Source organism: Ixodes scapularis, unplaced genomic scaffold (assembly GCF_016920785.2).
Source record: "Ixodes scapularis isolate PalLabHiFi unplaced genomic scaffold, ASM1692078v2 PGA_scaffold4__175_contigs__length_147842914, whole genome shotgun sequence".
Classification (NCBI taxonomy): domain Eukaryota; kingdom Metazoa; phylum Arthropoda; class Arachnida; order Ixodida; family Ixodidae; genus Ixodes; species Ixodes scapularis.
Genome location: NW_024609879.1, coordinates 57,100,526 through 57,160,050, shown reverse-complemented (window position 1 = coordinate 57,160,050; position 59,525 = coordinate 57,100,526). Strand labels below are relative to the sequence as shown.

The window sequence follows — 59,525 nt, the reverse complement described above, 5'->3', positions numbered from 1 at the left end:
CTGTCAATGCCAAGAGCCCGTGCCTGAAAACACGATTTCACGCGATCTGGAACAAAAAAAGAAAGTATTCAGAATAAAATGGTGAGACGTCTATTTTGTTCCGTACGTTTTTGTTTACGCACCTCACGGTGCGTGAACGCAACGCCGATGCCCAACAATTTCGCCGTAACGTGTCACAGCTCTCACTGCGACTCTACTGTGGGCTAACACAGGACTGCTAAATGGTTTTTACTGCTGGAGTTAGCAGGTTGTCCTAGTCGCCTTTTGTATTTCAGTGACTGTTCAACTATGGAGAAACTAATGGTGTTAATTATGATCCCGAGTCTTCCTCAAGGACAAGTATTGTTGTCAAGGTTGACAGCATCGGCGTAAAAACATTTTACATGGATGCTGTATTCGATGCAATTTACATGCATAATCTTCATGCACTCTGTTTAGAACATGGTGATTTTTGTCTATATACCTGGAATATCTGTTTGTGCTTAAAACATTCCGAGAACATTTCCAAAGAAATGTATTGCAAAAAAGCAGAGTACCTATATTTTTAAAAGCATAAAAGGCTTTTTTAACAGAACCCCCAATTCCAAAATGTTGCCCGTCCTTGCACCTCCAGCTAAATTTAGCGGGAAAACTGAAGTGGCGTTTAGGTCACGAGACGTGAATTGATGTCACGTGATCTGACATCACGTGATCTATACACTAATTATGGTCCCCTACTAAATTTAGCGGGAAAATTAATATCACGTGACCTGCCGTCAGGGGACCTATAATAAACTCAGTTCCCCCGCTTATTTTCCCAGAAAAATTGATGTCACGTGACCTGACGACCCATGACCTAACACAAATTTAATTGCCCCGGTGAAGTTAGCAGGAAAATTGATGTAATGTGTTCATGACGTCACGTGACCTTTACAATTCAGTTTGCCCCCGTATATTTAACTGCAAAATTGATGTTGCATAACCTGACGTTACGTTTTCTATACACTGCTTAATTTAGCAGGAAACACAGTGCCACGTGACCGCATGTCACATGATCTATGCATCAATGCAGTTTCCCCGCTATATTTAGCAGGTCAATTGATATCGCGTGACCTATACGCAAATTTATATTCAACGCTTAATTTAGCGGGAAGTTTGTCACGTGACTTGACTCTCGATACCCATACATCATTTTATTTTCCCTGCTTAATGTATCGAAGAATTTTATAAAAAGAAAGGCTCTTTATTCTCCGAAAGAAAGGTTTAATATACTGTGACCAATTTTAAATGATCGCATTTTAAATACTGCATTTCATGCATTAGAGAACTTTGAAGACAAAGGGGCCCTGAAAATATTTGCTTAATATTGCTCTGCACTGTTCCGAGATGCTAACATTGCATGTAATTCCCTAGAAATATGTTGATTTATTTCCTAACCAATGGCATCCGTTTTCTTTGAACTATTCATATTTCTTTACATTGTCACGGGCGGTGACCAATAAACAAGAAATAAACAGGAATAAATAAACGTTTAATGTGGCGAGCTTGTGCCAAAAATAAACGGGTACAAATGATAATAACAGAGCGTCGCGGGCGTCGAGGTCGGCGTAGCAGCAGAGTCGAACGCTGGGGCGAAACTGACTCCGCTCGCCTTGCGGAATCCCTATGTACCCTTATGGGTTTCTGGATCGTTCGGCGCAGAAGGTTCGGCGCGAAGAACATTCTAACCTCGAATCAGCAAGACGGTTCTCGAATTCACCAGAACATCACATTACAGTGTCAACAAAAATGTCTAGTCGCGGCCAGGAATCGAACCCTGGCCTTCTGCGTGTAAGGCAAGCGCGATAACCGTTAGGCCACGCGCGCGCTGCGTACTTGGCCAGCTGCGCGCGCGGCAATATGAAAGCGGATTTCTCCGTCAAATTTGATAATGTCTGTTACATAATCACACAATTTTATATAATAAACCATAATATTCTAATGTGTGGAAATAACCAGTTAGGACAATTGTGATGGGTGTATTTATGCTGCACAAAACCTTCGTTAAATAGTTTACGCAATTAACATAACACTTCTTCCTCAAATTGTATTTTACAGATATTCTTTAAAATTCGCCGCACCACTAGCACTAGCAAAAAAAAAAAAAAAATCAGGCCATGTAGCCGATAGCGAAGCGATACAACTTTGCGTTCTTGTTGTTTTAAAGCGGATGTAACTCTTGTATTTATAATGATACTAGTAACAAAACAAGAAAACGAGACTCATATTCGTAAGTTGTGGTGTTGAATTTTCAAGATATTACGATATTTGGTCATTCATTAATGATGATTCATAATCTACAAGTTCGCTCGAAGGGTTAGCCATCTTTCGAGTATTCGGAAACAAGCCAACAGTTCGTGCGGGTCGTAGTGGAGGCCGACCTAGCACATAATGGTCATCGAATTTTCAGCAAAAAATGTACTGCATGCATGCGATGGGATTTAGAAATTACCCACCCAATGATATGGGCATGTGATATTGCGAAAAGCTAATCACTGTTCATGATGTATATCTGCGCCATAAAAATTCGGAAATAATATATATTTCTTTTGTCATAACTGAAATTAAATCCATTGAACGGAGTGATAGTACGATTTACGTAATTTAGTGGAGACGTAGATATGAACGAGGTAGACACGTGTAACATTTGTATTGACTAAAAAAAGAAAACCGGAAGTTAGAAACGACTGCTTTTCTTGCTCCTACACCTGCTTTCTGACTAACTACAACGTTTGTTAAGATCATGCACATCTTTTAAAGAAATGTTTATTTTTGTCAATTACACTGCCCGTAGATTGCTACTCTATGCACATATAAGTCATAAATCCGGTGGACTATAATTTATTACGGGTCATATTGCATGGTGAACTCTTACCAGCCTCCAGTAACTATAACTCCTGGAATTCACTTATGCAATAAGAAGCGTCAAGAATATATTTTTTAGTAAAAATATATAGAAAAACATTGGAGTAGGCGTGTAGGCTTTTGGTTTTCAACCAGGGTCCTTCTTTTCGATTATACGACGATGAATCTGCCTCGCCTACAGCGCGGGCAGGATAAATCGAGTAGGAATGTTATCACAAGGTAGCCAGTGCGTTCAGACCTAAGTTCGAAGAGTGCACATAAGGTGAGAATGGTCAAAATAGGCACATGCTTCGATGGAAACAGACGCGAAATAGCTGAGTCAAACCTGGAGAGTGCGACCTCAAGAGACGCGAACTTAACGTGTAACTCCTCCTCAGGCGCTTGCTTTGAGAAGACCCTCTTTCAGAGACGCTACAAACGATAATGCTCACGCCGTGCAGGCACCAGAATGAGTACTAATATTACCCGCTCAAGAGCCCCGCCGAGCAACACACTATTTAATCTGTCTTATCACTGTCTTTGCTATGATATAGTGGAGGAGATAATACGTTTTTTTATACAAGAAAAACAAATTAAGAACCAGTTATAAATAGGCTTTTTGCAAAAGTTTACGCACCAAGAATTCCGTTAAGGAGCAGATTTTCATGCTTCTTAAGGATACTAGTAATCACGACTAATACGGGATACACTGATATTTTAGATTAATTCAATTAATGTGACTGAAGGGACTGCAGGCGTGACTGCTATAGCTGAAGGTTAAATAGAAGGTAAAATTATCTCGTACTTGATACGCGATTCCTTGAGCGACGGTATATTGTCCCTAATGACATTTGATGAGGCGATGAAAACTGAAGAAAACTGAACGTTTAATGGGGTGAATTTGTGCCCAAAACATAATTGCAAAAGGCTGGCGTCGAAGGCGTCGATGGCGGCGAGCAGCAGGATCGAACGCTTGGGCGATACTGAATCCGCTCGCAATGGGGAGTCCCTTATGTAACCGCGTGGGTTTTTGGAACATTCGGCGTAGAACCTTTGGCGTAGAACATTCGGAACTCGATCAGCAGAGATTGTTCTCGAACTCACGAAAATGCTAAGTTGAAAGAATAAATAAAAGAACATTACACTGACTGAAATCGAACCTAGACTTTCCGCGCGACAGTTAAGCGCGGTAAGCATTCGGCCACTCACGCGTTCGCTCGGCGACGCGCGTGGCATTACTCCCCCCTTTAAAAAGGGCATCGTTTCGATTCAGCTTGCCGGGAAATGAATAAAATATATAATGGTAAACTACGGAGGCTCGTAAAACACAGTCCTATCGAGTGTAGTAGAAGAACGCAGTTCACAGTCCTATCGATCGTCGTACGGCTTGGAATTTTAGGGTTATGATTATAGTGATATTAATTGCCAAGGTGCAAGCGAGCTGGACAAGAATTACGAAAATAATCTTGGAGAAGGGGAACAAGAGGGAAGAAAGACAAACACAAATCTCCGAATACAGCTAGGTGACTGGTGCGGGACCGAAAAAATCCGCCTGACCCGGGTACCAAACCCGGGATCTCTCCATTTTCAAAAAAAATAGCGTTCTACCAAATGAGCTAACCAAGGGTTAGACGTCATTAGAGCAAACGGGTTTTATCAGCTGCCGCCAGTCTAACACCAAAAAGGGTGAAGCTTGGAATTTTAGGGTTATGATTATAATGCAATTAAATGCCGAGGTGCAAGCGAGCTGGAAAAGAATGACGATTATAATCCCTGGAAAAGGGGAACAAGTGGGACAAAGGACAAACACAAATCTCTGAATACAGCTGGGTGACCCATGCGCAGCCAAAAAAATCCGCCTGGTCCGAGTATCGAGCCCGGGAGCTCTTCATTTTCAATAGAGCGCTCTACCAACTGAGCTAACAAGGGGTTAGACGTAAGTAGAGCAAACGGTAGAGCGCTCCACTGGAAATGGAGAGGTCCCGGATTGGATACCCCGACCAGGCAGATTTTTTCGGCCGCGCATGTCACCTAGCTGTGTTCAGAGACTTGTGTTTGTCCTTTGTCCCTCTTGCACCCCTTCTCCAGGGATTATTTTTGTCATTCCTGTCCAGCTCGCTTATACCTTGGCATTTATTTGCATTATAAACTGAATATATAGCGGCTGTGCTCGATTTTAATTCTAACAGTTTTATCACAAAACATTCGTAAAACGTGCAGTAGTACAGTGGGTGTTCTGGTGAGTTATACGGCGAGGGTAACATTATGTTGGTGGTTAATCTTTGCGATAAGTTGGATAATTAAATAAGCTTCCTTAAGTAACCCTTTAATTAGTAAAAATAATCATATGAGTTCAATTAAAAACATGCTGAGTATAATCGAAAACCACTATATCAGTCTTTTAGAACGACTTGAAGGTCGTGGGGAACTCTAGGGCGCACCAAATTTACCCCTCATGCTGCAAGCCCAAAGCTAGCAGTGGCAAAACGCGGGTGATCAGATCATCATCGCGTTCCACAACTGATAGCTTTGCGCCTGCTACACGAGTGGTAACTTTGGTGCGCCCCCGATTTTCCCACGAGCTTCAAGTCGTTCTAAATTGACAGACAAAGGGGTTTTCGATTATTCCCAGCATGTTTCTCATTGAATCTGTGTGGAGGGCAAGCTCATCTGCTTCTTGCGCAGGGGATGCGGTGACGTCATAACGCCGAGCTCTGATTGGTTCGATTGCAAAGATAGTGGGTCGCCGCGACCCGTTATCTGAGCGTCGTCTGCTCCTTTGCAACGTCGTCTGCTAATCAACAGCTGTCTTACCTTTGCGAGCGAGCTCGACTCCGCCTTTCAAAGAGGGCAGACGAAATAACTTGAGCGGTGCGATGTGTTTTTGTCTAACAACTTGCAGACACGTAACAAGGAGCGATGCCAAAGGACTCACGGGCGAGGTGGCCGAAGCGCCGAGGTTTGTTTGCTAACAACCAAGAATGGGAGTGGTTGGCGTTCGCAAGTTTTCTCCTTTCGTGTGCGGCGAGACTCCTCACTGTTTAATGGCGTCGGCGGTTTTGCGCATTTGGCTCAGTTTACATCGTCTGCTTTACGTCTGATAGTCAAAGCGATGGCTGTTTTATCTTTCCTGCGTCTGTCGGGGATTCACCCCTTTTTCACAGACAAGAAGGTGGCCTTCGAAAAGGGCGAAGGAAAATACCTCGAAGGATACTTCCCTTCTCTTGAGGTGAAGGATTTCACTCTAGTAGCGAACGTACAGGCGTCGTTTAAGAATTGCCACTACGCGGTAAAATGACGCTCTCCGATAAAAGTGACATTTTAGAAAGTCACTGTGAGTGTCCTTGCGGGGCCACAAAGTGCAGCCACGTGCTGGCTACCACACTTTACGCGGCTATAAATGGACTGTCCAAGACGGACCTTCCACAGCAGTGGCTGCAACGCCCCCAGAACAGCATGCCGCGGCAGGTCGCTCGCTCAGGTAAGTAAAGACCATAGTTCATCGCTATGTTGAAACGTTTAGTTGCACGAGCTTCATGAATAGTACCTCGCGTTTGATAAGTTTTTCAAAGATAATCAGCTAAAGACAGATGACAGCCAATGTAGTGACTGGAAATAAACAAATGCGGCTGTGCGATCGCTATCTGTGAGCACATCAAAGCCCAAAAGTGCTCGATCGCTGCTTGTTGTCACATTTTTCTCTCGCGACTAAAAGGCTATTGTCCACTAGCATATTCGGGTATTTATGTTCGGCATAAACCTAAGTGGTAAAAGTCTGAAAAGCTGAGCTAATCCGTAGAAGAGGATCCGAGCAAGATCGACTGAGCTACCCGAGCGGCGTCGAGCGTATCGCGGAAGTTATGTCGTAGACTCGTTGACACCAAGAAGTAATTATTGTTTTTATTTTGGCCTAAATTTTATGGAAACTTATATTTCTATGCCCTCTTATTTAAACAGACGAACACTTGCTTGGGGGTAATCCGATGAACTTCAATAAGCCCTCTGTATTTACTCAGGCCACTTTTTTCTAAGCTTACTGTCTTAACAGAAAGAAATAAAAACACGCTGCTTCCTTCAGCGTAGCGCGCGTGCGGCCCCCGATACCTAAGGGCATCACAGACCTGTTATTGCTCTATTTCGTGCGGCTAGGAGCCGCTTGTCCCTCTAAGAAGGGTGCAAGGTGCAGAGAACCACGCACCTATTTAATAGGCTAGTCTCGTTCGTTATCGGAGTTAACCAGACAAATCGCTCCACCAACTAAGAAAGGCCACGCACCACCATCCACTGAATCAAGAAAAAGCTCTCAATCTGTCAATCCTCCCAGAAATTTAAAATGCGACACACCGTCATGAATGCGCCCACCACATCCGAAGACGCAGCACGTTTTCATCTCCCCTGGTAACACTGCCCCTTGGACAGCGCCTGATCGGAGCCGACCTATTAATCACACAGGAGTAAAGCGGAACGTTATTTGCACTTTTTTTTATGCAGCAACCACGCGAAGGTCTCACGTCTACAGCCACAGCTGCTGCAGCACCTCCGCCATTGCCGACGCCAAAATGTTTACACCCGTGACGCCCCCCCCCCCCCCCCCCCCCCCCCCCCGAGGAGGCGGCGCTGATAGTATAACCTCCTTTCCCACCTTCACACCTCCTTTCCCATGCGCAGGAGATCAAAATGCGCCCACTTGCAAGGCGCAAAGGATTGTTTTATTTATTAAAAAGTTAATTAAGGAAGTTTCGTTAAATATCCGACTTACCGCAAAGATTAAGCACCCCCATAACGTCCCCTTCCCCGAATAACTCACTTGCACGAGCCGTATTGGTGAATCTTTTACGAATTTTTTGTTAGAAATCTGTTCAAACTAAAATAAAACACACCGCTATATATTGCAGTATTTAAACGCACATAGAGGGGTTGTTGGTATATTTAAGCGCATCAACTGAGCCGACGCTTCGGCCTGAGGCAAGCCTTCTTCAAGTCTTGTTGCGCATATTCTTAGTTCGATACACCTGGATCCCATCACGTGTCCCATTTACCAATATCCCAATAATGAGAAATGATGAAAGCCTATTATGCTTGGCCAACGCTAGCAACTAAATCCCTAAATCCCAAAGTCCCGTAAAAAAGGTATAGCTACACGTATCAATATAACCGCTAGCCCGGGGTCTTTAACTTGCACCAAGCGGTACCGCTACTGCATGGTGCACGTTTTAGAGCGCAGCTCTTAGGCGACCGTTTCCGGCTTGAGCGGCGTCGGCGTTGCCGTCGGCGTCGGCGTCGCCGTCGGCGTCGGCGTCGCCGTCGGCGTCGACGTAACCGCGCGGTGCATTATGGGTAAATTTCCCCGCTAAACTTAGCGGAAAAGTTTCAACGCTAAATTTAGCGGAAAGCTTTCCGCGCTAAATTTAGCGGGGAACTTTTTCCGCTAAATTTAGCGGGAAAAAATTTCCCCTAAATGGGAGGCGAGCTGGAGAGAAGGAGGGGCATAGCCTCCTCTCCATACCTTCCCCTCCTCTTCCTCAAGAGCTACGCTCTAATTCGGCGTTACAGGGAGTTGTAAACGGCTTTCTTTTCCTTTTTTAGCCCCATTTAAAAATGGGGCTGTAACGTGAACCGCGCAGTATAGGATACTGTGTGATGTACCTTAAAAACCCGGGCTAGCGGTTGTACTCCATTGGCAAAATTTCTCATCTTCAGCTAAGGCACCGAACGCCCATTGCGGCTAACTTCCGACAGTGTCTAAACGTACACACAACACTTTTTATGCGTTAAACGCGGTAACGCTAGACGCCTTTAGCAATTGTTCTTGCCACACGCGCGATTTACTATCAGTGGTCAAACGATCGTAGAAACCCAGGACCGAGTGCCTGACTTTCTGTTTACCTAATACTTTAGTGTTTTATATACCTAAACACCTTGTTCACCTCTTGACCGATTACTTGGCAACAGCAGCATATACCTTTATCGTTATAGCCTGAAAAACATAACGGAATTTCAATAGTAGTTTTTGTTTGAAGTCTGCTCAATAGCATATGTCTATCAAACCATCAATTTGCAATGTACTATGCAATACAAGACCTGTTAGGGTGAACAATACAAGGAAGTCATTTGGACCCGTGACAATTGGGGTTAAATTGTATTTAATGAGGTACATTTTATTCCCTAAAGACTTTCCACTATACTATAAGTCTTCTGAACTCCTTGAATAGGGGATTAAAATAATAAGATGCATAATAGTTGTTTTGAAGAACATAATTTTATTCAAGAAAACGTAAAAGAAGTTGTTTAATGAGAGGTCTTCAGATATAAAATTTGTATCAGGACGTAGCTAGTATAATAGTTTTGACAGTCTTACAGGATAAACTAATTTTGTTTATTTAAAAAGCAACCTAAAAATTTCAGGTTTACACGTTATAAGGAGTGAAGTGTCCTTCGATCAGACGCGTTTAAAGGGGTCATGAAACGCTTTTCCAACTTTTTCCTGTTTAGCTTTCCTCCTCAACTCATAAATCGCCCATTCCACCAAACAGTTAAAGAAGACGAAAAGAGGGGAGGCCCCTCTTGCTCGGAATCTGGTTTATGTACCCGGACAGAGCCATTGTCACCCTAGAAGATTAGCCCGTCTCTCAAAATTCAGACAAAAGTTGCTTTCCCCACCCCGTTCATTCCGAAGCTGACAGTGCTGTGGAAGCTACGTGCTCGTTGGGCCAGCCACACTTGCCACGTGAGCGTGGCAAATGTGGCTGCAGAGAATGAAGTCAGGTGATGAAAGGAAGGCGGCTGATTGGTCCGGCAAGCGCGTAGCTTCCAGCACAATGTCAGCTTAGGGGTGAAGGGAATAAGTGAGCTCCGTTTGCGTGTGACGTCAGTTTGGACCCGATGACGCGCTTTTGGGACCGCGGATGTATCGCAGTGAAAAGGCAGAGATGTTGCGAAGGGGAGGAGGTACGAAATAGTCCGCTCTGTTTTCGAATTTTCGCACTGAAAGCCGGGCTTTTGACTTTCTACTTTTTTTCTTTTGGTCCACTGAACGATATGTTATTAGTAAAATCCCCATCTAAAATGATTTATCCTAACCCGAAAATCGTTTCATGGGCCCTTTAAAGAGACCTGTAGAATAAACAAAATATATACTTACGCATGCCATTTAGCGCTTAAATTGTGAATTTCTATGCAGCCAATTTTCTTCCGTCTCTAGATTATGTCTTCTCTATATCGTAATAAATATTACATATTATAATAGTTTGTTAGTATATGAGTGTTTCAAGTGGTGACAATCTTTAAAAGACAAAATGTTTGAGAGCAATAACTAAGTGATCTACTTTATTATAAAGCGAAGTTTTGAAGATGCAAATAGATTTGTAACTTTAAAAGTAAGTGACTGAAAACAAAAGGTTTTTATCTATAAACAGGAAACTGCTACTTCCTTCTGCCTATCTAAAAAAAACGCGTAAATTATCTGCACATACTTAAATTAAAATAATAATTCATCTTCCTTAAAAAATAGGAGGTAGCACTAGCTAGATCTTCTTTAGTTTAGCTCCGACATATGTCTACATTTTTTTTAAAGGGAGACGTTGATTCTTACCATACACAAAATAAGCCTATATTTCTAATTATTGCTTCGTGCGAATCCCGAATAGAAAGAAATAAGAAATAAAATATATTATTTGAAACAGTATAAGAATTTTGAGCTTAAGTAGATTGGCACTTAATCTAAAAAAAAACAATGAATTGACCACGGGGAATCGGAGAGAAGGCGAAAGTGACTCTTCTATGTTGCTGCAGTGGTTTGAATCTTTAAAACAAATGCCTCAAGTGGAAAACGTTTCAGTAAAAAACTTGGCAGTTTTATACTTTAAACCAATGTTACGCAAAAATAGAGAGCGCGGGATGGCAAAAAAAAAAAAAAAAAAAAGCACGCTTTTTGTGTAGACTTGTGAAGTTATGAGGCGCTGTAAAAAACCAGCCTTCTGCTTTGTCTTTTTCTTTAAGTCCTTGTGTTCGCGTTTGTTCCGCACTTTGAAAAGCTTGCGGGAGGCGCCCCAGCACGCACTTTGTACCGCTGCAAAAAGACCGTCTGCTTTCATCACAGTCACCATGGCAACGAACGCCGAATGACCTTTTTGAACGGCGTGTGTATCACTCGGGAGTGTGTTAACTCCCCCTTCCCCCCTCCTCCTCCCCCCCAGCGTTCACGCCGATTCGCGGCGACAGTCTGCGGCTGTTAATTACAAAACAATTAAACTTCAACTAGCAGACGGCGTTCATAAAATCGGCGTTCGTTACCATGGTGACAACGGTGAAAGCAGACGGTCTTTACGCTGCGGAAGAACACTGCGGCACAGCGAGACGAGGTGCGTGCTGAGGCCCTTCCCGCATGCTTTTCAATGGGCGGAACGCGGACAGAAAGAGTTCGAAATTTGGACTTAACGCAGAAGGCTGGTTTTCTTCAGAGCCTAATAATTTGACAAGCCTTACGCGAAAAGCATGTTTTGAGAACGAAGTTTGGGGATTGCTTTTTTTTTTACAAGAACGTGGTTCTAAAGTATCAATGTGAGAAGAACTTAAATCCACGGAAATAATTTAAGATATATCTAGAATAATGTAGACTGACGCGCGTGTTGGTTGAGTTGATGAACACCGAAAGCAATATACAGGTTGGACGAGGGACGACGTACACTTTCTTCCGCTCAATCTTTCACGAAAAAAATAAAAAAAAAGTAAAAGATTGTGACCGTCGCGCCTTGTCCCACCTTTCTCATTCTTTCGGTGTTCCTCATATATAGTATAATTTCCCAATATAATAACATCACGGCTGTTCAAGGAACTGCGAAACAAATAGTCCCGAAGATGATTGGCACAACGTTTTGGTCAGATCTAATATAGTGGAGCAACTTGTTTCGTACCTTTCGAAAATGCAGTTTACCAGAGAACGATGCTTTTAAGCAAACTGCGTTATTTGTGTAAACCCACGTATTAATTAATGTTCCTTGTTTTACAAATATCAATAACTCCATATCAAATATAACGATGTCTATAATCAGAGAATTAGTGCGGGGGCGTACTGATATATTATTATGCCTGGTAGAGCTAGTCCGTGTTTTTTCTTTGTTGCCCAAATCACATATCAAGTTCGATGAAATGGTGTGCCTTGGCTTGGAGTCAGAGTCACGCATTATATAGCATATTTAAAGAAACAATTTTTTTTCACAATTTTTATCATCGTGATAATTAGTATAAGATTTTTGAGGAGCACTTGTACGAAATGCTGAATGGTGTATTTTCGACCGAATACATATTTACGCGGGCCAAACAATTGTCACTAAACGTTTTACAACTCTTCGAAATGAGTAAATTACAAATCTTCACTGTGTACAGAATATCTTGCTAGTTTTAGTGCTAGTTTTGCGAGATTGACGGTAATAATTTGTATTGTAGTCAGTTGAAAACTTACTTAGTACGTGGCAATCGTTTAGCGCACTTGTCATCAAACATTCTTCTATTGTTGCATTTACTGAAATAAAATAAAACAGTTGGGAGGACGACACATTAATAAGATTTGAGATACTTTAGAGTATTGTAAGGAACGATTACTAACGCGGGTACCTGTTATAAACCACTGCGTTAGCAAGCTGCGGCTCGGTAGTACGTGTAGCGAAAGTGCCCAGAAGACTCAAATATTCTGTTTCATTTTGGCTAAAGTTAGTTTTGACGTGGAACCCGCTGCAGTGACCACTAGAATCATTAAATAGGCTGGACGCTAAAGAGCCGAGGTCAACAGTCGTAGCGTGCCTGCCACGTTAACCCCACACAGCTGGGAAACGTCACGCTGCTTAAGGAGAAACTCTTTCGGTATAGAAGTAACAGTACATGCAGTTAGAGTCTTATTTTCCTCAACGCCCACGAAACTGGAATATATTACCTGCTATAAAAAACCAATAGTTTTCTCAAGGCCAGGATTGGGAGACATTTGCTTTAGTTCCCCCAGGAACTCCCAGATGGCGCGATGAGCGGACTACAAGCGAAGAAGCGGGAAGCGGGGTCGGACGCGGTGAGCCGATGATCGCCGCTAGGCACCCTTCGTCTTCCCCTTCCTTCTCCCCTCGAAGTGAGAGAGAAGTTTGCGGGTGGGGTGGGCGGTGGTCAACTGGGTCGGCTGGTCGTGCGGTCCAGCCGTCGGGCACAGGAGCACATCGCTTCAAAAAGGAGGTGTTCTAAGCAACCAGTCGCTTACTGTTTCTGGCAGGGATTTTTTTTTTTTTTTTTTTTTTGCTGATGTTGAAAAAAAATATTACTTTTATTTGATATGGGTCCGTCAGCTCTGACCAACTTATATTTTCCTAATTTAAAGGCAAATAATACGTGCCTAACAACACAAAACTTCAAACATATCATAACAACATTGACTTTCGAGTGTATCGGTCTGAAGATCAAGATGCAGTATGGTTGTTTCCGAATATATGCGTATATGCTTACGCATGTAACCTGGATTTGCAACTAAAACACAAAACCTTCTTACTCAGATTTTCAGGGGCCGCACTTGAAATATTCGACTCCGAAAGCTTTGCAAAGTAAGCATGTGTTTTGTATAGAGAACACTAGTAACGTCGGTGCTATAATACTGCATAAAGAGGCCAATGAATAACGTTCGTGTTAGAGGGGTACTAAAGATTCTACTGAACGTGGATTCATCGGATAACTTAGTAATCGCTTAACGCTGTTTTATTCATGTTCAGGTTAGGAAATTTATAAACGTTACAATTTCAAAGCCGATTTCCAGGCCTTCGCTGTGAATATTATATGAGCTTATCAGATTCACGTCTCAACATTAAAAGAACTAGCTTTGCCCCCTTTATCACGCGCTACAAATTGTGATGTCCTGATGATCACTACGTAGTTTCCATGAGCACAAAATTTTAGTATTTATTCTATTCACATTTCATTCTTCTGGATGGAAGTAAACAATCAAAACTCGTAATTAGCTTCTAAGGGGGCAAAAAAAAAAAACACATTCGCACATAAAAAGAAAGTTTTACATCTGAATTTTACAGTTGCGACCGCTGAAGTTGAAGAAAACTTTCTGATACGCGGTCAGTTGTCCAAAACTAAGACGCGAGTTTGCCTAAAAGTTTTTCTTCCAGGGTGAAAAGGGTTTGCTGTAAAGAAAAGAAAGAAAAACAAGACACAACGCTTTTTTGCGACTTTTAGGGTTACATTGTCCTCAACCTACTTTCCTACGGGACAGAAACAAAGCAAGCCCCTTCCTTATGCTTGCAAACAGCTAACAGCTAATATGCCTAGTGAAGCCTATAAAAGGATAACGGCCAGTCCGACTAAAGAGCTAACAACAATCCTGTATTGTGACGACTGAACGTAACATATGAATATGATATTGAAAAAAAAAACAAAAAAAACGTTATGTACCTTGGGGTGGCGTTGGAACAGAGGGAGAGGGGACGGGTTCGATAGCCCGCCCCTCTCCTCCTATAAAAATTGCAAAAATTCGAAGTAAACAATGCGATGAGGGGCCAGAAAAACGCTCTCGACTCGCCTAACACGTACACACACATTATCACCACCGTCAATGGCCGTTGCCACTGTCACCCCTGATATGGAAGCCGGGTAATTCAGACTTGGTAGGGCGCCTCCCCCCTCCCCCCTCCCCATACACACACATAGATACACCCCTCTTTCTCCCTCCCCTTTAAATAATATCGAGACAACTATGTGAATATGTAGGCCCAGGAAGTTTTTACATGTTCGACATCAAATGGAGTGCTACCAAGTGTCTAACCACGCCTTGTGTCAACGACACAAGCCAGTTTAGAAACTTGCCGGTGTCGTTCGACGTTTTCGGTCTACGATCTATGTCGACGTGTTTGATCTACGACATGTACTTCGAAAATAACACCCCCATTGTTTTAAAGGAACTTACTAGTTCGACAGGAGAGGAGAGTGAAATAATATCGCATGGAAGGTCACAGTACTTAGTTTTGGGGCGAAAGAAGAGAGCTTTCGGTTTATTGTCACTTATTTTTAGATTATTTGAACTAGCCCAAGTTTCTACGTTTTTTATGGTGTCATTAGCTATGCCCACGACTTCCCTGCCGAGACTTCATACTTTAGGAGCTTCTGGACGCGGATGGCCCTTCGACGCAAATAATCATGTACTCAGAGTAGCAGAGAGCGAAACGAAGGAGGGGGGTTAAACCACCAAGGATATTGCAACAGAGCCATCCCACGCCAAATTTCTGTTCACAAGGACATCTGGCTTACAGGATGGCGACCCCGCCTCGACACTTGAGAAGCGGTCCCGTCGCCCGAGGAGGGACACTCCTCCTCTGTTCGGAAATACCACTGGGAGTGAAATTCGCTTCGTCGGTTCTCTTCGCAGCCTCGGCCCGACGGACGGTGTACGCTAAGCGGATTGTTTTCCCGATACCCTATTCACGCCGTAGGCTGAAAATGGGGTGGAAGTTTCGCGCTTGTTAAACCACTCATACCGTCATCTCTTTGCCACGTGATCACGTTCTCGTCTATACTCACGCACAGAGATGGGAGTCAGGTGAGGAAAGAAAGGCGGGTGATTGATTCTACAAGCCCGTCGCTTCTACCGTACTGTCAGCTTAAGGGTCAACAGAGTAGAACCCAGGTAGTACGCGGATTTTTAAGCTTTAGAGCTTACGTTGACATAGGCTGAGTTTACATGGATGCGATCGTAGCGAATCGAATCGAGATTAACCGCCTATGATTGGGTAGACGAGGAAGGGAAAGGAGGATCGCGGGCGCGTGACTGGTCACATCTCGATTCGATGCGCCATGGTCGCATCCATGGAAACGTAGCCATAGTCTTCTGCTTTATTGTGCTTACTCCGTATTGTGAATTATCCATTATTGACTGTACAATACGCGTGTCCACAATCGGGGGAAGTTGACTATAACCGAAGGGAGAAAAGGTAACCAAAAAAAAATAACTAACGAAGCAGCCAGTCTGCTTTCTGCTCTTACAAGCAGTTTGGAGCGGATGTACATTTTTTCTGCACCCTTCCCGGATGCTCTGAACTGCTGTAGTAAAAACGAGAACACTATGGATTGGTAGCTCCTCTGAGACTCTTTCGCCGTAGGACGTGTATTTAGTCATTTCAATGCATATAGATTTGATGTGAACTTCTTGGAGCGGTGTTTAGGCGCACAAACTATTAATTTCACAATGAGTGCGCCAAGTACATTTTATTTTTATTCATTGTTTTTCTTCCCACCACCGATTTTTATCACGATGTAACAATATTACATTGTTTTATTCAGTGTTTTCAAAATAAACGCCCGGAAATACATATTTATTAAAAAAAATAAAGAAATGACAACAACAAAAAAGACAAGATATGAGGACCTTATAAGTTGCAAGGATACCGAGGCTGTGAGGACGCTCACAAAACTGCTTGGCAAAGGGTCGCCCGCGGTTCGAACCCTCCATGTTGAGTTCAGGAGAACGACACTGAGCATGAACGTCACTGAGCCGATCGGAACAAAAAGAAACTCAAGCTAAACACAAGACGTGCCATGGATGATGGCATACTAAATATTATATCAGTAGGCATTTACTTTAGGTAACAAAATGACGAGAAAAACAAATAATATGCGCATTTTTCACCGCTTATATTGAAGGCACATTTCCTGTTCGATTTACAAGTTCATACGCAGAGTAAATAAACTCTTCCACGTGGTATCATTAAGGCCTTCGCGTGAAAATATTTGTTACGACTTGTGAGGGCTAATGACGGGCTGAACGGCCATTTTGCTTCGGCGGCGGTGATCCGAGCACATCATGTATGCGACATTAGAACTAGAGATTCCGTGAACTTTTTGCGAAGCTTCGAAAGGATTGCAAAGGCTTTTTTGCGCTGAGGTTTCCGATTGTTTTCAACCTTCCAAGTTTTCACGCTATGAAATTCGACATTTTCGAATTTACTACGCTCAGAAATTCGACGATTTCCGAACTTTCGACCCTGCTAAATTCAAAAGTTCAACGAACTTCGAACTTTTAAACAAAAGTTCGAGAAAGTTCCAACCCAGTTCACCCCTATATATAGGGGTGAACTGTTGCCTCGAACATATACGTTTGAGGCAACAAATATCAATAATGCGAGATGTCAATGTATGAAGTGAAGTTGAAATTGCACTCAGATTCTTACCGTTAACTGATCGTGCTACTAACGAAATGCTTGTAAAGCGCCGATTGATCGCTTTAGGGTGGCCTCGTACCCCGCACCTTCTTCTTTTGACTTCCGCGCAGAGCCTCTCGCGCGCACAACTCCGTAGGTTGCCCCGAGGTATCCTGTAGGCCAACAGATTCTTTATCTGCATGCTCAAAATTCAACCGGGGCGCTTCGCTGGGAGCGTCCTTCGTAGCATTAGTTGTTTTTGAACGCGAGTCCCTCGATTCCCTCGCGTCAAGGGAAGACGCGCGCGGAGAGTGACACCGATGCGCTGCAGTGAACGCTGAACCGGCGCTTACTTCATTATCATTAGTGACCGGCTACATTTTAGGGCGTCCAATATTTCCATTCGTCGAATAAGAAAAGTTTCAGGGAGCGGCATTATGGTTTGGTCGAGAACAACCGATCGTGACCTGATCAGTTGTATTAGTCCTGGGGATCCCTAATTGAGCCTGGTTGCCTCCTATACCCTGACTAGTGTCGGGTGCTGTGCCTGTGTTCAGTGTTTTTTCCATCCCACGGGTCATCCTGCCGAAAATAAACGCCCAGTGCAACTGAAAATATTTGAGAAGCCTGGATGCCTTTATGTGACTGCGTTGTACCGCATATTTAGTTGTCTTATGCCAGCGTTGCATTTAGGCGACGTTTCAACAGATTGCTATTAGTTCGCAAGTAGGAAGTACGTTCACCCGACCGCGTCGGGTTTTTTCGATGAACCGCTCAACCAGTCCAACGCTTGTTTCATAAGTTTCGACAAATAACGAGCAATACAGATAATACCGTCAGTACCACAGCACTGAGAAGGAATGAGTATTTTATAACACAACGTGGAGGGCGCGAGTGAGCTGATGTAAGCTTATAATAATCTGGGCAACGTTTTTAGTAAAATTTGGAACACATTTCGCTAACTTTCTAGATAAATTCATGAAAACTTAGTTCGTGCAGAATTCGATTTTCATCCGTGAAATTCAGACTTGGAACTTGAAATCAAACCTTTTAAAATTTTCGACTTTGCAGTTAGAAAAAAATTCGAAATATTACATTTCTTTTTTAACTTCAATATCAAATAAATTGAAATTTGTATGTGTAAACGAATTTCTCACGGCTAGGCATTTACGTAAACCTGACAAAATTGGTGTCGAAGATGACTACGTCATAATTGCGCGATGCACACGCCTTTGAAATTAAAGCGCCCTTTGGAGCCTGGTTGGAAATTCCGAGGTTAAATATCTGTTTTCATGCTTTTACTACGGCAGATACCCAGATTGAAAGGCTACGACCGGCTATATGAAAACAATATATTGGGGCCCATGGTAGTCGCGTAAACATATTCGAGATTTGCCTTTCGGTTTTTTTTTTTTGGTTTTTTTATGTTATCACACGGGAACACTACCGGTCGTTGCTTAGGACTAGCATATAATCGAACTTGTCTCATGCAAAATGTAATAGTTAATTTCGAGTTAGTCTTCATTTGATACGTCATGGAGCTGCGAGCTCAGTTTTTCCGGTAATTCGTGCAAGCGCGTCCGGCCTTCACGATAGGAAGTTTCTCCTGGGTTCGCGTCGTCGTAGAGCCGTCCAGGCGCCTATTTGCTCAATCAAGCGCATGGACGTAATCAATAAAAGCTGTGCGTCGGAGGTCATAGCTAGTTATCGTTATCGTTAGTTAACGTTATTCAAATAACGTTGATTCCGACCCGCCGCGTGCGGCAAACACGCTTGACGAGAGCGACCGCAAAGCGGCACACGCGTCCGTCTTGGCGTCACTGCGTGATAGCGTCGCGCTCCTTGGAAACGCTGCAAGACGCGCTAACGACCATTCTGACGCAAGGAGATGGGGCTGCCTGGATCTATCACCAATGACCCATGAGACGGGGGCGTAAGCCTTGTCTTCTAGGTGGTGCACACGTTTTTCTCAATTCCCCAGGAATCAAGGAGCATGCTGCGAAAGTATACTCTCTCAGGAGTTGTGTGCAGCAAAGGCAAAGGCATTGGCGCGGGCACGTGGCTTTCAGATCTGCTTTCTCTTCGCGAGTGCTCGTGAAAGGAAAGCAAATAAGAAAGCCAGGCCCTCGCGTCTGTGCTTTTGCCTCTGCTGCAAGTAACTCATGAGATGGAGTATGGTTACACGCACTGCACGTGCTGGCCTCCTCAACTGTAGCTTGTTCTTGCGTTTACTCATCACAGAGCATGGCCCGTGTCTCATTGTGCTTCGGCAATTCTTTTCAACCATGATTTAGTGAAGATTGACTCTGAGTCTGTGGTCATGTGGCTATGCACAGCCACAAACGCAGCACTGCATTGAAGATGTAGCGAGTTTTTTTGTAAAAATTTTAATAAAAGCCCACAACCGAACGCCAGATATTGACGGTTCATAAACCAGAGAGTGGCGAAATAAAGCTTCTAGTACAACGTAAAATTACAGTGGTGGTTGCCAGCGTAATCTACGTAAAGCAATATCAATTTTAATGCGTATTAATTTATGAAACCGGACTGAAGCGGTCCCGAACTCGTTCGAACAACCACGCGATGTGGCTTACTGGATCTCGACAATCTAAAAAGAGTGTGAAGGGCACTGCCACGGCGCATCTTCGAATTTTACTCTGAAAGGGTATTGTGTGGGGCGTCACACTGTATTCCTTACCGCTCATTCCCACTGGAAGCGGATCCGCGTTCGCAAAGCGGTTGCAAACGCGGTCGTATAAAGATCCAGTACAATTGCACGCTCACTTGATGTCATCGAGTGCGCGTGCAATTGTACTGGATCTTTATACAACCGCGTTCGCAACTGCTTTGCGAACGCGGATCCACTTCCAGGGGGAATAAGCGGTTAGTGTAGTGCCCAGATGCGCACAGCTACATATACGGCTCTGGAGGTGCGCACTAACATATTTGATGACATTTTTCGAGCTCGGAGAGAAAAAATAAAACGGCAATGTTTATTTGCGTTGAGAGCCTCGCGCATAGCACACTTCGGCTTGTGTTGGTGTATATCCAGCATGGGCGAAAATGATTGAACTCACTTTAAACTGACCGCATAAATAGGTTTCTTAACCTATCGCGCTGGGATTTACTACAGAGATGCCTTAAGTTGGTTGAGGCTTTCGGTAAAATCGTGGAAAGATTGTATCACCCGAGTAAGTAAAAAAATTTAAAAAAACTATGTTTTCATTATACTTTGCAGGTGCACCAAAAGTAAGTTTTATTGTGGCGCTTGTTTCAGCAAAACGAAGTGAAGAATAGGTAAGTCAATAATATTTTCTTTCCACTTGACAAATTTTTCAATCGTAGTAAACGCCAGAATAGCCCACAACGATGGTCTTATGATTTTGAGATAAAAGGCAAACCCAGTTTCTATTTTCTTTCTTTTGACTCCGGAGATTTCATGCATCCATACTCTCAATTATTGAATACACCAGCTTCGAGCACGTCTCTAGTAAATCCCAACGTGACAAGTTAACCAATTTATGCAGTCAGTCTGAAGTGCTTTCAATCCATTTCGCCCAGGCTGTATATGTCTGAGATTTGCTTTTTTCATTATTTTACGTGATGACGGGTTAAAGAAATACGCGGCTTGGGATGAGTCCAACGTGCATTATTCGAGTACACGCCCTGCTGCCTAACAATACGTTTTTTTCTCCTTGTGCCCTTGTGTTTAGGATTAGTTTCGTTTGAGACCAGGTGGCTCAGCTCAAAGAAGCTCAAGGCCTGACCTTGGCGAGGCCGGCGGCGAACATGACCGCTTGCCCCAGAAACAGAGAGCGACTGATGTAGTCTCTGCGACCTCGTAACCCCCCCCCCCCCCCCCATACACACACACTCCTTACATTCTTTCTTGAACGGACCTGCGCCCGGCGTCCGGCATCCGCGTGCGTACGTATGTGCGTCTGCGTTTGTATGTACGCGTGTTCCCAGCGCCTGCTTGAGAGCATACATCGAAGTGGCAGCGCGAGCTCCCGCTACAAATCGTGTGGCCTGAAAACGCGATCTATTAAAGGGTTTGACCACATTTACGACATTAAAAGTGTAGAGATATAGTTTGTCAGTACATCTTTATTGGTAGAGACATAGCAAAAAAAAGAAAACTCAAAGGTAGAGTAGTAACCAAGAAATGTATTGGGTTGAATCCCTGCCATCCTGCATTGACGAGGTCACGTTTATGAGAGGGTGCAAAACTATTGCACTGAGAGGGGGGGGGGGGGGGGGGGGGGGCGGATTTAACGGATGTTGCAGTTTATGGTGAAAATATTAATTTTGTTTTGTTTTGGTTATTTTTGTCTTTCCGTGATTCCGCTCAGATATCTACGTGTGTGTATGTCCATCAACAATCCCGTCTTTGAATATGCATGTGAGTGTGTGTGTGTGCCTGCGTGTGTATGCACGTGTGCGTTTCTGTGTGTGCGTATATTTGTCTGCGAGGATATAAGCGATAATAAAGCCATTCGTGATTTCGCATCGCCGACCTTGAGCAAGCTGTACGTGTGCTAACTTTAGCGAACTCCCGCGCCTCCCACGCGTCCTCACATTTCCTGATCTAGGGATTTTCAATGACTCTCACAAAGTCTCTAATAGAAAACAAACGTTCAAAGTGTCGGTGCAACAATTTTTGTACTTTCCGTGAATACCACATAGAACGAATCCCTAACGTTTATGATCGATGAAACATGCGCTCGTTTTTCTCCGCACGTAATAAACGCCGCAGAAAAAATAAAGAAGAACAAGCAGCGTTGACCCCCTCAACTGCCAGCTAGAACAAGCGGCCACGTGATCTGGAGCCGATTATATGCCGCCAATGTTGATCATAGCCACGCGCTGGAGTCGGCAAAGCAGGAGACAAGTGTTGAGTTCCAGACATTGCTATTGTTCGCCTATTGTCGCCTTTGCAGCGATTGGACATGGACCATAACCCGAATGCTTGTCGAGCTATCGACTATAGCCCAAATCAAGTGCTGACGCAGTGATCGGGTCCCATCTATGAGCCGCATTCAACTACCGTCTCTGGGGGATACTGCGATCCCCCAGCTACGTCGTCAAGTTTTGCGAAGGGGAGATTGAAAGAATACGCTCGCTTTTACCCTTGAAGTTACACCATAACAAGGAAGTTTCTTAGACAATGGCGTTGAGTGCGAGTATTACTGAGTCCCTCTAGTGCCAGTAAGCTAATCTAAAATGAAAAATATTTCAAATGAATACCGCTGCACCGCCCCTTTAATCTCACTTATTAGATAGCCAATCGGGAAAAAAATTAGTTTGCTAATTAGTATGTTTTTTGGTATGCAATTTTTAATGTCCGCTGTGGCTTCAGTTAGTTCCCCCCCGAAAAGAGTTTATTATCTTTCTAACTACACAAAATTTCAGGCTTTCTAAATTATTTGCAGAAACATCCGATATAAGAGGCTATGATTTAAGTTAAATAGTGAGTAGAGCCGGAGTATGAATTTTTTCTAATTTGCTTTTATCGTGATAAGGAATATGCAGATCTTAACAGAGCGTTACTGCGGGCTACAGTGGCCACTGGCCTCGGTACGGTTTCTGGCGCGTGCAGGAGGGCCCGCTTCAAAGTCACAGTGCGTGCTAACGGCAACAATACCTCGAGGGAGGCAATGCTATTCTAAATCCCCCTTTTATCACAATAAAATTACTAGCAAACTAACACGTTCATCGAAATCTTCTTTTTTTTAAATAATCTTCTGCATTTACTTGGGATCCAGTTCAATATTGGTTCTAGAGCGCGGCCCCTTTGACAAAAGTTTTGGGCGCCAGGTTTGCTATCATATTTGAGAGGTTAGAGTACGCTGAGGTTTGAGCCCTAGGTGCCTCAGCGCGGCGCCTTTGCCCGAATTTTCGGGCCACGCCCCCTTTTTGGCCGTTTTTGAAGGGAGAGAGTATGTTCTAATTAAAATAACTCGCGAAGTAATCCGATTCCCGAAATGCTCCCTTGGATTCTAAAACTAGACCAAGTCTGCTCTCATATGTGTGGGGCTAGAGTACTCTGAGGGTTGAACCCTAGGTGCCTGAGCGCGGCGCCTTTGCCCAAATTTTTGGGCCACGCCCCCTTTTTGGCCGTTTTTGAAGGGAGAGAGTGTGTTCTAATTAAAATAACTCGCGAAGTAATCCGATTCCTGAAATGCTCCCTTGGATTCTAAAACTAGACCATGTCTGCTCTCATATGTGTGGGGCTAGAGTACTCTGAGGGTTGAACCCTAGGTGCCTGAGCGCGGCGCCTTTGCCCAAATGTTCGGGCCACGCCCCCTTTTTGGCCGTTTTTGAAGGGAGAGAGTATGTTCTAATTAAAATAACTCGCGAAGTAATCCGATTCCTGAAATGCTCCCTTGGATTCTAAAACTAGACCATGTCTGCTCTCATATGTGTGGGGCTAGAGTACTCTGAGGGTTGAACCCTAGGTGCCTGAGCGCGGCGCCTTTGCCCAAATTTTCGGGCCACGCCCCCTTTTTGGCCGTTTTTGAAGGGAGAGAGTATGTTCTACTTAAAATAACTCGCGAAGTAATCCGATTCCTGAAATGCTCCCTTGGATTCTAAAACTAGACCATGTCTGCTCTCATATGTGTGGGGCTAGAGTACTCTGAGGTTTGAGCCCTAGGTGCCTCAGCGCGGCGCCTTTGCCCGAATTTTCGGGCCACGCCCCCTTTTTGGCCGTTTTTGAAGGGAGAGAGTATGTTCTAATTAAAATAACTCGCGAAGTAATCCGATTCCCGAAATGCTCCCTTGGATTCTAAAACTAGACCATGTCTGCTCTCATATGTGTGGGGCTAGAGTACTCTGAGGGTTGAACCCTAGGTGCCTGAGCGCGGCGCCTTTGCCCAAATTTTCGGGCCACGCCCCCTTTTTGGCCGTTTTTGAAGGGAGAGAGTATGTTCTAATTAAAATAACTCGCGAAGTAATCCGATTCCTGAAATGCTCCCTTGGATTCTAAAACTAGACCATGTCTGCTCTCATATGTGTGGGGCTAGAGTACTCTGAGGGTTGAACCCTAGGTGCCTGAGCGCGGCGCCTTTGCCCAAATTTTCGGGCCACGCCCCCTTTTTGGCCGTTTTTGAAGGGAGAGAGTATGTTCTAATTAAAATAACTCGCGAAGTAATCCGATTCCTGAAATGCTCCCTTGGATTCTAAAACTAGACCATGTCTGCTCTCATATGTGTGGGGCTAGAGTACTCTGAGGTTTGAGCCCTAGGTGCCTCAGCGCGGCGCCTTTGCCCGAATTTTCGGGCCACGCCCCCTTTTTGGCCGTTTTTGAAGGGAGAGAGTATGTTCTAATTAAAATAACTCGCGAAGTAATCCGATTCCCGAAATGCTCCCTTGGATTCTAAAACTAGACCATGTCTGCTCTCATATGTGTGGGGCTAGAGTACTCTGAGGGTTGAACTATAGGTGCCTGAGCGCGGCGCCTTTGCCCAAATTTTCGGGCCACGCCCCCTTTTTGGCCGTTTTTGAAGGGAGAGAGTATGTTCTAATTAAAATAACTCGCGAAGTAATCCGATTCCTGAAATGCTCCCTTGGATTCTAAAACTAGACCATGTCTGCTCTCATATGTGTGGGGCTGGAGTACTCTGAGGGTTGAACCATAGGTGCCTGAGCGCGGCGCCTTTGCCCAAATTTTCGGGCCACGCCCCCTTTTTGGCCGTTTTTGAAGGGAGAGAGTATGTTCTAATTAAAATAACTCGCGAAGTAATCCGATTCCTGAAATGCTCCCTTGGATTCTAAAACTAGACCAAGTCTGCTCTCATATGTGTGGGGCTAGAGTACTCTGAGGGTTGAACCATAGGTGCCTGAGCGCGGCGCCTTTGCCCAAATTTTCGGGCCACGCCCCCTTTTTGGCCGTTTTTGAAGGGAGAGAGTATGTTCTAATTAAAATAACTCGCGAAGTAATCCGATTCCTGAAATGCTCCCTTGGATTCTAAAACTAGACCATGTCTGCTCTCATATGTGTGGGGCTAGAGTACTCTGAGGGTTGAACCCTAGGTGCCTGAGCGCGGCGCCTTTGCCCAAATTTTCGGGCCACGCCCCCTTTTTGGCCGTTTTTGAAGGGAGAGAGTGTGTTCTAATTAAAATAACTCGCGAAGTAATCCGATTCCTGAAATGCTCCCTTGGATTCTAAAACTAGACCATGTCTGCTCTCATATGTGTGGGGCTAGAGTACTCTGAGGGTTGAACCCTAGGTGCCTGAGCGCGGCGCCTTTGCCCAAATTTTCGGGCCACGCCCCCTTTTTGGCCGTTTTTGAAGGGAGAGAGTATGTTCTAATTAAAATAACTCGCGAAGTAATCCGATTCCTGAAATGCTCCCTTGGATTCTAAAACTAGACCATGTCTGCTCTCATATGTGTGGGGCTAGAGTACTCTGAGGGTTGAACCCTAGGTGCCTGAGCACGGCGCCTTTGCCCAAATTTTCGGGCCACGCCCCCTTTTTGGCCGTTTTTGAAGGGAGAGAGTATGTTCTAATTAAAATAACTCGCGAAGTAATCCGATTCCTGAAATGCTCCCTTGGATTCTAAAACTAGACCATGTCTGCTCTCATATGTGTGGGGCTGGAGTACTCTGAGGGTTGAACCATAGGTGCCTGAGCGCGGCGCCTTTGCCCAAATTTTCGGGCCACGCCCCCTTTTTGGCCGTTTTTGAAGGGAGAGAGTATGTTCTAATTAAAATAACTCGCGAAGTAATCCGATTCCTGAAATGCTCCCTTGGATTCTAAAACTAGACCATGTCTGCTCTCATATGTGTGGGGCTAGAGTACTCTGAGGGTTGAACCCTAGGTGCCTGAGCGCGGCGCCTTTGCCCAAATTTTCGGGCCACGCCCCCTTTTTGGCCGTTTTTGAAGGGAGAGAGTATGTTCTAATTAAAATAACTCGCGAAGTAATCCGATTCCTGAAATGCTCCCTTGCATTCTAAAACTAGACCATGTCTGCTCTCATATGTGTGGGGCTAGAGTACTCTGAGGGTTGAACCATAGGTGCCTGAGCGCGGCGCCTTTGCCCAAATTTTCGGGCCACGCCCCCTTTTTGGCCGTTTTTGAAGGGAGAGAGTATGTTCTAATTAAAATAACTCGCGAAGTAATCCGATTCCTGAAATGCTCCCTTGGATTCTAAAACTAGACCATGTCTGCTCTCATATGTGTGGGGCTAGAGTACTCTGAGGGTTGAACCCTAGGTGCCTGAGCGCGGCGCCTTTGCCCAAATTTTCGGGCCACGCCCCCTTTTTGGCCGTTTTTGAAGGGAGAGAGTATGTTCTAATTAAAATAACTCGCGAAGTAATCCGATTCCTGAAATGCTCCCTTGGATTCTAAAACTAGACCATGTCTGCTCTCATATGTGTGGGGCTAGAGTACTCTGAGGGTTGAACCATAGGTGCCTGAGCGCGGCGCCTTTGCCCAAATTTCGGGCACGCCCCCTTTTTGGCCGTTTTTGAAGGGAGAGAGTATGTTCTAATTAAAATAACTCGCGAAGTAATCCGATTCCTGAAATGCTCCCTTGGATTCTAAAACTAGACCATGTCTGCTCTCATATGTGTGGGGCTAGAGTACTCTGAGGGTTGAACCCTAGGTGCCTGAGCGCGGCGCCTTTGCCCAAATTTTCGGGCCACGCCCCCTTTTTGGCCGTTTTTGAAGGGAGAGAGTATGTTCTAATTAAAATAACTCGCGAAGTAATCCGATTCCTGAAATGCTCCCTTGGATTCTAAAACTAGACCATGTCTGCTCTCATATGTGTGGGGCTAGAGTACTCTGAGGGTTGAACCCTAGGTGCCTGAGCGCGGCGCCTTTGCCCAAATTTTCGGGCCACGCCCCCTTTTTGGCCGTTTTTGAAGGGAGAGAGTATGTTCTAATTAAAATAACTCGCGAAGTAATCCGATTCCTGAAATGCTCCCTTGGATTCTAAAACTAGACCATGTCTGCTCTCATATGTGTGGGGCTAGAGTACTCTGAGGGTTGAACCATAGGTGCCTGAGCGCGGCGCCTTTGCCCAAATTTCGGGCACGCCCCCTTTTTGGCCGTTTTTGAAGGGAGAGAGTATGTTCTAATTAAAATAACTCGCGAAGTAATCCGATTCCTGAAATGCTCCCTTGGATTCTAAAACTATACCATGTCTGCTCTCATATGTGTGGGGCTAGAGTACTCTGAGGGTTGAACCCTAGGTGCCTGAGCGCGGCGCCTTTGCCCAAATTTTCGGGCCACGCCCCCTTTTTGGCCGTTTTTGAAGGGAGAGAGTATGTTCTAATTAAAATAACTCGCGAAGTAATCCGATTCCTGAAATGCTCCCTTGGATTCTAAAACTAGACCATGTCTGCTCTCATATGTGTGGGGCTGGAGTACTCTGAGGGTTGAACCATAGGTGCCTGAGCGCGGCGCCTTTGCCCAAATTTTCGGGCCACGCCCCCTTTTTGGCCGTTTTTGAAGGGAGAGAGTATGTTCTAATTAAAATAACTCGCGAAGTAATCCGATTCCTGAAATGCTCCCTTGGATTCTAAAACTAGACCATGTCTGCTCTCATATGTGTGGGGCTAGAGTACTCTGAGGGTTGAACCCTAGGTGCCTGAGCGCGGCGCCTTTGCCCAAATTTTCGGGCCACGCCCCCTTTTTGGCCGTTTTTGAAGGGAGAGAGTATGTTCTAATTAAAATAACTCGCGAAGTAATCCGATTCCTGAAATGCTCCCTTGCATTCTAAAACTAGACCATGTCTGCTCTCATATGTGTGGGGCTAGAGTACTCTGAGGGTTGAACCATAGGTGCCTGAGCGCGGCGCCTTTGCCCAAACTTTCGGGCCACGCCCCCTTTTTGGCCGTTTTTGAAGGGAGAGAGTATGTTCTAATTAAAATAACTCGCGAAGTAATCCGATTCCTGAAATGCTCCCTTGGATTCTAAAACTAGACCAAGTCTGCTCTCATATGTGTGGGGCTAGAGTACTCTGAGGGTTGAACCGTAGGTGCCTGAGCGCGGCGCCTTTGCCAAAATTTTCGGGCCACGCCCCCTTTTTGGCCGTTTTTGAAGGGAGAGAGTATGTTCTAATTAAAATAACTCGCGAAGTAATCCGATTCCTGAAATGCTCCCTTGGATTCTAAAACTAGACCATGTCTGCTCTCATATGTGTGGGGCTAGAGTACTCTGAGGGTTGAACCCTAGGTGCCTGAGCGCGGCGCCTTTGCCCAAATTTTCGGGCCACGCCCCCTTTTTGGCCGTTTTTGAAGGGAGAGAGTATGTTCTAATTAAAATAACTCGCGAAGTAATCCGATTCCCGAAATGCTCCCTTGGATTCTAAAACTAGACCAAGTCTGCTCTCATATGTGTGGGGCTAGAGTACTCTGAGGGTTGAACCCTAGGTGCCTGAGCGCGGCGCCTTTGCCCAAATTTTCGGGCCACGCCCCCTTTTTGGCCGTTTTTGAAGGGAGAGAGTATGTTCTAATTAAAATAACTCGCGAAGTAATCCGATTCCTGAAATGCTCCCTTGGATTCTAAAACTAGACCATGTCTGCTCTCATATGTGTGGGGCTAGAGTACTCTGAGGGTTGAACCCTAGGTGCCTGAGCGCGGCGCCTTTGCCCAAATTTTCGGGCCACGCCCCCTTTTTGGCCGTTTTTGAAGGGAGAGAGTATGTTCTAATTAAAATAACTCGCGAAGTAATCCGATTCCTGAAATGCTCCCTTGGATTCTAAAACTAGACCATGTCTGCTCTCATATGTGTGGGGCTAGAGTACTCTGAGGGTTGAACCCTAGGTGCCTGAGCGCGGCGCCTTTGCCCAAATGTTCGGGCCACGCCCCCTTTTTGGCCGTTTTTGAAGGGAGAGAGTATGTTCTAATTAAAATAACTCGCGAAGTAATCCGATTCCCGAAATGCTCCCTTGGATTCTAAAACTAGACCATGTCTGCTCTCATTTGTGTGGGGCTAGAGTACTCTGAGGGTTGAACCCTAGGTGCCTGAGCGCGGCACCTTTGCTCAAATTTTCGGGCCACGCCCCCTTTTTGGCCGTTTTTGAAGGGAGAGAGTATGTTCTAATTAAAATAACTCGCGAAGTAATCCGATTCCCGAAATGCTCCCTTGGATTCTAAAACTAGACCATGTCTGCTCTCATATGTGTGGGGCTAGAGTACTCTGAGGGTTGAACCCTAGGTGCCTGAGCGCGGCGCCTTTGCCCAAATTTTCGGACCACGCCCCCTTTTTGGCCGTTTTTGAAGGGAGAGAGTATGTTCTAATTAAAATAACTCGCGAAGTAATCCGATTCCCGAAATGCTCCCTTGGATTCTAAAACTAGACCATGTCTGCTCTCATATGTGTCGGGCTAGAGTACTCTGAGGGTTGAACCCTAGGTGCCTGAGCGCGGCGCCTTTGCCCAAATTTTCGGACCACGCCCCCTTTTTGGCCGTTTTTGAAGGGAGAGAGTATGTTCTAATTAAAATAACTCGCGAAGTAATCCGATTCCCGAAATGCTCCCTTGGATTCTAAAACTAGACCATGTCTGCTCTCATATGTGTGAGGCTAGAGTACTCTGAGGGTTGAACCCTAGGTGCCTGAGCGCGGCGCCTTTGCCCAAATTTTCGGACCACGCCCCCTTTTTGGCCGTTTTTGAAGGGAGAGAGTATGTTCTAATTAAAATAACTCGCGAAGTAATCCGACTCCCGAAATGCTCCCTTGGATTCTAAAACTAGACCATGTCTGCTCTCATATGTGTGGGGCTAGAGGACTCTGAGGGTTGAACCCTAGGTGCCTGACCGCGGCGCCTTTGCCCAAATTTTCGGGCCACGCCCCCTTTTTGGCCGTTTTTGAAGGGAGAGAGTATGTTCTAATTAAAATAACTCGCGAAGTAATCCGATTCCCGAAATGCTCCCTTGGATTCTAAAACTAGACCATGTCTGCTCTCATATGTGTGGGGCTAGAGTACTCTGAGGGTTGAACCCTAGGTGCCTGAGCGCGGCGCCTTTGCCCAAATTTTCGGACCACGCCCCCTTTTTGACCGTTTTTGAAGGGAGAGAGTATGTTCTAATTAAAATAACTCGCGAAGTAATCCGATTCCCGAAATGCTCCCTTGGATTCTAAAACTAGACCATGTCTGCTCTCATATGTGTGGGGCTAGAGTACTCTGAGGGTTGAACCGTAGGTGCCTGAGCGCGGCGCCTTTGCCCAAATTTTCGGACCACGCCCCCTTTTTGGCCGTTTTTGAAGGGAGAGAGTATGTTCTAATTAAAATAACTCGCGAAGTAATCCGATTCCCGAAATGCTCCCTTGGATTCTAAAACTAGACCATGTCTGCTCTCATATGTGTGGGGCTAGAGTACTCTGAGGGTTGAACCCTAGGTGCCTGAGCGCGGCGCCTTTGCCCAAATTTTCGGACCACGCCCCCTTTTTGGCCGTTTTTGAAGGGAGAGAGTATGTTCTAATTAAAATAACTCGCGAAGTAATCCGATTCCCGAAATGCTCCCTTGGATTCTAAAACTAGACCATGTCTGCTCTCATATGTGTGGGGCTAGAGTACTCTGAGGGTTGAACCCTAGGTGCCTGAGCGCGGCGCCTCTGCCCAAATTTTCGGACCACGCCCCCTTTTTGGCCGTTTTTGAAGGGAGAGAGTATGTTCTAATTAAAATAACTCGCGAAGTAATCCGATTCCCGAAATGCTCCCTTGGATTCTAAAACTAGACCATGTCTGCTCTCATATGTGTGGGGCTAGAGTACTCTGAGGGTTGAACCCTAGGTGCCTGAGCGCGGCGCCTTTGCCCAAATTTTCGGACCACGCCCCCTTTTTGGCCGTTTTTGAAGGGAGAGAGTATGTTCTAATTAAAATAACTCGCGAAGTAATCCGATTCCCGAAATGCTCCCTTGGATTCTAAAACTAGACCATGTCTGCTCTCATATGTGTGGGGCTAGAGTACTCTGAGGGTTGAACCCTAGGTGCCTGAGCGCGGCGCCTTTGCCCAAATTTTCGGACCACGCCCCCTTTTTGGCCGTTTTTGAAGGGAGAGAGTATGTTCTAATTAAAATAACTCGCGAAGTAATCCGATTCCCGAAATGCTCCCTTGGATTCTAAAACTAGACCATGTCTGCTCTCATATGTGTGGGGCTAGAGTACTCTGAGGGTTGAACCCTAGGTGCCTGAGCGCGGCGCCTTTGCCCAAATTTTCGGACCACGCCCCCTTTTTGGCAGTTTTTGAAGGGAGAGAGTATGTTCTAATTAAAATAACTCGCGAAGTAATCCGATTCCCGAAATGCTCCCTTGGATTCTAAAACTAGACCATGTCTGCTCTCATATGTGTGGGGCTAGAGTACTCTGAGGGTTGAACCCTAGGTGCCTGAGCGCGGCGCCTCTGCCCAAATTTTCGGACCACGCCCCCTTTTTGGCCGTTTTTGAAGGGAGAGAGTATGTTCTAATTAAAATAACTCGCGAAGTAATCCGATTCCCGAAATGCTCCCTTGGATTCTAAAACTAGACCATGTCTGCTCTCATATGTGTGGGGCTAGAGTACTCTGAGGGTTGAACCCTAGGTGCCTGAGCGCGGCGCCTTTGCCCAAATTTTCGGACCACGCCCCCTTTTTGGCCGTTTTTTGAAGGGAGAGAGTATGTTCTAATTAAAATAACTCGCGAAGTAATCCGATTCCCGAAATGCTCCCTTGGATTCTAAAACTAGACCATGTCTGCTCTCATATGTGTGGGGCTAGAGTACTCTGAGGGTTGAACCCTAGGTGCCTGAGCGCGGCGCCTTTGCCCAAATTTTCGGACGACGCCCCCTTTTTGGCCGTTTTTGAAGGGAGAGAGTATGTTCTAATTAAAATAACTCGCGAAGTAATCCGATTCCCGAAATGCTCCCTTGGATTCTAAAACTAGACCATGTCTGCTCTCATATGTGTGGGGCTAGAGTACTCTGAGGGTTGAACCCTAGGTGCCTGAGAGCGGCGCATTGCCCAAATTTTCGGACCACGCCCCCTTTTTGGCCGTTTTTGAAGGGAGAGAGTATGTTCTAATTAAAATAACTCGCGAAGTAATCCGATTCCCGAAATGCTCCCTTGGATTCTAAAACTAGACCATGTCTGCTCTCATATGTGTGGGGCTAGAGTACTCTGAGGGTTGAACCCTAGGTGCCTGAGCGCGGCGCCTTTGCCCAAATTTTCGGACCACGCCCCCTTTTTGGCCGTTTTTGAAGGGAGAGAGTATGTTCTAATTAAAATAACTCGCGAAGTAATCCGATTCCCGAAATGCTCCCTTGGATTCTAAAACTAGACCATGTCTGCTCTCATATGTGTGGGGCTAGAGTACTCTGAGGGTTGAACCCTAGGTGCCTGAGCGCGGCGCCTTTGCCCAAATTTTCGGACCACGCCCCCTTTTTGGCCGTTTTTGAAGGGAGAGAGTATGTTCTAATTAAAATAACTCGCGAAGTAATTCGATTTCCGAAATGCTCCCTTGGATTCTAAAACTAGACCATGTCTGCTCTCATATGTGTGGGGCTAGAGTACTCTGAGGGTTGAACCCTAGGTGCCTGAGCGCGGCGCCTTTGCCCAAATTTTCGGACCACGCCCCTTTTTGGCCGTTTTTGAAGGGAGAGAGTATGTTCTAATTAAAATAACTCGCGAAGTAATCCGATTCCCGAAATACTCCCTTGGATTCTAAAACTAGACCATGTCTGCTCTCATATGTGTGGGGCTAGAGTACTCTGAGGGTTGAACCCTAGGTGCCTGAGCGCGGCGCCTTTGCCCAAATTTTCGGACCACGCCCCCTCTTTGGCCGTTTTTGAAGGGAGAGGGTATGTTCTAATTAAAATAACTCGCGAAGTAATCCGATTCCCGAAATGCTCCCTTGGATTCTAAAACTAGACCATGTCTGCTCTCATCTGTGTGGGGCTAGAGTACTCTGAGGGTTGAACCCTAGGTGAGAATGTTCTCCGGGATTCTAAAATTTGACGAAGCCTGCTATCATATGTGGGGAGTTAGAGTGCACTCAGGGCAGGACCCTAGGTTCCTGAAAGCGGTACCTTTTCCCAATATTTGCGGACCACGCCCCCTTTTCGACCGTTATTTACTGCTGGGGTCGAGCGGCACCACCGTCACCTATTGCTTCACACAAGGGAATGCATGAAACTTTGCGGGAAAAACGGGGAAAACTGCTACTTCTTACCTTAGTAAGCTGTTCTCGACGATGAGACTTTTATGTTATGTGGGAATGAAAGTTAATATTCTCGTCGCAATTATCAAAAGCGATACAATACTAATATATTTTAATAACTGATTTTTGGTTTAGGGTCGAGGGTTGTGGCTTTGTTGGGTGCAAACTGTGATGCGGTTCAATAAGACAAGAGTTGCCGACAGACAATGTGGAGCCGTTCATGATCTGGACGTCGTCAGAGGCTAGCAAGCGGTAAGTTGGCCTTTGCTGAGGACATTTGCATCGTTTCGGTAGCTTGCACAGACCATTGCTGGGGCGAGCCTTTGCTTTAAACTTCAGTGAGGACTTGTTTGACGATTTAAAGCTTGTAGCGTGCCGTTCATTTGCTGAACTTGTCATTTATTTAGCAACTGAAGCAAGCGACGCCGGCACAATCGGTGGTGCTCTGGCGCTTTTTTTTTTTTAATCTGCGTTCGAATACTTGAATTCTACCGATTCGGTCTCCAAACACCTGATATAATGAACGCAGCACATCATAAAATACTTGGCTTCGAGCACCGCGTACAAGCTTCAATATTCCTCTTCTTTGTGTTTCTCCCTTAGACTTGTGTGTATCATCTGGGGTCAATCAATGTCCACCTGTGGCGCCACCGACGTTCCCCTGATCCGCATTTCAGCCTACTATACGCCGTTTAAGCTGAGACTAGAAGCTCCACCTTCCGCGCGAGCTTACTGCCCTTGCTAACACAAGTGTGAACGCGCAACGCGCAACTAAAGCTCTGTGGAAGCGAGCGAGCTCGTGCTGAAGCGGAGATTCTAGGGTATCCACACGAAGGAGAACTCCGCGGACGGATGTCATGACGTCAACCACCCGGGAAACTCCGTCTCCGGCTCTGCCGCGTGCACATGTGGAATAATAATTGGGTTGTGTGTGTGTTTATACAGCCTAGAACTTGGTCTGCCTCACGGGGGCGACAAGTCTCCCAGCTGTAGATGAGAAATTGAGCCAGTGCGGTACAGCCGCTAGCCTGGGGTCTTTAACGTGCATCACGCAGTAGTGATACACGACCGCACGCTGGTAGCTTTCGTGCTGACAGCACGAAGCCTCCGCGCCTCCGCCACGGAGGAAAACGGGAGAACGGCGACGCGAGGCGTCAAAAAGGGATGACGTATGTCTCACGTGATGAGCGATCCTCGGAGGAAAGTGGGGGATTTCTCCTTCGTGTGGATACCCCAGGGGTGAACGGAGTACACAATAGAGATCTGTATAGCCACTACTGCCAAGAAGCTGACATGCAAAGCGACCATCTTGCGCGTCTCACGAGCGCGGCGCGTTTTCGCCGAGAACATATTCAAAGGCCGCGGCTCGCGCGATTTCGCGTTTAGGCGGTCAATTTCATACGTGTAATCCCGCTGTGCTCAGAAAGCGTGACAAGTTGTCACGAGAACCGCCTCTAAAAACCGTCAAACGCCCACAAAATATAGCTAATTAGGTCCCACTATGTACAACTTACAGAATGCATTGCAGAAATGCTAAATCACCTGCCAAATTTAGCGCACGATCGTCACGTGACATTATAAGCGAGGTGTGACCCCGTTACTTCATCATCATAACGTCGTCCCGTGATATTAACCATGTGACAGCGTCACGCAATACTACACAATGCACGTGACTTGACACCAAGGCGTGACACTAAAAATCACGATGTCAAGATGTCAAGATACTATGACATAACTCTACATTGTGTCACGTGACGTGACGTTATGACGCGACACTGTGACATCACGTGCCCCAACCACGTGATCATCGGACATATTGTACCTCCGAAAGGGTTTAAAAAATCTCAAACAAATACCCAGCGCAGCTCATAACACGCTGCTCATTTTCTGTCTTGAGTATGCCCAAAGGATTAAGATGAATTTTAATTAATTATATTAAGATCATATTTAAATAACTCGTTCAAGAACGGCAAGTCAAAAATGTATTCTCAAGTGCACTTAAAATCACATCATTATTATAACTGCGTGGTTGAAGTCCGCGTAATAATTTTTCTATTCGTGTGCTTGGCGTTAGTGCTGCTTCATAAATACATATTTTTTACCTTGATTTGAGAAATTAGATGTAATATCGTATCTTCCTTACAGAGAAATGCTTTTACCTTCCGGAGAAACGTTCTTGCCCCACCGTAAAACTAATTCAAATTTCATTTATATTTTTTTTTATTCAGGAACTCCAGGTTCAAACCCCGGGGTTTGGTAAATATGTGCTTGGAATGAATGATGCACATTTATCATGTAGTATACATGGTAAGATTAATTTATTTAATTTGCCATTATGCGCGAGAAACAGCTTTTTACTGCTCTAAACGGCCCTGAATTCATTTGGAGAGCCCTGCCTTTTGTTCTTTTAATGACGAGGGCACTTCGTAGAATTATCGGATCGCAAAGAAAATAGTACCATGATGTAGCTGGGGAACTGGAGCTTATATAACCGTAGAGAGCAGCTCGCGATACGGAGTGGTTAGTTTGGAAATCAAGTTTGAACTCAAATATTTCTCTGTAAATCACAGTACCCCCATAAGGATAATGCATTTTTTTCCGATTGCCAGTTGGCTCTATTTATCATAGACATACAGTCCTTAAATTTCGCACAATGAACAAAAAGGGTATCTACTAAAAAAGGTCGCTGAGAGCAAAATAATGCGACGCTTAGAACTTCGTGAAATAAAAAATATATAGTTCGTCCCATTGAGTTACGGGCCGTCCCGCCACCGCTGCCGATAGATGGCGCAAGTAGTGTCGGCGCGCTCGTGTCCTCGAATCCTGGGTATAGAATTTATATGTTTACCTCTGAATGTTCCCACTTTTAAGATAAGACAGAAAATTAATCTAATGTTTGAACCTGAACAGACAGACAGTTTAGTATACTGTGGACTCTCGTGCAAGTTTTAGAAGCGTTGTAATGTTAGTCTCTAAAAAAAGTGTTCTCCAATGAACGGAAGCAGAGAAGTCTGCATGCGAGAAATGCCTAGTTGCTGAATACTTAAGTAGGAAATTTTGCTTCAGCAAAAGTCTGCCTAGTAATGTATAAATATCGTCCATGAACACGAGAAAACTAACCACTTACTCGAAGTATTGTCCCATATTACGGAAGTGATAGGCAGTGCTGCAGAATAAAAAAGGTTACATTTTTTTATTGTAGTTATATAATGAAGTAACAATTCAGGTAAAGGAAAGTCTCCGCGGTTTTTGTATACGCTGTAGAATTCACTCTAGTTACAGCGTTAGATTGAACCAGGCACGCAGCCAGGGGGGGGGGGGCATGGGACATGCCCCCCCCCCCCCCCGAAATCTTTCAGTTTTCTGGGGCCTCCTCTCCCCTTCCCCCTCATACAACATTTTATCATGGGCGCCCCCCCCCCCCTCCGCACCCCCCCCCCCCCCCCGAAGCTAAATCCTGGATACGTGCCTGGATTGAACGTTATGTAAGTGATGAAGAATCTGGGTAGAGACACTTATAAAAGTTGTCGGGCTTATTTGGCAAGCGCAAGCAAGAGTGATAATCAATTAATATATCATTATTAATTATACTGAAGTTATATGTGAAGTGGATTCGGATCAGATCGGCAACGACGACGAGGAGCGAGAGGAAAAAAAGCAAAAAGAAAAAGAATATGAGAACGAGGTACGGAACAAGGCAGAATAAATCAACGTTTCAGATCAACCACTTAGTTCGTAAGACTAATCTAGGAATCATTACAATTTGGCGCAGTCGACAGGATTCTCAAGCAGGAACCAACATGTGGGTAACATTTACCGTGAAAAAAACGGCCAACAACGAAGTGGAGCTCGTAAGGTACTAACAAGACGATGATGAACGACAGCTGCCTGGACACGTCAGCACTCCGGAGCTCATCGAGTTGGTTCTTCAAAAGGTCAAGCTCTCACCCGAGGAACTCATCAGCAAAGGGTCGGCTAAGGTGAATATCCAGCTTTCGGCATTTGAAGGCTTGGTTCTAAAACCAAGCCTCCATCACCTAGATCGCCCGGACACGTCAACTTCTACTGTAGCAATAATGATGGAGTCGTTACAGTTGCAGCAGCAGCAAATGGCACAGCAAACCGAGCTGATGGGAGCGATCGTCTCGGCACTGAAAGCCCCACAAAGACCTCGTTTTGAGCTCGTCAAGCCGGACATATTCGATGGTTTCTTTGCAAGTGCGGAGGCCTGGATCGATTTTTATGAGTATGCCGCAGAAAAGAACTACTGGGTAACCGAAGAGGATAGGATTAAGAACATGTGTCTTTATCTCAATGGAATTGCCAAGAAGTGGTATGACATGCACCTGAGAGGGGGACCACCCCGCGGCAACCTGGAGCGACTGGAAAGATAGCTTTTTGACGAGTTTTCAGGAAAACGCTGCAGAGAGATGGGACCGCGCGATCTTCTTTAAGTTCCGATCAGGTTCTCCACTGGAGTACTTCTACGAGAAGAGAAGACTTCTTCAACTTGCTGAACCAGGGCCACCGCCACCGGCAACAGTAGCCCTAATCACCCACGGGCTTCCACGAGACCTGCAAAGGCAAGTTCAAGTAAGATCTCCGAAGTCGGTTGAAGCGCTACTCCAGTGCCTTCAGGACCTGCCCAACCCACTGGCTGACAAGAATCAGTATCAGAGCAGTCGGATGACTCAAGACTCAACGGGTAGAGAACACGATCGTCCACACGATCGTCCACAGCGGCGTAATTTCGACTGGAACCGGTCTCCGAACCTGGTTGCAACACAGGCTGGTCCCATGGAAAACTGCCCTCCGCACTGGGGAAGAAGAAAGAAAAAACGAATAAACGAGGGTGCACAGTCCCACCCGAGGACAAACCTGGAGACTGTTTATTTGGCTTCTTCGAGTTTATTACACATAGAAATCACAGTGGACTGGTCAAAAATGCAGGCATTGGTGGACAGTGGAGCATCAATTTCTATCATCAACTAAACCATGGCCAATCTTGACAAGGTTTACAACGGAAAGATGGTCTACGTGCAAAGTTACGACAAAAAATGACAACTTCCTCATCATTGGATTAACGTTGTACTTGTGTTTCAAGGGCGATGTGCTGAGACTTCAGCACTAGTTATGGATGGGGTAGAATATGACTTTGTGTTGTCCAGGCCTGACAAGAGGAAACTCAGGATCAACATCTATTGGAATGATGAAGTCTCGGTGGAAAGACAACCTGATACCAACAGTTCACTTCTCCCACAAACTCAAGGACGAGAACTGAAACTTGTTCGGACAAAAAGAGGTTAGCCAGAAGTATCCAGAACTGTTTTGTGTCACCACCTATCCTCCTGCCACCACCGAATTTCAAGTACCTTTCGTACTCACCGACAAAAACGTTATTCGTAAAAATCCGTGCAACATGACAAGAGAAAAGAAGTCCTGGCTGAAAGAGGAACTACAGAGGATGCTGGATGCAGACATTATCCGACCTTCGGTTTCACCTTTTGCCTCACCAGTGACCATCGTTCCTAAAGAAGACGGGTCCTTCAGGTTGTGTACGGACTATCGCGCCCTCAACCAACAGACAGCCCTGATTTCTTTCCCGATGCCTCGAATTGACAGCATTATTGATGAAACGGGTGGATGCCAGGTCTTCTCACGGATCGACCTCTGTAAAGGTTTCTGGCAGGCACCATTGGCCGAAGATACAAAATTGTACACGGCCTTCACGAGACCTTTCGGTTTGTATGAATACAACCGACTACCGTTTGGCTGGAAAAATTCACCCGCATGGTTTCCGAAAATGATGACAACAGTTCTGAACGAATACATCGGAACCTTCTTCCAGGTGTACATCCGATGATGTCCTATTTTATTCCAAATCAATGGAGGAGCATGTTGAACACCTGTCCAACGTGTTGTCAGCACTAAGCGGGGCCCGCATAAAAATTAACTTTAAAAAGAGCGAGTTTTTTCAGGGCAAGGTGATATTTCTGGGCCGGGTATTTGATGGCTCCACGAAGAGTACTAAACAAGAATCCGTCATCAGAGTTTCAAAAATGGTCACACCATACAATGTGCATTCTTTGAGAGTTTTTCTGGGGCTCGCTAGACACTTTCGAGCATTTATTAAGGACTATGCCTTGAAAACAATCTGCCTCACCACGCTGATGCAGAAAGATGTCTAATTTGAGTGGACAAGTGAATGTGAGACCGCATTTCGTAGCTTAGTCCAGATAATTTCTTCTGATCCGGTTCTTTGTATACCCGATTTCAGACTCCCTTTTGAACTTAACACCGACGCCTCTCATTACGGAGGAGGAGCTGTCTTATACCAGCGGGACATCCCACAGCAAGGTCATCACCAAATGCGAATCGTTGGCTATTACAGCTGCACCTTCTCAAAGCTTGAATTAATTGAACTACACTACTACTGAGAAGGAAGCACTAGCGGTTCTCAAAGCGGTGAGGTACTTCCGCTCTTACCTGGAGGGAGCAAGATTTAAGTTGTTCACAGATCACCAAGCCCTCACACATCTGCTCAGCATGACTCAGCCTAAAGGAAGATTAGCAAGGTGGATCAACGAGCTTCAACAGTTTGACTTTGTGGTATCTCACCGGCCCGGCGTCTACCTGACAGATGCGGATGCCTTATCGCGATTGTTAATGTCACCAAACGTAGACAATCCGGAAACCATAAATCAACCGAAACTCTGGGAAGGGACCGAAACTTTGACATTCAAGGATAGGAGGTACCATGTTCCCAGCACTCTTGTACCCAAAAGTTTGACGCTTTACCACGACAGCCCAGCGTCGGGCGGCCATGATGGATTTTGGAGGACGTACAAGAAGCTAACGAAAAGGTTCTCATGGCCGAACATGAAGCACGATACGAAACGGTACGTAAAATCGTGTCATCGCTGCCAAATGCACAAAGTCAAGTTTAAACAAACCTTGGATGAGACGACGCTCCCCGAATACTCGAAAAAACCATTCGAGGTTGTTCATCTAGATTTTGCGGAGTTGAAAAAGAAAGGTGAGGGAGTCAAGAAGACGCAAGCCTTCTTGCTTTGCATAGATGAATACACCAGAACACTGGTTGCAAGATCCGGGAAAGAGGATGCGAACGCCGTAATTACCCTCTTAAGTCGAGCCATCTTTAAGAACATCAAAATAGTTTGGTCGGACAACGGACCTGCCTTTCGAAGCAACAAGCTAAAACAGTGGGCACAGGAGCACGACATTCTTCTTAAGTTCTCGGCCCCGTACCACCCTGCTGCAAATGGCTTGGCTGAACGCTCAATTAGGGACATAAAGCAGTTTATCAGCTTTTACCAAGATTTTCCAGGTGGATGGAAATGCTGCCTCGAACCAGCAGTTGCTCACCACAACCGATCTTTCACGATGGGCCTAGGTTGCAGCCCACAATTCGTAGCGACTGGAGTGGCACCTTTCCTTCCTGCAGACTACGAACTGGGACTGACAGAGAAGTTGAGACTCGAAGAAAGACTGAAAACTGACGCCGAAACCAGAACTTACAGAGACTCCATGAAATACAACTTCGACAAGCGTCATAACACCAACATCCCGAAGCTTAAGGTTGATGACCTTTTCCTAGTTAGACGGGAGCCACTCAGTAAAAGAAAATGCTTCGACGGACCATTCCGCGTTCAAAAAACAGCAACGTAACAAGGAGCCCTAAAAACTATCTGGCACATCGGGCCTAGGAACACCAAGGAAACCGCGTCAATTGGAAATGTCTTTCAATATCATCCAAGGATGGATGAGTCCAAGGCGTGGTAGAGTGAAGTGGATTCGGATCAGATCGGCAACAACGACGAGGAGCGAGAGAAAAAAAAAAAAAAAGAAAAAGAAGATGAGATCGAGGTACGGAAGAAGGCAGAATAAATCAACGTTTCAGATCAACCACTGAGTTCGTAAGACTAATCTAGGGATCATTACAATATGTTACACAGGGAATTCTGCGTTACATTTTTTTTATTAAGCAGAAGGTATGGCGACTTCTATTGAAACCGTGTTGGACGCAGGTAGGTTTTCGAACGCAACGGGTACAAGACCTTCACCCAGGAGTGAGATAGTAGCTGCGTTCGATTTCTTTGCACTCCTGCACCGGTGCACAAAAGTGTAGGGCGGTGTACTTCCGGTCGTACCTCAATAGGCTCCTTGCACTGACGTCACATCGCATACTTTTGATCACCATGTAAAAGGAAGAGAGGGAAGCCGCTTTTGTAAGAATTTTGAGCGACGGGTTCATCTTCTATAACCTTCTGGGAGGAGAATAGCGACGCCTGTGCAAATCCGGTGGTACAAAGGAAGATCCTGATAAGTGGGGAGCTCCTTTTTCTTCTTTTTTCTGGAGGTCACCGAAATGACGTCATGTGCAAGCCATGAATACTGCCCTACACTTTTCTGCACCGGTGCAGGAGGTGCAAGGAAATCGAACGCAGCTTCTATCTCACTCGTGGGTGAAGGTCTCGTACCCGTTGCGTTCGAAAACCTACCCGCGTCCAGCACTGCTGTATCTGTCGTCTTGTCACGTGACTTGATCCCCCGGAATAACTCGGATCCATCGAGTAAGATTGGAACGCAGCCCTAGAGTGCCCGTCTGCTGGCGGTGATCTTGCCAATCTGATCTGGCCACCCCTGGGCGCAGCCATCTTAACGTCACGTGATCACTAATTTGGCAAACAGGCAAGATGGCGGCAACCCGGGGGGGGGGGGGGGTGCCATTTCCGCTGCAGGCAGTGGGTTCCGGTTTACCGCTCTAAGGTACGACTAAAGGTCGTTGCCTGGAACCCTCTTTGTGACATACTGCGATGATGCCCCTATTACCTGTCGCTTACCATTTGTTAACTAGCACCATCACGCGGCACCGAGGTTGTCGAAAGACGTTAAAGGGAACAATGCTGGCACGCTTTTCCATACACCATCACACTTAACAGAGAAATAATCGCTTTCAATTTTTTTTTTAATTTACAAAGGAAACATAATGGGCGATAAGCACCGCTCAATGCATGCTATATGATAAGAGCGCAAATGTTATATGTACCCATTCAAACTCTAGCGTAATATAATTTTAATTATGATGACACTCAATAGGTCTTCAATTGAGTTTGTCCCAGGATCTTCCTCTAAAAAAGTACGTGAATGGAACATTAGTAACCAGCATTTTGTTACAATAATACAAGCCCACGTTCCGTCTAGGAAAAGTTCCAAGTTTCGCTCGTCTTGTTTAATTTAGTTCTGTGCTAATGGAAATAACCAAGTAATATTGCCGTGTACATGGCCGAGATGAGTGCTTCTCCGTACTTCTGGAAGATTCGCATTTACTCTTCCCCCAAGCGACTCGACGTTCGATTGGAATGTTACAAATACCAAGTGTAATAGAGCAGGAGGCCGCCATGACCTTGCCGAGTCAGTCTCGCGCGTGTTCGACGCTCGAACATTCTAGACCAAATCTTGGAGACACCGAGTGTAGTAGATTAGGAGCCCAGACTGACCTTGCTGACTAACTCCCGCACTCTCGCACTAGAGAGCTGCCAGGCCGACACCATGGCGCTGCCGCTTTATCGGCCCTTGTTTTTTCTTTAGCTTTGGACGCAAGTTCGGCGGTTAAACCTTTATTTTCCGTTTTGCGCTCGTCAATTCTTTTCGATCCGCAAGATTTCTTTAACAAAAAAGAAAAAAAAATGAAAACCGTTTACAACACTCCGTAACGCCGAACTAGAGCGCAGCTCTTGAGGAGGAGGAGGGGACAAGGTTACTGAGGGAAGCGTAAACACCTCCTCCCGCCCTCCTCCCCTCCTCCTCCCTCTTCTGCCCCTCTTTCCTCCTCCTCTTCCCCCTCATCCACCCCTGCTCCTCCCACTCCTCCGCTTCGTCAATCTCCCCAAGCAGCGCATCATGGGAAATGTCCCATAATGCACCGCGCGGTTACGCCGACGGCGCTCAAGCCGAAAACGCGCGCCTAAAGCCGGGAACACATTTGCGAAAAAACGAACCGAAAATCGGAGAGAAATCGGAGGCTGCGAAAATCGTGGCATGAGATTTTCGGATGACGAGCCACATGAGGTGGAATGCGCGGCGCGGAAATCGCAATGCACTGCGGTTTTCGTGCTCCGACTTCAGGAGGCTGTTCGGTAGTCTGGCGAACTGGCGTCCCATATTTCGCGCCTCTTTAAAACTTCAGCTATTAAAACCTCTTTGCAAGCCACGCGAGCCTTTCTACCACCACCCTTTGATAGAGACAGGAGGGGTTTCCTACGCCGCGCTGCTTCCGAAGCTGCGTGAGCCGCCATGTTGCGAGCCGATCGTATCTTTTCGTTCCGTCCTGTTCCGGGCTTTCGCTCACCGAGCTCCTCCGCCCCGAATTCGGAGGCGCCGTGCGAAAATATCTGGCGCTGCAGATCTTTCGAACCGCTCCCGATTTTCGGAAAAGGGGAGGAGCCTAGCTGCCGTGCGATTTTCGTGTGCGGTTTTCGCATAAAATTCGGCCTTTTTTCGCAAATGTGTTCCCGGCTTAAAGCCGGGAACACATTTGCTAAAAAAAGAACCGAAAATCGGAGAGAAATCGGAGGCTGCGAAAATCGTAGCTTGCGATTTTCGGAAGACGAGCCACATCAGGTGGAATGCGCGGCGCGGAAATCGCAATTCGCTGCGGTTTTCGTGCTCCGACTTCAGGAGGCTGTTCGGTAGTCATGCGAACTGGCGTCCCATATTTCGCGCCTCTTAAAACTTCAGCTATTAAAACCTCGTTGAATGCCACGCGAGCCTTTGTACCACCACCCTTTGATAGAGACAGAAGGGGTTTTCAACCAAGGTTGAGATGAGAACGCAGGGATGGCATACGATGTTGCCTGCGCTGCTTCCGAAGCTGCGTGAGCCGCCATGTTGCGAGCCGATCGTAGCTTTTCGTTCCGTCCCGTTCCGGGCTTTCGCTCACCGAGCTCCTCCGCCCCAAATTCGGAGGCGCCGTGCGAAAATATCTGGCGCTGCAGATCTTTCGAACCGCTCCCGATTTTCGGAAAAGGGGAGGAGCAAGGGAGGAGCCTAGCTGCCGTGCGATTTTCGTGTGCGGTTTTCGCACAATATTCGGCTTTTTTTCGCAAATGTGTTCCAGGCTTAAGAGCTGCGCTCTAAAAAAAAACGACCGTCGAAAAAGCAGCGATGAGCGTGGACATGTCGGTGTGACATACTGCGTGAGTGCGGGAGTGAGTCGGCAAGGCCACTTTGGGCTCCTTATCTTCTACACTCAGTGTCTTGAGCATTCAGTCTAGAAGTCCCGAGTGTTCGAGCGTCGAACACTCGGGAGATTAAATCGACAAGGTCATGTTGTCCTTTTCATCATTACGCTTAGTATGTGAAACATTCTAATGTAACATCGAATCAATTAGGGTCAGAGTAAACGCGAATCTTTCAGAACTACAGAAAAGTTTTCCTCTCAGCCATTGACGGGGCAATATACATATCGGGTAACGAGTGATTTACATATTAACCAGATCTAAAAGCACCAATCTAATATCTGTTTGTAATTTCAAAAACATTAATTGAAGGCTAAAGATTTCAGTTAACAATGGTTTCAACGGACACTTTGACCAGTGAATAAACACGATTCACCTGTTCATTACTAGTTCATGTAAAAGATGCCCAGTAATTTTCATGTTGTCTTGATTATAAGTTAAAAGCATTGGCACCGTAGAGGTGCAAAGGGATTTGTGCATTGCATAACCTTGAATATGAATACCGACAAGTTAATCGGGATGTTTGAGATACTAGTTGTCATAAAAGTTCGTAACCTCAACATGCGCAGCATACGTTCAACATTTCTCACAAGTATAGATCACAGTGTGCTTTTAAAGCAAGATTTTGCATATATCTTATGAATATACATAAACATGCAATGTCCGCAAAACATACCCGTCGATATTTAATCTAATACTTTTCTACTATCACAATATCTCTCCTGATAAGAAAATAAAGGCTTACCCTGCAAATAATTTCATCGTCTTGGTAGAGTTTTAGTCTGAAAAAAGACATTTCTGGATTTTAAAACGTAATAGTGAAAGGGCCTATGTAAGAATGAGAGCATACATGATCGCTGTAGTATATTGTTTCCCGTTTGACTACTATCCTCAGTTTAGTAAAGCGCTTCTGAAATAAAAGTTTGTTGAGAGGTGTCTCCACGCCGGTAACAACACGATATAAACAGACGAATCCTAATCGTATAGTGGCAGTTCGTGGTAGAACATGATAAAACTAAACATTATAAATATTTATATGTAAAGCGAAATATTTAAACAAAGCATGTGGGTGTTCATATGTATTTCTTAAGATTTCGTTCGTAGTTAAATTTTTGATAGTATAGAACTCTGCGCTCGGCAACAGGAGGAGGCGAGTCGTGGTAGAGTGAAGGAATGCATTTGGCAGAACAGCACATGACAAAACAGCACGCGATAAAACAGCACTGTCAAATAAGCTCACCTCAAAATAGCACACACTTTTAGAAATAGTGGATGTAACACTTATACCCCTTGTTCCATATATTCAACCCCAAAACTATATATGAACTGTCGATACCAACTTTCACGAGCGGCTTGATAGCCAGTGTGATATAACTTACTCAGTACCTACTGTACGTATCAAAGACTACAGAGAACAAAAACACCGAGGTTTCGCAGCATGGCCAACAAAACCTTCAGTGTTTTCCCGTACTGTTTTATTTGTGCATTAACTATTTTAATAAGTTGTTTTACTCGACAATTAAACCGCTCGTGAAACTTGGTATCGTCGGTTGGACGTCAGTGGACTGAACATCGATTTGTAGTTTTTACAGTGTTATGGGGTCTAATGAAGGCGTAAGTACTACGCCCCCTATTTCGAAGAGTGCAGCGACAAATCAGCACGTGGCAAAACAGCACAAGACAAAACAGCAGGACAACGAAACAGCAAACACCTAAATGCGGGCCGTTTCTTTTTTTTTTTTTTTTTGTGTAGGATACGTAGTTATCAGCACTCTAAATTAAGTACTTGCCGCTAACGTTTTCAGTCGAATATGTGCAGTGTCGTTGCATTATATTATTTACCGTTATATGAGTTTATATTATTACCTGCGCCGTTATATTTGATTACCTACTTATAAACCAATGCGCTCTTTCCAAACAAGCCCCCCCAGGTGTGGGCAAGCGCGCAGTCCCCATATGAGGTACAGGCACTGCGCGTGCCCAGGAACTAGATTCGCGTCAAGTGAAGCATGTGCGCATGCGCCATTTATTTATTTATTTGTACATACTGCTGGCCCGTGGGGCCGTGGCAGGGAGGAACAAACACACACACACACAAAAAAAGAATATGAATCATACCTCCAACAGAGCTACGAACAATAAAGTGGTTACAAGATTAAATACAAAACGCGCCGAGAGCGCAAAATAGAAAACAAGAGCACTAAATGCACGTAAAAAGTGATAATAAATTTAACAATGACAATATACTGACAAAAATTATCACCAATAACTAATAACTGAGGGCACGTGTCGTGTACAAAAACACTATATACAAAAAAAAAGCAGCACAATATTTAAAGTATCACGTAATATATACATATTTAACCCCAAAAAGAGAAAAAAGAAAAAATAACACCAGGGCAATATGCTCACTCTATGCCAATACCAGTGCCGCCGCAGCAATGCGACGTCAGGGCCGCGTCTGGGTGTATAGTTTTTCGTGCATGTTTAGTAATATAAAGTCTCCCCAACGCAAGCTAATTAAACTACATTTCTTGCCTTCTTTTTAATTATTCTTTGATTGTTTATCCGTTAGCGTTTTATATCGATACAAATGCGACACCCTATTTACTCAAATGAAGAATGAAGATCACACATGACGAGTTTAGTGGAACTGGTAAAGGTTGTTTATTTGACACGCACTCTTGTTTAACGTACGTGCAGCTTACGTGCACTAAGAAAAGCGACAGCCCAAAAGTGTGTCAGTGAGGGGCTGTGTGCCATACTGGGGCAGAATGTTCCCTAGTCTTTGCGAGATTCTCGCGTATCGATTTGAATCCGAGGAGGTTCAAAGCCGTCGATTATCTTCTGCTGGGTGCGGCTCTGCTCTGTTTTCAAGACCTCGATGAGCCGGTACGGGTCAGGATGTTGAAACACGAGCGAAGACTGAATATTTCGGTGTCATGCTTCTACGCTGTTGTTGGTCTTAGGAAGCTCGTCTACAGCGCGCTCATAGCAGCTCCACTCTAAAAAAAAATGGTCAACGTTGATTCCTTTTGAGGTAGTCTAGACTTGTCTGTGGTTATACCTCTAAAAGAGTCATCAGACTTTAGTGCTCGGTGGACTCAGTGGACTGTGCCCCTAGTAGAATGTGGTGGCTCTATTACCCAGTGGCGTCACGTGACCCTTCTCCTGCCTGGAGTCAGGCGAATAATTTTCACAAGAGTAAGGGGACTCTCTCCAAATAAATCATATCACTCTTGTTTCACTAGAATCACGCGACCCCAACATATGAGTCACCTGATTGCACTTTTTGATGGTGGGAAGACTCACTGGACTTTTTTTTGTTGTGTTTTGCGACTAGAATCACGTGAACCCCCCACGAGTGTCTCTGAATTCTCTCCGACACAATCATGTGGCTTTTGTTTTACTATAAATCACGTTACTCCGACATGAGAATCACTGCACATGTGCAGTGATTCTCACTGCACATGTGCAGCGAGAATCACTGCACATGTGCAGCGTGTGTGTGTGTGTGTAAAGCGCAACTAGGGCTTCGAAGCCCTAGTTGCGCTTTACGCAACTAGGGCTGCAGCCCTAGTTGCGTAAAGCGCGGTCCAAAACCCCACGTTTTTGTGCGCGCGCAGGCCGTGCAGCTTTCGGAAATTGCGTAGTTCGTGACATCGCGCTGATGCCGTTCCCTTTCCGGGAGCGCCATAAGAAGGTTTGATATTTTCAACGTTTTCTGAAGGCGCAAGAAAACGCGCTGCGACGTGGTAGGGCGCTCCTGTCTCCCGGCCAACCGGTGGTGGCATAGCCTCCTTATAGACCAACACGCGGCCCTGACGTCATGCAGCTGCGGTGGCGCTATTGGCAGCACAGCGCACGCGCAGACGCTTCGCTCCTCCCAAATTCGGTTTCTGCGCACGCGCAGTGCCCACACCTGGTGTGGGCAAAGGCGGGCTTGTTTGTAAACAGTGTGTCGGTCTATACTCACAAAGCCTGGCAGTTCGACGACGCAGCCATAGAGTGCGCGGTCGCAGATTTGGAGCGCGAGGATCTGGTAGCAGAGTTCATTTCTCGGGAAATCTGGTATTCAGCGCACAGCTCTTGCAGCGGCTAGGGCCCGAAACATGGTTCCGTAACCCATGGCCCCCGAGATCCCGAAGCGCGCGGGCGAAGGCTTCTCCGGCCGTCCCATTCGCCTCGCTCCCCAGCAGAAGAGTGTAATTGCGCTAACTCCGTCGCTCGCGGCGAGGCGGCGCTGTCTGCCCAGTCAAAATAGAGGGCGAGCCGTCCGCGTCGCAGGTAGAGATCTGCACTGGTACGGGCTAGACCGCGGGTCACGGGCCGGCCCGGCCCTCGGGCCGATCTTGGGCTTCACGTCGATATTCATGAAGGGCCTGGCCCGGGTAAGGGCCTTGCAATCACGTCTACAAGGGTGGCCAAAAGAAACCAAACCGGCCATTACTTTTTTTTTTGACGGCTTGTTTTTTGGGATTGTGTTCGGGGGTTGGGAGAGAAACCACAGTGGGGATAAACAGATGCTGAAGCATGTATGCGTGGGAATATGTTTTTGTGTAGTTCGGTGTGTGCAGCGAATGCTCTTCCAGAGGACTAGCGGCGCGGCGTTTCTTTTCGTCCCCGGCGGCACCGCCGCCATCATACAATCGCTTCTCACCACAAACACGCACATACACGCGCCTATACAATGCGCACCCTTGCCAGCGTAAACCATCTGTACGCACGAGTGCTTGCATCCCCAATAGGGGTGAAGAGGTTCCCCCCCTGATGGGTACTTTTCCTAAACATTTTCTCGTAAACGCAAAAGACGGCAACGTTGCTATTTTTTCTTGTTTTTTTTTTTTTTTTTTACGGTCGTGCGCAACGAAAGTGGCTAATTTAGAACTTTGCCCGTCTTTTCTACAAATCCGTCGCGATGTATCCCTTTCTTTCCAACTGTGACACGTGGTTCTGTTTACTTCTGCTTGTCATTGTTTGTTTTTTCGTCCTTTCCGCGCGTGTTTGGTCGCAAAACAGGAAGATCGGATGATTTTTCTTAACAAGCTGCCTTGGCCTGCAGATCGGTCGAACTAATAATAGCACCGAAAAATGCTTACAGTATTTACCATTAGGTATAGTAATCAACTTATGTGTAACAGTTGCAAGCGAGCTGCCATGCCGCCCAATTTGTGAGCTATTCATACTGGGCTAAAATAAAGCGTAGCCGACAGCCGGCTGCGCCGGCTGTCGGAAATGAATAGCGGATAAACCAGAGTTCTTTTTCTTGAGATCTCATTGTTTGTTTGCATATCAATTAAGTTACATCACAAAGTGCATTACGGGATACGGTGGTCTGTGCAGAGACTGTGCTACATGTGCTAAAAACTAGACGTTTATAAGATAACGCCCCACCTTTCCAACGAGTACCTACAATTATCACGAAGTTTATATTAAAAAAAAATATGGCGAAATCATTGCGAGGTGGTTGTACCTCACCGCCATAAGTTTTTCCCCAAACCCGGCGCCACGCTGCTTGTACATCGTATACAAAAGACAGTCTGCAAAGAGATTCAAACTCGAGTCACCACGAGATTTGAGCTTCGAATGCCCCAAGGCAACGAGTTCAACTAGACAGTTGGCACGCAGCATTTGAACCACGGATATCGTGGTGACTGATATCTGCAGACTGTCTTTTCTATAATGTGTAAGCAGTGTGACCTCGGCTTAAAGGTACTTATAGTAGAAGCAAACACCGCAATACGACCCGCAAAAATTGCGTAATAAATATTAAAATATTAAAAGAAGGACGCGCCAAACAACGTGCGAAGGTAAAAAAAAAATATTTCAGCACGAATATTTTTATTTAGGGAAATACTAATATTTTTTTTATGTGCGGAGCTTTTTTTTTTTTTGTTTTATACATGCTACGGATTGCAATCAAATAAATCAAAAGGCGCGCTTGTAGCGCTAGCCGCAACATGTCCAGATGAATATCTCAAATTAAATAATTAAATAAGCATCAAAACTTTTCTTTCTACGTACCCAAGGCAGCTGTTCACCGTTCTGCCACAATACGCAAACAATTTGTAACTATAAGTTGCAGTAACTCGACGTAACATTACTTTTTCTTGAACTCTTCAGCCTCGCGCCATGCTGTCGATGACTGGGTTGGGAGCGCCTCCCCGCGGACACACGCCGCCTCCTTCTCTTTTTTTCGATTACGCCCTCTCCGCACGAATGGGACGGCCGGAGAAGCGTTCGCGCGCTTCGGGATCTCGGAGGCCATGCGTAACCTGACGAGAAAAGAAACGGTAGCGCGAGGAACGCAGGGAGCACGAGCGGTTATTCCATCGCTCGGGACGAGTGTGTTTGGAGTCTCGCCTCGACAGTGCGCCCATTACATGGGTCTCCGCTCATCCGTTGTCTGCCGCTCCTCATTTCCACTATCGGCGGCCGCGTCTCGTGACAATCTGCCAGGCTTTATTATTTTATTTTTTTTAGAGAAGGTTAAAGTGGAAGCAACTATACTACGTTTCACACTTAGCGTGCAACTCTGTCAAAGCTACTGGCGCGAGCGCGTGGCTTCATCTATGGGCTTGTTTGCGCGAGAACGCGTGCAAGTGATCAACGAGATCAAGCCCCATGGTCGCGCCAAAAGCTTTGACAGCGGCGCACACTAAGCATGAAACAGATTATAGTCCCGGCTGCGCGTTTCTTCGCCGTCTGGCATAAATTCTGTCTGCTTGCTTGCAAGTATATGGCTGTGTCTTAGAACTTTCAATCTGTTCCGACGCGAGGAAGGTGACTTCTGCAGCTGAAAAGAAGGCTACTGCGGACGCGCAGAGGAAAGACGAAGCTGCGCAGAGGGCCGCAGATGCTGCCGTACCCGATGACCAGAGAAAGTGTTTTCGATTGATCGAGCTCATGCAAAACTACCCTTGGCTGCGCGGGAAGCTTCGGCGCGACCAAAAAGACCATCCGAAGCGGGAAAACACATGGAAGGAGACTGCCCATGTGTTGGGCGATCTCCTTCCTAGACGGGCGTGCGAGCTCGCCCCAAGCCGCACCGTCCTAACCAACGCGCATGGTCGTTACTCAGAGAGAGGCCCGGAAACAGCAAAAACGTCACGAATTACGTCATTTCCGGAAAGCGCAAAGCTTACGCATGCACAAAAACGCGCTGGTTTGGTTCACGCTTACGCCGCTTAACATGGGCTGCATTGGAAAACGCTGCGTATTTTTCTTTTACAGCAAACATGCTTTGTCTCTTTTTTTTTTTCTTCATTAATACCTCAAAGTTTTTGTCACAAATATGCATTTTGTATTGTCTAAAAACTGCCTTTTCCGATTTCTGCCTGTGCTCAGGACCAGATTAATGAATGTTACAACCACTGTTTCTAAAACTGATAAAAAGAGGAAACAACAACAAAAGCCATCAATACCTTTTTTTAGCTATCATCACAAAAATTGGCAGAGGCACTGAAGACTGCATGCTTACGCATTCCCGCACGCAGCGCATTCCTACAAGCAGAGTGCCACTTCTTCCTTTTTCACTCGGCGCTCCGGCGGTGACACCACGCTCCCCCAATGGGCAGGTGCGGCGAACTCCGCCGGCTTCCGGGACGCATCTGCGCATCTTCCAGATGCATCTGCGTTGCTGCGCTTTTCTTTCTGTTTTATTTTTGAGGCGCGTCCGCTTTCACCTTGAGCGCCCTCGCCAGCTTCCGGGACGAAACATCTGCGTTGCTGTGCTTCTGCCCATTGGGACCTTAGGTGCGGTTTCGCTGCTACAGGCAGTTGCAGACAACGCCGGCTTCGCTCCATCTGATAGTTAATGCTTTTGCAATAAAAAAGTTCCTTGGAGTGGACAATTTAGCTAAACTTCACACAGAGGTTATTCGGATTACCAGAAATAAAGAAGAGGAATCTTTTAACACTTGTTTATCTCGAGTTATGACTCTTTTTTATCTCAGTGATACAGTTTGGATTTGGCTCTGAAATACATAATGTTAAAGGATTGTACTCACTTTGTAAGGACACATATGATATGTGGCCGGAGAGGCCAGTACGTTGATTCCAATTTTATTGCACCCAGGACCTTGCCAGCATTCATTAGACTCTCGCTACCGCAGCTACCCATACTGGTCCAGCTGAGTAGCTTTCCTGTAAGTTCCTTATCACTCTACGAAAAATAAAATAATCTAACGTTAATAAAATCTATGAAACATCCTTATCAGCAGTTGGAAAATAAAATAAAGTTTCAGTCAAAGCAAATTACTTACCAGGCTGATCTTTTTAATATCGAATTTGATTTCCGCTTTTGTTTGTTGCTTTAACAGCGTTTGTGCCTAAAGGGAGGTTTGAGGTAAAACAAATGCATAAATAAAGAAATCATTGATATATCAAATGAATGTAATTATTTGAGCTGCGCTTCATCAAATGCATATTTTATGTACGCACTAATTTTCATCAAATAAAAAAAAACTAGCTTTCAAGTTTAGTTACGTTTGTCATCAAACCTGACGCTAGAACTGCGGTTATATTGCAGTCGTTTTTTTTTCTATCAAGATAACTTCTAATCTGTTACATTAATATATCATGGCGTTTTATTGATTGAATTAATCATGTGACCGATGTGTTTTGATTTTCAAAAATCTTATGTATGAATCATTTCGGGAACACAATACAGAAGTGAAATAATTCTTGGTGTTCCTGCGTACCATGGCAACACTGAATATTTTCTATGCTTCAATTTAAGTAGCTCTGACTTGCGTTTTCATAAATAAAATAAAATGTGTGCTATCTGTAAAATAGTTAAGCGACGGCCATACCGCTTTCATACATTGACTGGCTCTAAAGAGGTGCTGTGTTGGCGATTGGCCTGAAAAAAAAATCACCTTGGAATATATAGCGCAGTGCTTGTGATCAACCTTCACAAAGATGTTGAGAATTCTTGTCCATTCATCAGACAACACAAAATATATATTTTAGCGGCGTCTCTATGGGTACTGTTTTCTAAGTAACTACGATATTAGACCAACAGATCTTTAACGAACAACGTTCTAGCATTAGAGTAGTTACGCCCTCGTCTCCTGTGAGAAGCGAGTTTTAAGAAAGTGCAATTACCTTAGTAAAGGCAGATACAGAGTCCTGAGCACTGGGATCAGTTATCAGATAATTAAAAAGAAATGCTACTGTGTGTTCCAAATAGCGGCCAGGTTCTTTATATCAACCGCAAACGTTCGTTTCTTAACCTATCGCGCTACGATTTTGTACAGTGTGGGTCACAGGTGCTAATGTTTTTCTATAAAATTCGGAAAGAGCGAACTTACCCGAGGAAAAAGTAAAAAAAAAAAAAAAAAGTTTCACGCCCTATGGTTTCAAGACCGGTGGCTTCGCTGCATTTCCATAGGAGTGAAGCCTTTTTCTTTTTTTTACTTTTTCCTTAGGTAAGTTCGCTTTTTGCGAACTCTATAGAAAAAATGCGCCACCTGTGGCCAACGCTGTACAAAATCGTAGCGCGATAGGTTAAGAAACCGATTTTTGCGGTCGATTTAAAGAGCCTGGCCGCTATTTTGGACACAGGGTATATTGCTAGCAGTTAAAACTATTCACTAACAGTGTACTGCGTTTTGCAGTAAATAGAGAGTACCATAAATAATTGTCTGTTACATATATTTACAGCTAAGGTCACGGAGAGGACTCAGGGCGTGGCGAGTCCGAATATTTGGTAAAAGTCACGACCTATGTTTCTTAAGCCGTCAGCAAATATAACCCTTATTGAATAGGCTTTGATATCTGAAATCCCGCCTCCACAAAAGTGTTTACATTGCTATGATGATTGAGTGTCAGAAACGAGACGTCTCCAAATTGGGGGGTTAAATCCGAACCAGCCGTCGCAGGCTATTGACCGCTGATGCTGGCACGGAACCTGCGACAGCCCATCTTCCTCTTCATCGTCGTATTAGCCCGGGAAAAAATATAGGTCGCCTCGACCGAAGGGTTTGGCTGCTGGAGAAGAATAAATGGCAGTACTTTGATGTGAAGGTTAAGTCATCCTGCGACAGACCATCTTCCTCATCTTCGCGGTCATATATATTTGTTTTTCTCCCGGGGGTTGAAGTTATACCGTACTGTTGCTTCAACGCCACAAAAAATACGATGGCCTTCCATCCTAAGGCCATCGTCTCTCTCCCTCTCTCTTATGAAATGGAAGTACACATTTTATAGGTTACGGAACCTAGAGGTGCAAACATTATGGCTGCTGATAAACCTGTTGTCTGAAATATTTATAGCTCAATTATTATGGGACTTTGATTTTATTGGACCACCTAAATTGGTAGGTTATTTCCCTCCGCCGCAGATTTACATATAATATCAATATATATATATATATATATTATAAATAAAAGCCGATTTTTCTATTGGTTAATTGTCTCATAAGACCTTCTATAAGAGGGTTATGACATAAAAAGTCTAAAGGAGTAGATAATTCTTGATATTGAATGCTCATAGGCTACTTAGTATATACACCAAGTTTAACAAATTTAAGCCCTCTAGTAATTTCAATATTAAATATACAAATGATGATAGTTTTCGACTGGCGACAGGTAACACTGTCCAAGTTAGTCACAGCATGGTGTCTATAAACCAGGTGATGATGAACGCTCTCTCATTCAAGGCACACCCATAATCGCTCAAGCTCGCCTCGCCACGGTTAAAATGAAAATCTCTCACGCAGCTCGGCTACTCCAACGCTATTCTCGCTCTCGCCCTCGACCTTTTGATCTTCCACCCGAAAGCACGTGCGATATTGTTACGCACGACAGGGACCATGGCGAGTTCGTCCGTGACTCGTCGTCGCTGAAGCTGGTCACCAGCGGGTCGCCCAGTCAGAATTACCAGCTTCCAACATATTTTGATAACAACGACTCTCATCGCTGCTGCGATCAGTGTCAAAGGCTTCGACGAAACGAGCAATGCCGTTGACGTAATCGTCACGGACCGCATGCTCGAAACGCGGAAAGTAGACGAGGAAGCTGAACCTCGAGACGCCAAGTAAGCCAAGTCTGTGAGTGCGTGCAAAGGGACGCCGCGCAACAACCACGGCAGTCTTCGAATGGGGCGAATACGATGGTGCCGAATATAAATCGGTTTATCCACGAAACTATAGCGACATCTTGAAAACAAATTAGGCAGAAATATAGGAACATACAATGGGCACTAGCAGGATAGTTATCTCACATTTTATTTTTGGCGTCTCCTAACCCCTTTAAGAAAACTATCCATCATAATTGAGTGCACACCGATGTAACTATTTTAAAAATATTTTAGTTTCTATTGTAGTTCAATGACACCGACAACTGCTAGTTATTCAAATTTTTCTAAGGTATATACATATTTTTAGAAGTCGTACGAGGGCTGGTGGCGCCACTCTCAAGGCAAATCAATGTAGCTAAAATAATTAGTTCGAGGCCTACACGTAGAATATATAATTAAGGTTGGGTATGAGTATTAGCAACGAGTTTGTTTCTCGGGGGTAGGAAATTGTTTAATCACGTCTATCCGCGCTTACACTAGTAATATTTAGAATTGAGGTTCTTACTTTAGAATACAGTTAGGAAATGTTGCTTGCACTAAATTGGGTAATATCACTGTGACACTGCGCGACATTATGGTATATTTAAGCGCTGTAAATACTTATAAAGCCTCGAGTTTCACATTTTTTTCAGGTTCTATGTTTATACTCATATAGTAGGAAGGGACATAGTAGATGAATAGTAGAAAGTAAGACTTCAGTATTTAGACCTTTTTCTGCAGAGTAACCATATAAGCCCGGTAAATAGATATATGAATTGTTGCATCTTAGCGTGCAGGGGTTCTTGCACCTCGGCCAAAACGAGATATTGTTTTTATATTCTCATATATTTAATAATTATCATACCTCTTTTTGGACATCCTTGACCCAGTTTTTTAGTTTTGCGTCGTTACCTGCATCTTGGTCTTGAAATCCATTCCCGTCTAAGAGGTAGGATATTGTAATAATCTTTTCCCCTACGATATTGTTTTGGAAAGATGTACAGCAAATAAGTAAAATTACAACATATTTATGACTTGCGTAATTCTCTTGAATATTATATGTGCGCCGCCATGTGGCGTAAAGATATTAATATTCTCTAGAACGAAAATGACTTTAATAAAATTAACGTTTCTGCTTTCGTGTTCGTGAACTGCGCCTCAAATGAAAAATTCCTTACGTTTAAATACTTGATTGTACAGACTATTAATTTTTCAGTTGTGGTCGGTTTGCCTTCCTGCATACCCGACCCGGAGGAATAACACGGAGCCGGCGGTTTCAACAACAAGAAACTACATTTAATTGGACATGGACAAGACGATTAACATTGCTACCGGCGCTGCTGGAGTCCAGGCAGCGACTCCCCGTGCGCCGCCTCTGATCTGCCTTATCAAGGCGGCGCATCCGATGTGCGCGTGGCTGGCGTGACGTCGCCGCCACGCGGGAAACGTTCGGCTTGAGCCTCGCAGTCGGGCAACTTGGCTTGGGAGCCGCCAGGGTGCCCACACTTCCCCCCCCCCCCCTCAAGCTTCGTCCGGCATGTCGATGGCGGAGACGTTGTGGGCGTCAGGGGGTGGATGGCGCTGTTGGGCGGACTGACGTCGTAAGTCCGGCCGGCGCCTGCTGGACGAGCGCGGCGGCTGCTGACGAGCGCGGCGGCTCGGACAGCTCCAGCTTGTCGCTTGTTCGGGATCAGGGCTCCACCAGGTGGCTGCTTTGCACGTGGTCCTTGATCCTAGCCAGCTGCTGCTCCGTCCTGTAGAGGGTGGCCGCGGTCCACGATGAGACCGGCCGCCGTGTCGTTCAGATGGCGGGTGTGGCGACGGTTTTGTCCATGAGTCAGCTTCGTAGAAAACATGAAAGCAGACGACATGGGACTCAGTTGAGGACTGAGCCTGACGTTATCTTCGGACCCCTTCCAGAAAGTTTGAAATAACGGATCTGAGGTGGGCACACAATCTTCTCCCCCCTCTCTTGAAAAAGGGGCAGATCCGTGGAAGTAGAAAACTACCCCCGAAATGCGAGAGAGGCAAAGCCAAGGAGACAAAAATAAAAAGGTTCCTCTCTCTTTGGTGTCACCGACGTCGCAGGTTATACCGCCGCCTTGGTGGAGACAAGGGGGTTTCCGGAACGGGACTGCCGTCAGTGTCGTTCCGGTCCTGCGAGAAATCTTCGTCTTCTGCTTGAAAAAATCGTTTAAGGTCGGTGACATGAACAGGTCCGGTTTCCTCACTAGACTCACAGTTAACTAGTTTGTAAGTGAGTGGTGAGCACTTTTCACGCACGCGAAACGGACCTGCCCACCTGTTCGCGAGGAGGCTGCGAAGCCTCGAGCGGCGTCACTCAGTGGGTGAGTACGCCGGAGTACAAAATCTCCCACCTCGAACTGCAAGTCACGTCGCCCCTGGTTGTTTGTAGTGTCCAGAAGCCTTGGACACTGCTTTCGGTGATGGCCGGGCTGCTCGCACTCGTAGCAGCAGTCCGACGACAGTTGCCTGCTTAGGCCACCCGCACCGAGGTGCCCGTCGGACCGCCTCCAGTGATCGGATAAGGAACCACTATGGGAGGGCCTCCACCAGGCTTGCGACTGGCTGTTGTGGGGAGGGCTTGTTCCGTTGCGGCGGGGGTCAATGCTGCTGAGCTGCGGGTTTGCGACCGCACCGTGCCAGTTTTCGCCAGCACTTGCAGGAGCGGACTGATGAAGATGGTTCGCTTGAGTGGTGATCTCCGTTGGGCCCCAGCTTACGATAGGGCACGGCCAACGACCTCCAACCTGTCGTGGCGACCCCCGCCCGAAACCCTCACGGGCCTCGCTGTGACCTCCGGAGACCTCTCGGGGAGAGTTAGGCGAACATACGCTTATCCCGCACGGGATATCACCATGCATGCCACGCCAACTCTCCTGGTTGACGTGGTGGGGAAGGGAGGTCTCGTTCGGACAGTCCAGGAGGCCTCGGGGCCCCGCCTTGCGCATGCCGGCTCGAGCGCGTACTTGGCTGGTGGCGGCGGCACGTAGTTCCGCTCGGCATGAAGAGCTTCCTCGATGAGGCGGGCGCCCCAGGCTAGCTCTTCAAGGGTCTCAAAGGTGCGGTTGATCAGGTAGCTATGGTACCTGGGGTGACACTGTCTTCTGACCCGAGCTACTCTGTCCGATTCCGGTGACCTCGGGTCCGCTCTCTTGAAGAGCTCTTGCATGACCCGAACGTACCGGACCAGACTTTCATCCGGGTGCTGCGTCCTTGCCTCAAGCTCTCGGAGAATCTGTGTCGCGTAGCCTGCAGGCAGGAACTCTTCTCGAAGCCTTGTCTGGAAGTCCGCCAGGCTGGTGAAGGGGGCCTGTGACCCCAGCCAGCACCTGGCGCTGGCTTGTAACGCCAGCGGGACAATCCGGTCCACGATGAACTTCTGAGGCACCGGAGGCAAGGTGGTACGTCTGCAGCTCGCCCAGGAAGTCTGCCACGGACTTGACGTCGTCGTACCCCATGTAGACCGGAACAGTCAAAAGTGGTCTGGGCTCTCGCGGTGGGGTCTCCTGCTGGCCAGGCGTGTGGGCCAGGCGCTGCATCACGGAGTCGCACATCTCCGTGACCTTCGTGAGCAGGTTCATTTGTGCTGCTGCGGCCATCGCGGGTTCCTGCTCCCGCGTGAGCATTCCTGCAAGCACAAAAAAAAGAAACGCCCCCAAAAACCCAACACAAGCGCGCAAAACGATTGCCGCGTTCACAAAGACACGGTCACAAACACGCCAATACAACAAACGTGGACGTGACGGAAGCACGAAACAACGATAGGAAACACGGGGAATATGAAAAAGGCTTACCGAAAGAAGAAACCAAGCCCCGTGAAATTCCTGCGAGTGGGTAGCATATCACGGTTGGGCGCCATTGTGGTCGGTTTGCCTTGCTGCATACCCGACCCGGATTAATAACACGGAGCCGGCGGTTTCAACAACAAGAAACTACATTTAATTGGACATGGACAAGACGATTAACATTGCTACCGGCGCTGCTGGAGTCCAGGCAGCGACTCCCC

The 59,525-nt window shown here is 45.8% G+C and overlaps 1 protein-coding gene across 1 annotated transcript; it reads right to left on the bottom strand.

Annotated features, from left to right (window-relative positions):
* Positions 1-12,318: 12,318 nt before the first annotated feature.
* On the bottom strand, positions 12,319-56,736 carry LOC121837765. Its single transcript, XM_042293567.1, has 8 exons — positions 56,727-56,736; positions 56,361-56,470; positions 52,699-52,764; positions 52,444-52,598; positions 45,188-45,216; positions 44,811-44,931; positions 36,301-36,339; positions 12,319-12,382 (listed from the first exon to the last, which is right to left on the bottom strand). The coding sequence occupies exons 1-8, from the start codon at positions 56,734-56,736 to the stop codon at positions 12,319-12,321; spliced, it is 594 nt and encodes a 197-aa protein (XP_042149501.1).
* Between the last annotated feature and the right edge of the window lie 2,789 nt (positions 56,737-59,525).

Coding starts and splice junctions, on each gene's coding strand:
- LOC121837765 (XM_042293567.1), bottom strand. Junction 52,765..56,360: donor TCAAGGATGTCCAAAAAGAG/GTATGATAATTA, acceptor ACCTCCCTTTAG/GCACAAACGCTGTTAAAGCA. Junction 44,932..45,187: donor CTACCAAGACGATGAAATTA/TTTGCAGGGTAA, acceptor TTGTCGGTATTC/ATATTCAAGGTTATGCAATG.